Source organism: Benincasa hispida, chromosome 3, assembly GCF_027475165.1.
Source record: "Benincasa hispida cultivar pf3 chromosome 3, pf3_genome.v1.1, whole genome shotgun sequence".
Classification (NCBI taxonomy): Eukaryota; Viridiplantae; Streptophyta; class Magnoliopsida; order Cucurbitales; family Cucurbitaceae; genus Benincasa; species Benincasa hispida.
In genome coordinates, this window is record NC_143480.1 from 49,490,626 (window position 1) to 49,562,714 (window position 72,089).

Genomic DNA, 72,089 nt, shown 5'->3' on the forward strand with positions numbered 1-72,089 from the left:
CTTTCACTATGATCATACACTAAATTTTAGTGGCCCGAAATTTTATATTCAACATAGTCTAGTCACTTGGTGGGATTAAGGTCAAGAAAGAATATTGTATGTTTAAAAAGAAATCACAAATATAAGGTAGTTATTGAAAATGATTTTAATAATATTGAAAAAATAATAAATTTGTGATTTGAGATGGGATATTAAAATATTGATAAAAATAGGTAGGGAACTCGTGTGCACGAGTTCATCCTCTTCCCAACACCTCTTCAGGTTGTTGAACATGTGGAACTCATATATCTGGTACACAAGTTTTTCATTTTTTTTGAAATATTTATAAATACAAATAATAAATAATTAAATAATCATCATTAATTTTAGCTTCTAGTTAAATCAAGATACACGAGTTTTCTTTTTTTCTTTTTTTGAAATATTCATAAATACAAAAAAGATAATAAAGAATAATCGACCTTAATTTTAGTTTTCGGTTAAATCCAGATACACAAGCTTTTTTTTTTTTTTTGGAAATACTAATAAATTAAAAAAAAAAAAAAAAAAGAATAACAAACCTTAATTTCAGCTTTCTGTTAAATCTATTGCCTTTACATGTGAAACGTGTGCAGACATATACTAATGCCACATATCTCCCTTTCTTAAAAGTGTATTTTCTTTATCAAATCACTTTACCAAATTCATATCTTCATTCATGTAAATCAAGGAAGAAACTAGTTGCAATCCCCTCTCTTCTCTCTCGATTACTCAGAGACAAAAAGAAAAAAAAGAAAAAAAAGGGATTCACAAATCTTCAAGTTTTCGAAGAGAGAAATGAAGAAGAAAAAATGTACGTAGCAATTATGTTTGGTATTTCACCTACATCATCTATACAAAATCTTTAAGACTTCATTAATTTATAACTACAAGATGGAGAGAACAAAAGCTAAGTTGTCTCAACTCCTTGAAACAAAACACAAAAATGTTTTGATTGAAAAAAGTAGAAAACAACATAATTTGAAAAGAAGAAAAAGAAGAAGAAAAGAGAAATATGGAGGTATTGAAATAGGAGACATATATTACATATCATATATGACCACTAAGTCGTAGAAAAATCTCATAAAATCTCCTCAATTTCTCTACAAAATTAGGTCAAAGAGACTGAAATAAAAAAAATAAAAAAAAATCCCTATAAAAGGGGCAAACAAAAACATTTTTTTTCTTCTAACCATCAAATTCTCTCTAAAATCATGGTTGATGTCCACGATTTTGCATGATTTTGACGCAAATGACCTGCTAATTTTTTTTGGCAGATGGTGGTTTTTTGCTAGCATGTCACCTAAATCATGTACCCCATATACGATCTATTTTGAAAACGTGGATAGTTACATTAATGATAAATCGTGTACGAAATATGCTATTTAGCAACCTTAAATTTATCGATATTTTACAACCCACCTTATTTTTATAAATATTTAATTAAATTACATTATTTTTAAAAACTTTCCACTTGGTGAGACTATTCAATTTGAAAATCCTTGCTCCATAAAACAGTGTGAATCCATTCATTATTAACATGGCCCACCACCCATTCATTAATTACTTTACTCTCTTGCCCTTTATTTTTCCCAAGTGATTCACAATTTTTTTATTAGTCACTCACTTATTTTACAATTTTCCTCTCTTTCTTATTTCCAGTATCAATCATTTTTTATAATAAAAAACTTATTTATCTATTCTTTTATTGCACTTAAATCTTTTTATAAAATTAGAAATTTCTATTTGAATTGTTAGAATTTAATGATTAATTATTTTTTAAAAAATAAAGTATTTGTTTTAGATGATATATAATTAATATTTTTTTAGTTTTGTGTCATATTTATAGTTAATGTATTTGTATTTTTATCTGAGATAATTGTATGGCATATTAATTGTTGGACCAATATTGATTGATTTAATTTGACGATGTGATAGATGTTAGAAATATTTGGACAGAATAACATGACACGTTCTACATGGAATATACCATCTTGGTTAAGTAGCGTATCATATATTTTATATTGTGTCATTTTAGTTTATTGCCGTCGAACTTTCCCCTGTCATTTATGAATCATGTCATGTCAAAATTCGTTTATCATTTGTCTAATAGCCATGACATGTGTCATTATTTAGTTGATGGCAACAACAAAAATTAGAAAATACATAATGTTGTATTAATTTAAATTTTTCACTAATAATTGTATCAATCTAGACTCTAAATTTTTACAATTGTATCCGTTTACGTTTTCTATTACATTATACTTAAAAAAGTCAATTAATCCTTTCAATTTTTATAAGTGAATCAATTTTGAATCTTAATCATAATTTTCTTTGAGAATCGCTAGCATAGTTATGTGTAAAATCGACATTTGAAGAAATTTACACATGTTTGAGAAATTAGTGCATTAATGATTTTTAAAGGTAATTGTAATAAAGAGTCTAAATTGATTGGCTTATGAAAATTTAGAAGTTTAAGTTCCATTTGATTTTTTTTTTTTTTTTTGGAAAAAATTAAGCCTACAAATGTCACTTCTCTTGGACTATATGTCTTAAAACTTGCAGTTTGTAATTTTTAAACTTATTTTATTTACAATAAAGTTGTTATTGAGGTTTATTTAGTAATATTGTTATTAAACATATAAATTGCACTTGTAATAGTCTAAATCTAATAAACTAACGAACCCTTGGCTATAGCACGAATACTTGAACTTTATGTAGAGACATAAAAATAGATCAAGTATGAGTATATAGTCAAAATGGTATAAAGTATAAGGATAGGGTTCCTTATCCCTAGGGACACTATGGATGCAGCCTACTTTGTATATGATACAAACAACGTGATCCCAAAGTCGTTCATGTAGATACATGCGAGCGGGAGCATCTTATGCAAAAGATGTTTACATAAGACTGAACCACGAAATAGTCACTTCTTTATAACACCATTTACTGTTAAAACTGACTATTTCAATTCAATGATCTAAGGTAACTCGATCTTAATCCTGACTAACTATGAACTCTAGTTTATTCGGGAATATCCTTTAATCTGCATGGGTGAGAGTGGCTCAACAACGCCAACTCAATAAGCCTTCCATTTTAGGGGTAAGATCGGGTAGATAGTTGAGGACATAGTCCTACAATATGAAATTCACTCCTACTCAATGTCAGGTTAACAGATAGGTTGTTCCCTTAAGTACTGACTTCTAGTTTTGAACAAGGAGCCCCACCCTCTCTATGATCGAGATGGACTTGATTTATTGGTAGGACCATAAACCAATTGTTCATTAGTGGATCAGTGGAGACTTAAGAAGCAAGATATATTACAGGGATAAAACGATAATTTAACAATTGCGATGGAGATTTTTGTATTGGTACTAAACCTACGGGGGGTTTTTTGCAACCTAGTGATATCTTCAATATCAATACCTTTTTTGATGCAGATTGAGCGTCCAACATTGATGATCGACGGTCCGTGCTTGCTTATTGTATCTTTGTTGGAAACAACCTTATTTCATGGTCCTCCAAAAAGAAACTAATAGTCTCACGCTCGAGCATGAAGTTTGAATATAGAGCACTCTCCCATGCCGCAGTAGAGATCATTTGGTTAAAACAACTACTACGAGATATTGGTCTTCCAATTGTTGATCGTCTGATTCTTTGGTGTAATAATATAAATGCTCGGGCTCTAGTAAACAATCCAGTATTCCATGCTCGCACTAAACACATTGAGATCGATATACACTTTATTTGTGATCATGAGCTTCGTGGGGATCTTGAAATACGCTTTGTATCGTCATCTAACCAACTGGCAAGCTGTGTCACAAAGTCTTTCACACATACTCAGTTTCAAACCTTAAGATCCAGAATTTGGCTTGTGGAACTAGCCCTTCGTTTGAGGGGGATGTTAAGGAGAAGAATGAAACACAATGTATTGGTATATATGCCCGAGAGAAAAATTTTAAAAAGAGCCCAACAAAATTTCTTCAAATTCTTCTATTAACCAATTCTATTATGTACAACATGACAGACAACCCAATTAGCTCACTACATGTATAATTCCTTATTTTCTCTTTCCAGATTTTCAATTCCTTTTCTGCACTAATTTAGGAATTCATCCGCATGTATAAACTATACGATATCATTCTTTTGCATATAGAAAATATAGAGTGAAATATTATATCTCCATATGTCTAAACCTTGTTTAAACATATAAATAATATATTGTTGGGAAAATGATTTATAAGAACTGAATAACAGTAGCAAACTGATTACACCTTAACTAGATACAAACAATTGCACCACATTTTATATACAATAATAATATCCAAACTCAAAATAAGTCAGATGAAATAATAAGACTATATCTCGTGGAGATTCAATAGGTAGTTTAGGCACGTTTACAAAGTGTAGTTCTTAAGAAAATTATTCATTTTGCTCAAGCTGCAAGCAAACTATAATCTAGTCTCAGTAAGATACAACGACTAATTACGGTAGAACAACCTTGGACTATTTTTCAACATAACTTAATTATGTAGTTACTTGACAAATTCAAATGGAAGAAACTACAAATATAACATAAGAAAATTAAATGTGTAAATGAAGCATCATCTAATTTGATGATTTTAATCTAATTTGAGATTTTCAAAAATGAATTTAATTTGTACATTAAAAATCTATCCCATTTTCACTTCTGCGCATGCGTGCAATCAGCGATCATATCAACGGATATTTTTAAAAACTTTTAAAAAATTCCAAAACTACCTTCGATTTTCTACGGCGATTTTCCTTCTTCTTCTTCTTCTTCTTCTTCCAAAACAATTTTGTTCAATTCCATTTATCGTCAATTCCACTTCATTTTCTTCTCCGGTTTCACTTCAATTGATCATTTCATTGTCATCACACAACTCAATTTTCTTCTCCAATTTCAATTCAATTGATCATTTCATTGTCACCACATAACTCAGAGGTTTTATTCTTCTTTGTCGATTCGATCGATCACATAAGTTTTTCTTCTCCTTCTTTTTTTGCCTTGTAATGTCTCACATTGCGTTGTCAAGTGAAGAATAGTTCTTCTTCTTCAAATTTCACAGTATTCTCTTCACTCTAATGCTTTATTCTGCACGCACAAAAAAAAAAAAAAACATTAAAGAAACTCAAAGGACAACGACCATTCTCGAACCAATTCATAAACCAAGCTATTGAACTTTTGCTTTATAACTCCAACAAGCTGTTGCATACAACACTACAAAGCTATTTTGGAAGCTAGTTAGTCGAAAATTCCAAATTAGTATAGGATCGAATCGAAAGAAGTCAATATAGACCAACATAGAGGCATATCTTTATCTATCAGGGATAGACAAAGATAGAACTCTATCTTTGATTGATCTTCACTCCATTTATAATGCTTATATGATTGAAACATTGAGTTCTTAAAATTTTGAACATGATCAACATCTTATTACCGAAAGTGCATAAATGATTGATGATGTATTGTATTATTATTTGTCTATCTCAGATAGACAGATATAGACGTCTATCTTTGTCTATTAGGGATAGACAAAGATATAACTTTATCTTTGTCTATTACAGATAGAGATAGACGCTTATCTTTATCTATCAAGGATAGACAAAGATAGAACCTCTATCTTTGATTGATCTTCACTCTATTTATAATAGCTTATGTTGTTGGAACATCAGATTCTTGATCAGCATGTTATTCAACTACAAGTGCATAAATGATTGATAATGTATTGTATACTATTTGTCTATCTCAGATAGATAGAGATAGACGTCTATCTTTGTTTAGGGATAGACAAAGATAGAACTCTATCTTTGATTGATCTTCACTCGATTTATAATATCTTATATGGTTAGATCATCAGATTCTTAAAATTTTGAACACGATCAATATCTTATTCAACTGAAAGTGCATAAATGATTGATGATGTATTACATTATTACTTGTCTAACTCAGATAGATAGAGATAGTACTCTACCTCTATTTATCTCGGATAGACAGATATCTTTGTCTATCAGGGATAGACAAAGATAGAACTCTATCTTTGATTGATATTCACTCCATTTATAATAGATTATATGGTTGGAACATCAAATCGACAAAGATAGACATAGATAGTGTCTATCACTCTACATATCTATAGTGGTAGATAGTGATAGAACTTTATCACTATCTATCTGATAACTATTTTTGTCTATCACTTATAGACAAAGATATAACTCTATTTCTTTCTATCACTATTGGATATTTTAATTATGAGTTTCTTACAAAAACTTAGTGATAGAGTTTCATTATGAGTTTCTCATATAATCTTTTTTTCATTTTGTAGAATACCATGACTATTCCTATAGTTGTTTTTTATGGAGGAAAGTGGAATGATTATCACTGTTATGAGAATTATGAGGCTAGTAGAATTTTGGGAGATGAATGTATAGATTTGAATGGTTTAGTTGGTTTAATATATGAAGAAAATCAATTAAATGGGTCGGTAAATTTGTCAGTTTTGTTGGATTTTGGTAAAAATAGTATTCAAACTATGATTCCAATAAAAAAGGACAATGATGTTTTTTGGTATCTGACTTTGGCTAAAGATGCAATCAGTAGACTTCCATTAGTTGCTCATGTAAGTGTCTGTTCTTTGGAAGGGTCTTCTACTGTTATTAATAGTGTGGGTTCTATTAGTAGTGTAGGTGACGATGGTGATAGAATGTTATATTTAGATTCTTTTTCTTCTTCAAATGAAGTTATAAGAAATATTTTTTTTATGGTAATTTGAAGGTAAAAAATGTATTTGAAAGTAAAGAAGTACTTTTAAAGTGTTTTTACATAAATGCAGTGAAGAATAATTTCAATTTAAGACTACAAGATCAAATTCAAAGTCTATCGAGTTCAAATGTTTGTAAAAAGGCTGCAAGTGGTATGTTAAGGCATCTGGGTATAAGAACAATGCATTGTGGATGCATAGGAAGTACATTTCTGAGCATGACTGTCCATTGAACACAATTCAGAGTTGTCATAGGCAAGCTTCTTCATTAGTAATTGGCAATTGCTTGATTGATGATTTTAGGTTCATATCTACTGATCAATCTATTCCTAAAGACATTATCCATAAGGCTCGTACAAAACTTAGATTTAATATAAGTTATCAAAAAATTTAGAGGGCAAAAGAACACATAGTAAAGATGTTAAAAGGTGATGCAATTGAATCATACACCTTGATTCTAATATTTTTTGAAAAGTTAAATGAAATGAATTCAGATATGATCTATTTTGCTCACTGTCTATCTCAGATAGACAAGGATAGATGTCTATCAATGTCTATCTAGTGATCGTTGTCTATCATTGTCTATCTCAAATAGACAATGATAGATGTTTATAATTGTCTATCTAAGATAAACGGTGATAGACAACTATCTTTATCTATCTAGATATTTATCATTGTCTATCTATACATTTTTGTTACTATTTACGCTGATAGAAATGTTTTTATGTGTTTTTACAGGTACCTACACTGTTTTAGAAATGGATGATAGTGGTCATTTTAAGTTTTGTTTCATGCCTTTTGGTGCATCAATCGAGAGGTGGAAATATTGTAGATCTATCATATATGTTGACAGTGTTAGGATTGATGCCCTAAAGTCTTGTGTCCTGTAGTTTGTAAATAGTTTGTACGAACGCTTGTGTTGTATAACAAATGATATTTACTTCACATCTTAATTTTGTTCAGTTGTATGTTTTATTTGCTTTACCAGAAACCAATAAACATAAAATCTCTGGATGTGGTGACATATAAGTGGATCATGTCTTGAGTGATAACCAAAATGGTCTGTAGTATATGGATATAGGAGGGAAACCTTATCCTAGTAACGCTACGGATGCGACTCACATTGTGGAATGGTCATAAGTGTTATGACTTGTCACAGATGGTCTGGTCCTGATCATTCGTGAAGGGGACATGTGAGCAAAGGCGTTCTATACAAAGAGTTCATATAAGACCTGACCACGAAGTGTTAACGTCTCGTTATATAAAACCATTCATGACAGAGACTTCACTTCACTAGGATAACCATAGGTAACATGACCTCAATCCTAAGTGAGTTGGGAACTCCATGAAGGAAATCGGAATTACAATTTCCATGAGCAGCGGAACAAGACTATTCCAAATTACAATCATGAATCGACAAATCATTTACAGTCGACTTCAAACAAACGGTTATACAATTATACATAGAAATTACAGCATGAATAAACTCAAATGCAAAGAAAGATAAACTCTACGCACATCGGCAAAAGCGTCTCCACACTCCGTTGTGCACGAACGCTCGAACAACAGCAGCCTCGAACGCCCGATCTACACGATCGTAACACCGCACAAACACTTCTCGCTTGTCCTCAACGATTTCCTCGATCACGAACTCCTCCGCAACAGGAACAAACACCGCACTCATCCTCAGCAACATGAACGGCCTCCACAGCACCACGAACGACCTCCAGAAAAACTCGCCGGTGTCGAGTTGAGTCTGACACCACCAACAAGGCGACCTTGGTATTCTCGGTGTGAGAATCCAAAGGGTGGGCTCTGTTCGGACATGGTTTGAGGCAGAAGAAGAGAGGAAATAACGATCTCGTACATGACTGAACAAGTGGGAGATGGCAGAGACCTATCGTATAGGTCGATGCCCAATCTTTTAGATAAAGCTATACGATCGTCTAGCAAAAGCTATGTGATCGCTTAGTCTATCGTTTAGCTCGGTCTGTCACGTACAGACTCTACACGATTGTCTACCTTGGGCCAGCGATCATCTAGCAAAGCTATGCGATCATTTAGTAAACACTGCACAATCGTTTAGCTTGCACTTGCACGATCGTTTAGCCCGCCCAGCCGTTGTTTAGTAAATCTGTATTTACTTGACGACCAATGAGTTTCTTTATGTGAGAGAGAAAAACTTAAAAAAAAATTTCAATCGTTTGTAAAACTTTTTTTTCAAAATAGGAAACCACTTTTCTTTTAAACTCACTGTTACCATATTCCAATAACCACCCACTACTTTGGTTATTTAAAAGAAAAAGTATTAATTATCCAATAATTAATATTATTATAAATATAAATGATAACCAACTTATCATACCATATTTATAACCTATATTTTTAATATATCATCTCCTGAAACATATAAACCATAGTTCTTTTTCTATTCCATGGTACTTAATGTAAATCTCATTTACATCAATCCTTCACTAGATGTATCTCATACATCAAACCGATTATATCATATATAATCAAAATACCTCTTGTCAATTTGAATATTTCAAATCAACACCAAGAACTGCTCCTCAACTAAATCCATTGAGCTATCAAGGAGTCCTCATGGACCTGTAGCTCGAAACTCCAACGGTACATGAATAACTGGGCAAACTCTTTAGTCACAGGATCCACCATCCGTTAACTGTCAGGCACTCCATTAAAGACCGACAGCTACACTCTCCTTACCACAGATATATTATGTGTCCATCTTAACCAATCAGCAGTGCGGCAACCCTTCACATATCGCTCGTAAATACAGCTAGGCCAATAATCGTTATGCCCCTGTAGTTACATATGTCTCCTTAAGTACCACTGATCCCTCTAATGAACATAAGTCATAGTCCTACTATGACTGAGTCTTCTCTTCAAAAGAGAAGTTATGGCCACTATGTTCAAGCCCCGGAATCAGCCCTTAAGGGAGCAATCTCTCTACTTATCCCTGCTTCGGGAAATGAGTGAATTCCATTGTGGATGAGTTCCCAACTCCCAGATCAGACAAGTCCTAAAAAAGGTAGGCATGTTGAGTAGGCAATCTGGCCACTCTCACCTATACTAATCAAAGAACCGCCCTCAAAGGTAGGAGTTTCCAAAACACTCAGGATTGAGGTCGTGTCACCTATGGTCGTTTAGGTGAGATGCAAGTCTCTAGTATCAACGATGTTATATACATAGTCTAGTCATCTCGTGGTCTAGGTCTTATACAAACTCTTTGTATAGGACACCCCCGCTCCACATCTCCACATGAATGGTCAAGATCTACCATCTGTAGTAGTTTACAACACTTGCAAACTTCTACAAAGCAGGCCGTATCCGTAGTGTCATCGGGATCAGGTATCCCACCTTAATCCTTATACTACAGACCGATTTAGGTTATTACTTAAGGCATGATCCATTTGAATATCACATATCCATGCTTAAGTTCACATAAGATAACCGAGGAGCTTTATTTATTGAATATGAGTAAATGCCAGAATTAAATAACACTTATTTTATTCATTGAACAATATGTATTTTTACAAAACAACGAGACTCCAGGAGAATTAGGACACCAATCCCAACAATCTCCCACTTGTCCTAATGACTCAGGAGACTAATGTACAATACAATATATAATAAACTAGGGCATACCCCATATCATCTCCCACTTGCCCTAGACAAGATTCTGCACGTCCCGCAGACCCAGACTTTCCAGGTGACCCTCAAACACGTTAGCCTGAGGGCCTTTGTAAAGGGACAAGCAACGTTGTATCCCGTAAGGATCAGATCCTTAGCTCCATACACAAGCATGTAGACCCTTGTTCTCCAAAGATACTTGAGCAAAGTCTTGACCCATTCATCTTTATCAACATTCTCCATTGCTTTCTTAAAAGACAACGGATCCTTGACCACATAATTCGTAATGATGTTTTGGGCTTCAGTCAAACCCATGTAGTGATCTGGTGGGTTCATAACCCTCCCACTACGTCGAGGTAGTCTCAACTTTTGAGCTAGTTGACTAGACATCCCGACCTCAACAACTCTTGTTGATCTGTCGGTCTATCTCAACAGTCTTAGTCTCACTTGAGATTTCATGTAAAACGAGCTTACTTCGTGGCTTATGATCCCTCATGTGATCTTCTTCCAAGAAGATAGCATTAGTGGAAACAAATACTTTGTTCTCACTTGGATCATAGAAGTATCCTTCTCTCGTTTCCTTGGAGTAGCCCACAAAGAGGCAAACCTTCGAACGCAGTTCCAACTTCTTTTGGTTAGTCGCTAGCACATGTGCCGGATTGCCCCAAATCCTGAAATGACGTAAACTACCTTTACAGCCTCTCCAATAGGTGTTTCAGAAACATTTTTTGGAGAAACGTTGTTCAGGATATAACATGCAGTCTTCACTACATAACCCCAAAACGAGTCTGAAAGATGAGCATAACTCATCATAGACCGAACCATGTTAACAAGGTCCTGTTTCTCCTTTCTGATACACCATTCTGTTGAGGTGTACCTAGGGCCGAGAGTTGGGATGCAACCCCATGTTCTATCATATAGTTTTGGAATTTAAGGTCCATATACTCTCCACCATGATCAGATCGTAGTGTTTTTATCTTCTTACCTAATAAGTTTTCAACTTCAACCTTATACTCCTTGAACTTGTCAAGGGCTTCAGACTTACATTGCATTAGGAAAAGTACCCAAACCTTGAAGAATCATCTACGAAAGAGATGAAATATTCATACCCATCTTAAGCTCTAAAATTCATCGGACCACAGAGGTCTGAATGTACAAACTCCAAGGCTTCCTTGGCTCTGTAACCTTTTCCAGTAAAAGGTCGTTTGGTCATCTTGTCTTTGAGACATGATTCATATACCGACAAGGAGCTTTCTTCTAAACTCTTTAGAAGTCCACTTTTCACCAACTTCTCAATCCTATGAGGTTGATGTGACCTAACCTTAGATGCCAAAGATGGGCGTTTTCTTTTGGAGAAACCTTTGGTCTTTTAGCTGTTGTTATCGTACTGAACATTTCAATGTTAAATAAGGCTTTTATGACTAACGTCCTTAGTACATATAAGTTGTTTTCTATTGAACCATAACCAATCTCCATTCCATTCTTGAAAATAAACACTTTATTCTCAGAAAAGGAGACAATGTAGCCTTGTTCAACGAGACAAAAAACCGAGATTAAATTCCTCTTAATATGAGGAACTACAAAAATATTGTCCAATAACATATAACGTTTCTTGTCAACAAATAACTTCAGCCTACCTACAGCAACAGCTAAAACAACCTCACCAGTACCGACTCGAAGAGTCATCTCTCCCTGCGCGGCAACGTTTGCCAGGAACTAAATCCTTGATAAGAGGAACTGACATGATTGGTAGCACCTGAATCAAGGATCCAGGAAGAATCATCATTCTCTACCAAGACCAATAAATCATATTTACTGTCTTGTTTCCTCTTTTGGAGAGTAGTGGGACGGAGGTCGTTTGCCACGAAATTTGTTTCACACGATTCTTTCTACCATAATAAATCAGTCATTTTTAAAAGCTTTAAACGGAGATACGAACGAGTTGCTGAAAAGAAAAACACATTGACCTACGTTAGGTTTTAAGTAAATACCTGTTGTAAAACAAAATAACATCTAATAAGGTTTTAGCAAAACTAACATGAACCCCGTGTGACATTTAATCCGCAATGACGCTTCAAAGGTTTAGGACAAAAGCCACTGAAGGGAGGTCAATTATCCCTCCTCTGAATTGAGAAGATCTCAACCAGCCATTAATACCAGAACAATTCTTGTTCCTATAACGACTAGCCATCATTGATTTGGCCAAGAGATCATTAACTTACTTAACAATCTCTCGTAAGTGTGATCCGCCATTTTAAGCCCTAATGGTCCATCCCAAAAGGCCAATCCGAAGGGAAAAATCCGATTGAGGCAAAACCTAAAACGACCCTATCCATTTCTAAAGTTCACCTTGATATTGACCAACTGCACAAAACCCATCCGAAAGGGGTCGCTCCGAAGGTGACACAAGAGCGTACAGAATGATCTCACGGTGTGAACCAATGACAGAGACCATAGGACGTGTTGACACACACCCTTCACCCACTTACTATAAACACTCTCTCCATCCTCCTTGATATTGACTCATGCAAACACCATCCAAAGGGGGATGCATCTTGGAGCATCTCGAGACCAAGCATAAATCTCACGATGTGAACATACATGGAGAAATGTGAGTGAAATCATAGACATATCTGATATGCCTCTTCCTCCCACTGAGTATTTTATAACCTAGGGTTTAGCTTACTTAAAAAAAAAACACAGCTAAGGATTTTAATTAAGTGACTTTTAGGTTTTCCCAAGAGTAATTTTTACCTTGGATAGTTGAACAACTTTTGATCATCATCCATTAAACTCTTTAACGGAGTCTTTGACCAAAACGTCGCATGCTTATTGAAAATCTATCAAATTCACCTTTCCAGGTAGGTTCTCAGGTAGGGGTGTTACGTTTTCGCCAACTTAAGAACCCCAGCCTAGCCAGAATCTGCCTTAGACAAAAGGTCCCTTATAGATAGGTTTACAACAAATTTAATCTTTTATTCCAACCAAACTAATCCTATTAAACCAATTTTAAAATATTAATCTAGGTTGCTAAACTCTTTAGAACCACTTGAACTTAGGTCTAACTCAATGAAATTTTAAAACCCTTTTAAAAAAAACTTGAGTTCACCCTAAGTCCACATGCAACTCTGAATTATTGATTTTAAGTCTAATTTCCTTTATAACACTTATAAACGGAAACAACCACAATGCTAAGCTAAGTGTCATGCTCAATGTATTATCCATTCATTGCTACTTCTTTTATATAACACTTATATAAAAACCGCAATGAAACAAACAGGACATGCTTCCATTCACCTTTAGACTATAATAATTATAATAAAAGGATAATGCATGATAATGCTCAATGCATGCAAAATATAACTCTTATATTTCATGATGCATGCGCATGCTTTCAAGTAATTTCTTCATGCAAGATTATAACATTTATAATACATGATGCATGAATAATTGCACAACCTAAGGTGGGTTTTTAACTATATGACAAACGCTTTGGCATATAAATCTATCTCTGATACCAATTGAAGGAAATCAGAATCACAATTTCCATGAGCAGCAGAACAAGACTATTCCAAATTATAATCATGAATCAACAAATCATTTACAGTCGACTTCAAACAAACAGTTATACAATTATACAGAGAAAATACAGCATGAATAAACTCAAATGCATAGAAAGACAAACTCTACGCACATCGACAGAAACGTCTCCACACTCCGTTGCGCACGAACGCTCGAACAACAGTAGCCTCAAACGCCCGATCTACACGACCGCAACACTACACGAACACTTCGCGCTCGTCCTCAACGATCTCCTCGGTCACGAACTCCTCTGCAACACGAACGAACACCGCGCTCGGCGACACGAACGGCCTCCACAGCACCACGAACGGCCTTCAAAAAACCCCGACGGAGTCGAGTTGAGTCTGACACCACCAACAAAGCGACCTTGGTATTCTCGGTGTGAGAATCCAGAGGGTGGGCTCTGTTCGAACTTGGTTTGAGGTAGACGAAGAGAGACAACAACGATCGCGTACACGACTGGGCAAGTCGAAGATGGCTGAGAACTATCGTATAGGTCAATGCCTAATCGTTTAGATAAAGCTATACAATCATCTAGCAAAAGCTATGTGATCGTTTAGTCTATCGTTTAGCTCGGTCTTTCGCGTATAGACTCTATACGATCGTTTACCTTGGGCCAACAATCGTCTAGCAAAGTTATGTGATCGTTTAGTAAACATCGCACGATCATTTAGCTCGCACCTGCACGATCATTTAGCTTGCCCAGCAGTCGTTTAGTAAATCTGTATTTACTTGACGACCCATGAGTTTCTTTGCGCGAGAGAGAAAAACTTAAAAACTTTTTTCAATCGTTTGTAACACCTTTTTTTCAAAATAGGAAACCAATTTTCTTTTAAACTCACGGTTACCATGATCCAATAACCACCCACTACTTTGGTTATTTAAAAGAAAAATTATTAATTATCCAATAATTAATATTATTATAAATATAAATGATAACCAACTTATCATACCATATTTATAACCTATAGTTTTCATATTTCATCTCATGAAACATATAAACCAAAGTTCTTTTTCTATTCCATGGTACTTAATGTAAATCTCATTTACATCAATCTTCTACTAGATGTATCTTATACATCATACTGTTTATATCATATATAATCAAAACACCTCTTGTCAATTTGAACATTTCAAATCAACACCAAGAACTGACCCTTAATAAAATCCAAGCTACCAAAGGGACCTCATGGACCTGTAGCTCCGAAGCTCTAACGATATGTGAATAATTGACTAAACTCTTTAGTCATGGGATCCACCATCCATTAACTGTCAGGCACTCCACTAAAGACCGACAGTTGAACTTTCCTCACTATAGATATATTATGTGTCCATCTTAACCAATCAGTAGTACGACAACACTTCATAGATCGCTCGTAAGTACAGCTGGGCCAATAACTGTTATGCCCCTATAGTTATATCTGTCTCCTTAAGTACCACTGATCCTTCTAATGAATATAAGTCATAGTCCTACTATGACTAGTCTTCTCTTCCAAAGAGAAGTTGTGGCCACTATGTTCAAGCCCCGAAATCAGCTCTTAAGGGAGCAATCTCTCTACTTGTCCCTACTTGGGGAAAGGAGTGAATTCCATATTATGGATTGAGTTCCCAGCTCCCAGATCAGACAAGTCCCAAAAAGGTAGGCATGTCGAGTTGGCAATCTGGCCACTCTCACCCATACTAATCAAAGGACCGCCCTCAAAGACAGGAGTTCCCAAAACACTCAGGATTGAGGTCGTGTCACCTATGGTCATTTAGGTGAGATGCAAGTCTCTAGTATCAACGGCGTTATATACAGAGTCTAGTCATCTCATAGTTCAGGTCTTATACAAACTCTTTGTATAGGACACCCCCGCTCCACGTCTCCACATGAATGGTCAGGATCTATCATCTGTAGTAGTTTATAACACTTGCAAACGTCTACAAAGCAGACCATATCCATAGTGTCAACAAGATCAAGTATCCCACCTTAATCCTTATACTACAGACCGATTTAAGTTATCACTTAAGGCATGATCCACTTGTATATCACATATATATGCTTAAGTTCACATAAGATAACCAAGGAGTTTTGTTTATTGGATATGAGTAAATGTCAGAATTAAATAACACTTATTTTATTAATTGAACAATGTGTATCTTTACAAAACAACGAGACTCCGGGAGAATTAGGACAGCAATCCCAACACTCCTGTCATTGAGGGTGGTCCTTTGATTTGTATGGGTGCGAGTGGCCAGGTTGCCAATTCAAACCTACCATTTTGGGGATTCGTCTGATTTGGGAGTTGGGAACTCAGCTACACAAGATGGAGTTCACTCCTTCCCCGAGGTAGGGGTAAGTAAGTAGATAGCTCCCTTAGAGGCTGATTCCTAGGCTTGAACGATGTGGCACCACACAACTTCTCTTGGTCTGAGAGGTGTTCACACATAATTGGACTATGTTGTATTGTTCATTAAAGAAATCAGTGGTACTTAAGGACTGAAATGTAACTACAGGGCAAAATAGTAAATTGGCCCAGTTGTACTTACGAGCCTCTGTGAAGGGTCATCGTACTCATGATTGGTTATATCCGATGGACACATAAATATATTTGTGGTAAGAAGAGTTCAGCTATTGGTCTTTAGAGGAATGTCTGACAGTTAACGGATGGTGGATCTCGTGGCTAAAGAGTTTAGTGAACTATTCACATACCGTTGGAGCTTCGAGCCGTAGGTTCATTAGGTCCCTTGGGTAGCTTGGATAAAGTCGAGAATTAGTGTTTTGGTCAGTTTAAAATGTTCAAATTGACAAGAGGCATTTCGATTATATATGATATAATTGAACTGGTTAATTATATATGATATAATTGGCTAAATGTTTGAGATATATTGTTTTGAAGGAAATTAGATATAAATATGATTTATATCAAGTGGAGGAAAAATTGCTATAGTAGATATGTGATATCAAACTATAGGGTAAGAATATAATATGATTATATTCATTAATTATTAAATTGGTTAATTATGAGATAATTGACCATATTAAATTTATTAGTGGGAGCAGCCGCATTCGGTTATGGTAACCGATGAATAAAATAAAAATTGTTTTCATTTGAAAAAAAGTTCAAAAATTCGCAATCGGTGTGGAAACATAAACGAGCCTAGCTTGAGACCCTATATGATAGTATCTCATCGTCTAAACGATTGCATACCACCGTCTAAATGATCGCATGCCTTTTCCTAAACGATCGCTTAGCTTTCCTAATCGATCACATAGTGTGTTGTGTTTCTAAACGATCGTCTACCTTTTATTAAATGATCACTTAGTAAAACCTACATGATCGTGTGGCTTCATCTAAACGATAAGCATCCCTGCTATACGATAGCCCTTTCTCTCCCACTTGCTTATCGACTACACGATCTGTCTTTTCTCCTACCTCTACCAAATTCACCAAAGACCACACTTTGGATTCTCACTCCAAGAATACCAAGGGCTCCATCTGGTTGTGTCATCCCCGCTGACTTGTTAGTGTTTGTTCGTGTTGCTGCCATTCATGTAGATGATCATGCTGTCGCAGCCGACTGATTTGCTAGGCGATAGAGTTCGTGTAGAGGTTCTTCCACTGCTTTGAGTTCGACGTTTGAAGAGAGTCTTCAACTAGTATGAAAACTCTTTCCCTTGTGTTTTATTGTATGAAGCATGCCGTTAATTAATGTTAATTTGCATAACTATCTGTTGGAATATATTTGGTGTATATTGGTCATAATGAAATCGGAAAGATCCGAATGCACTCATGGATGCTCTTCGTTAAGAATTCCTTCAGATGGCATATTTTTTAAGTGTAAGTTTGATGGCATGCTATTAACAGCTTCATTAGTAGATGGTAACAATCAAATTTTTTTCCCTTGCATTTGGTTTCGTAGTTTCTAAAAATGACGCATCATGGACATGGTTTTTTTAAAACTTACGAAGTAGTTTTAGGGAACGAGAGAATCTAATCATTGTTTTTTATAGGCAACTTAGCATTCCTAAAGGAATTTTGAGAGTGTTTACTAATGTTGAGTATTGTGTGTGCATACAACATCTATTAAGAAACTTGAAACTTCATTTTAAGGATCCATTACTTGATAATTATTTTTTTAGTTGTGCTAATGCCTATACTACTGCTGACTTTGAGTACCACATAAGATCCATGGAGTCAATCTGTCCCAATATTAGAAGTTATCTTAGTAGTGTTGGATTTGAGAAGTTGTCTCAGGCATATTCACGAAGAAGAAGGTATGGAATGATGACATCGAATGTTGCAGAAAGTATAAACTCAGTTTTTAAAGATGCTAGAGAATTTCTCGTGACTAGCATGCTAAGTTCAATTAGAGATATATTGCAAAAGTGATTTTATGATCGAAGTAAAGTTGCTATTTCAATGAAAACTCTTTTGACTTATTGGGCTAAGAACATATTACGACGAGAACACGAAAAGTCAAGAAGTCTTTTGGTAAGAATTCTGTCTTTTTTTTTAATTGTCTATCTATCATTATCTATCTCAGATAGACACTGATAGTGATCTATCTCTGTCTATCTGAGATAGACTAAGATAGAGTACTATCTATGTCTATCTCAGATAGATGATGATAGTATTCTATTTGTTGATACTGATTACTTTCTCGTATTTATCTATTATGTTGATCTCATTAGCAACACTGGATACAAGATAATGCATGGACATAAACAGATCATTATGAAGCTAGATTTGGGATCTTGCAGTTGTCGAGCATGGAATTTTGAGGAAATTCCATGTGCACATGCACTTGCCGTTCTCCGAATGCTTAATTTATATACCTATTCTTTTGTAGCTGACTTTTATTATAGAAGAACATTATCAACAACATACAGTGGTTGTTGACTTATTGGAGTTCATTTGGATTGGAGAGCTGAAGATGATGTCATGAAAACATTACCTCCTATTATTAAACGTCAAGCTGGAAGACCTAAAAGACAAAGAATTCCATCTGTAGGTGAATTTAAAATTTCAATGTACTCGTTGTAATCGAAAAGGCCACAGTAGTAGGACTTGCAAACTTAAACCAATTACTGATAGACAATATATAAACAACCATTTTACCTTTTTCTCATTTCATAGGAAGAACACTGAATGATAGAAAATGATAGTCTACTATTATTGTCTTCATCACGTATAATAAACAACCATATTTACCTTTTTCTCATTTCTATGTTTAGATCTTCTTTCTCTTTTTTTATTTTCTTCTGGTTCAACATCTTTTACTTTAGTTTCTTGTTCTTCTTTATCTGTTTCAGCATATTCTTCAACCTCATCTTCTTCCTTCTCCGTTTCAGTTTTTGTTTCAATTATTGTCTTGTCCATCTTCATCTATCTACAAGCATATGATAGAAAGTAAGAATCAATGTGTGAAGGAAATCTTAAACGAGGATTTTCATGAGCAGCGAAAGGGATCGTTCCATATTTCATCCAGATTGAACACAAACAATTACAGTCTAAACAGAAACTAATAGGTAATGCATAAATTGAAATTACAGCATGTTATACGATGATACAAGGGATAGAGTATGCGTACCTTTGAAGAACCATTTTTCAAGAATCCCTCGATCAGTCTTCAATGCGTCCACGACAACACTCGAACGCCACGAACAGACCATCAAACAACACGAACAGTCAATAGCTCCTCGAACTTAATTGAGTCCAACTCGATTCACGAATAGGGTAAGGACACCACAACAATGGTTACCTTGGTATTCTCAGTGTGAGAATCCAGGAGTTGTGGGCTCTGTATGATCTTGGCTTAAGGAAGAGAAGAAGTCTACGATCGAGCAAGTGGGAGATATGAAGTTGTCTATCGCATAGATGATATTCGATCGTTTAGAAAACACAAGCCTATCGCATAGACTTTACTACTCGATCGTGTAGCAACGATCAGCTGAATGACTAATGTATAGTTAACTTTATACGAGTGTATAGTCAACTCTATACGATTGTTTAGTCTCTGTAAACACTATCGCTTAGTAAAACAATTTTATTTGATAGTTTTTTCCAAGAGTACTTTCTGAATGAAGCAACTTCTAATTTTAGGAAAATCATTTTCCTTTTATCTCACGGTTACCATAGAACTTCCAATAACCTCCTACCCAATTGGTTATTAGAGAAAAAGAATTAATTATCATATAATTAATATATTATAAAAAATATAACCAACCTATCATATTATATATATAACCTATAGTTTTAATATTTCATCATATGAAACATGTAAACCATAGTTCTTTTTCTATTTTATGGTACTTGATATAAATCATATTTATATCAATTTCTCCAATCAATGTATCTCATACATCATACCAATTTTGATATAAATCATATTTATATCAATTTCTCCAATCAATGTATCTCATACATCATACCAATTATATGAATTTCCTCTTGTTAATTTGAACACTTCAAACTAACCCAAAATCTGATTCTCAACTTGAACCCATTGAGATACCAAGGGGACCTTATGAACCTGTAGCTTGAAGCTCCAACGGTATGTGGATAACTGACTAAACTCTTTGATCACGAGATCCACCATCCGTTAACTATCGGACACTCCACTAAAGACCGACAACTACATTCTTCTCACTACAAATATATTTCTGTGTCCATACTAACCAATCAACAGTGTGATAACCCTTTACAAATCACTCGTAACTACAACTGGGCCAATTTACTGTTTTGCCCCTATTTACATCTAACTTCTTAAGTACCACTGATTCCTCTAATGAACAATAAATCATAGTCCTACTATGACTGGGTCCCCTCTTCCAAATAGATGGTGTGGCCACCATTTGTAGCACGTTACAACACTTGTAACTATCTACAAAGTGGGTTGTATCCGTAGTGTCACTAGAATAAGGTATCCCGCCTTTATCCTTATACTACAGACCATTTAGGTTATTACTTAAGGCATGATCCACTTGTATGTCTCACATACTTGCTTAAATTTATATAAAATAATCACAGATCTTAGTTTATTGGATATGAGTAAATGCAAATAAAATAACATTTGTTTTATTATTAACAATGTGTACAAACTGTTTACAAACTATGAGACTCCGGGAGAATCAGGACATCAATCCCAACAATCTCCCATTTGTCCTAATGCCTCGGGAGACTAATGTACAATACATGAAAAACAGTACAATATACAATAAACTAAGTCATCTCTATACCCTATTATCATCTCCCACTTGCCCTAGATAAGATGTCTCATGTCTCGTAGATCCAGACTCTCCAGATGACCCTCGAACACTTTAGCCGTGAGGGCCTTTGTAAACGGATCAACATTGTGCTCCGACGCGATCTTCCTGACTATTCCATCACTGCGATGCACAATCTCCCTGATCAAATGATATTTTCATTTGGTATGCTTGGCTCTACGATTACTTCAAGGTTCCTTTGAATTTTCCACAACCTCGCTTTTATCACAATAGAGAGTGATCGAAAAAGACATATTTGGAACAACTTCCAAATCTATAAGGAACTTCCTAAACCAAACAGTCTCTTTAGCAGCTTCACAAGCGGCTACGTATTCGGCTTCCATAGTGGAGTCCACTATGCATCCTTGCTTGATGTTTCACCAAACTATAGCCCCTCCATTCAGAGTGAACATCGACCCTGATGTCGGTTTATGAGAATCTGTATCAGTTTGAAAGTCAGAGTCTGTGTATCCTATAAGGATCAAATCCTTATCTCCATACATGAGCATATAGTCTCTCATTCTCCGAAGATACTTGAGAATCGATTTGACCATCGTTCAGTGATTTAATCCTGGATTGGACTAATAACGACTGACAATCCCTACTGCATAGCAAATGTCAGGTCTAGTACATAACATTGCATACATAAGGCTTCCAAAAACCGAAGCATAAGGAGTCCATCTCATTTCCTCAACCTCTAAAGGTGTCTTAGGACATTGCTCCTTGGACAATACAATTCCATGCCTGAAGGGTAATAAACCCCTCTTGGAATTCTGCATCTTATACCTGATCAACATTTGGTTGATGTACGATGCCTGAGACAAGCCAACCTCTTGTTCTTATGATCCCAAACGATCTGGATTCCTAGAACATACTGTACCTCTCCCAAATCTTTCATTTGGAATTGGACGGCTAGCCACGATTTAATGTTAGTAAAAAAACCTACATCATTCCCAATGAGTAGGATATAATCCACATACAATACCAGGAAAGCTACTGAGTTGTTGATGATTTTCTTGTAAACACAAGACTCATCAGTGTTTTGATCAAAGCCAAATGATTTGATCGCACTATCAAACTTAATGTTCCACGATCTAGATGTCTGTTTCAGTCATAAATGGACCTATTAAGCTTGCAAACTCTTTACTCTTGATCTGGAACAACGAACCCCTCTAGTTGAGCCATGTAAATGGTCTCCTCAAGATTACCATTCAAAAAGGCAGTCTTGACGTCCATTTGTCATATCTCATATATAAAATGTGGCTATGTATAGGAGTATCCTCATAGACTTCCACATGACAACTGGTGGAAAGTTTCCTCATAGTCCACTCCCTCAACTTGGGTATAACCCTTTGCCACGAGTCCAGCCTTAAAGGTCTACACCTCGTTTTCTCTTGTAGATCCACTTACACCCTATAGGTTTTACCCCATCAGGTAGATCCATAAGTTCCTAGACAGAATTAAAGTACATAGACTCCATTTCCTGATTCATGGCTTTAATCTACTCATCTTTATCTAACATCCTCCATTGCTTGCTTATAAGATAATGGATTCTCGACCCCATCATCAGACATGATGTTTTGGGCTTCAGTCAAACACATGTAGCATTTCGATGGGTTCGCAACCCTCTCACTACGTCGAAGCAGTCTCAACTCTTAAGATAGTTGACTAGATGAACCGATATCAACAACTCTTGTTGATTTTTAGTCCGTTCAACAACTCTTGTTGAACTCTCAGTCGTCTCACTAGAAATTAAGCTTGCTTCGTGGTTTAAGATCCCTGATGTGGTCTTCTTCCAAGAAGATAGCGTTTGTTGACGCAAACACTTTATTCTAACTTAGATCATAGAAGTATCCACCCCTTATTTCCTTAGGATAGCTTATAAAGAGGAAAACTTTCGAACATAGTTCCAACTTTTTAGGGTTAGCCACAAGCACGTGGGTCGGACATCCCCAAATCCTGAATTGGCGTAAACTACCTTTACGACCTCTTCACAGCTCAAAAGGTGTTTCAGAAACACTTTTTGAGGGAACGTTGTTCAAAATCTAACATGCAGTCTCCACTGCAAATCCCCAAAACAAGTCTGGAAGATAAGCATAACTCATCATAGACCGAATCATGTCCAATAGGGTTCTATTTCTCCTTTCTAATACACCATTATGTTAAGGTGTATCTGGGGTCGAGAGTTGGGACGTTATCCCATGTTTTATCATATAGTTCTGGAATTCGAGGTTCATATACTTTCCACCACGATCAGATCGTAGTGTTTTTATCTTCTTACCTAACAAGTTTTCAACTTCAGCCCTATACTTCTTGAACTTGTCAAGGGCTTCAGACTTACGTTGCATTAGGTATAGATACTCGTACCTTGAATGATTAGCTATGAAAGAGATGAAATATTCATACCCAACTCGAGCTCTAACACTCATCGGACCACAGAGGTTTGAATGTATAAGCTCCAAGGTTTCCTTGGCTCTATAACCTTTTCTAGTAAAAGGTCATTTGGTCATTTTGCCTTCAAGGCATGATTCACATACCGACAAGGAGTTTTCTTCTAAACTCTTTAGAAGTTCACATTTCACCAACTTCTCAATCCTATTGAGGTTGATGTGACCTAATCTTAGATGCTAAAGATGGGCGTTTTCCTTAGGAGAAACTTTTTGTCTTTTCACAGTTGTCGTTGTTCTGAACATTTCAGTATTAAGCAAGGCTTTTATGACTAACAGTCTTAGTACATATAAGTTATTTTCCATTGGACCAAAACCAATCTCCATACCATTCTTGAAAATAAACACTTTATTCTAAAAAAAATGAGACGGTATAACCTTGTTCAATCAGACAAGAAACCGAGATTAAGTTTCTCTTGATATGAGGAACTACAAAAATATTATCCAGAAACAGATAACATTTCTTGTCCAAAAATAACTTCACCCTACCTACAGCAACAACTGAAACAACCTCACCAATACCGACTCAAAGAGTCATCTCTCCATCTTCCAATGTTTTCTAGGAATTAAATCCTTGGTAGGAAGAACTAACGTGGTTAGTAGCACCTAAATCAAGTATCTAGGCAGAATCATCATTCTCTACCAAACACGTCTCCAAGACAAATAAATCACATTTACTGTCTTTAAACTTCTTCCTCTTCTGGAGAGTAGTGGGATCAATATCAAAACTTGAATAAGGTCCAAGTTTCATTTCAAAAAACACTTATTGCCGATGAACTTCACCAGAGTCAGCAACACTTGCTTTCTCTTCTAGTCCCTTGACATTCAAGAAAGACTGGAGGTTATTTTGGGAACTAACACTACTAGTTTCTTTGTCATCCATCCCTTTGTGCTCAAACAGTAAGAACTGGCATTCAAACAATGTGTGTAATGAGTCCATGATCTTACGTGCAATGACCATGTTCTCAACCCTTTTGGCTAAAACATCAAGTATGCTAGCCAAAATGTAAAGTCGGTCCAACGAGTTAGTCTTCATCCACATGGGCCAACGAGTTAGTCTTCATCCACACCTCATATGCATTACGAACACTTCGTGGTGTATCAAGGGTCGGGACTTGAGGATACTCCTCAACTATGACTAACTCAAGGTCGTTTACCACGAAATATGTTTTAAGAGACTCTTTCCAAGGTATGTAATCGGTCAAAGTAAAAGAGGAAACTAACGAAAAACCATTCATGTTGTTGAAAAACAAACACATTGATCTACATTATATTTTAGCAAATACTCATTGAAAAACAACATCCAATAAGTTTAGCAAAACGTAAATGAACCTCATGTGACATCTAGTTTCGCAATGATGCTTCAGTGGTTTAGGACAAAAGCCATGAAGGGTAGTCAATGTATCCCTCCTCTGAATTGAGATACTCTCAACCAGTTATTAATACCAGAACAACTCTTATTCCTATAACGACTAGCCATCATTGATTTGGTCAGGAAATCATTAACTTGCTTAACGATTTTCCGTAAGTGTGAGCCTTCATTTTAGATCCTAGAGTTCCGCCTCAAGCAACCAATCTGAAGGAAAAAAATCCGATTGGGGAAAAAAAAATCCGATTGGGGCAAAAACTAAAGCGACCCTATCCATTTCTGGAGTTCCCCTTGATATTGACCCACCGCACAAAACCATCCGAAGGGGGACGCTCCTAGGGCACCACGAGGTAGTGCAAGAAGATCTCACGGTACAAACCAGTGAAGGAGACCGTAGGACATGTTGACACACATTCTTCACCCACTTACTATAAACACTCTCTCCATCCACCTTGATATTGACTCATGCAAACACCATCCAAAGGGGGATACTCCCAAGGTACCACAAGGCCAAGCATGAATCTCACGGTTTGAACATTCAAGGAGAAACGTGAGTAGAATTGACATATCATATAAACTTTTCCTCCCACAAAGTATTTTATAACCTAGAGTTTAGTTTACTTAGAAAAACACGGCTAAGGATTTTAACTGACTTTTTAGGTTTGCCCAAAAGTAACGTTACTTTGGAAAGTTGAACAACTTCTGATCATCATTCATTAAACTCTTTAACAAAGTCTTTGATCAACTGTCGCATGCTTGTAACAAACTTATCTAATTCACCTTTTCAAGTATGTTCCTAGGTAGGAGTGTTTCGTTTCCGTCAGCTTAAATACCTCATCCTAGCCAGAACCCGTCTTAGACAAAAGGTCCCTTATAGATAGATTTAATAGAAATCTAATCTTTTATGGAGATCAATTTAATCCTATTAAACCGATTTAAAAGATTAAACTTAGGTATCTAATCTCATTAGAGCCATGAACTTAGGCTTATCTCAATTCAATTTTAAAACCCTTTTAAAACATGAGTTCACCTAAGTTCACATGCAACTCTTTCTTATTGATTTTAGTTCTAATTTCCATTATAACGCTTATAACCGGAAATAACCAAAACCATTCACAACGCGAAGCAACACATACAAAGCATTTGTAACTCTTATAAATAAGCCTAAGTGTCATGCTTCATGCATTATTCATTCATTACTATCGGTATATAACACTTATATAACAAAGCAATGAACCAAGCACACATGTTTCCATGCACCCTTATACTATAACTCTTATAATATAAAGATGATGCATGAATATGCTTAATACATGCATAAATATAACTTATATTTCATGATGCATGCGCATGCTTTCTTGTAATTTCATCATGCCAATAACTATATTATAACTCTTATAATATATGATGCATGAATAAAATGCATAACCTAAGGTGGGTTTTAAATCTATATATCATACACTATGACATATAAACCAAAATACATCTCATGTACATTAAATAAAAGTTGATGAATTGGGATAATTAGTCTCAAATTCACAAAAACAAAGCTAACTATTACAAATCGCAATGAGTCCACCGGTTCAAACAGGCGAACCGGGTCTTGAACCGTCCGAAAGAAGATCGCGTCTCCTTGATCGTGTACCAAATCCTTGTGATTGCCTACACGATAGAGTAAAATCTTTACTCAATCGCTTAGCTACGCTATGAGAGCAGAAACGATCGTTTAGCAACGATCGTGTACCTTTGATTATGCAATGAAGTATGAAGGCACGCAATCGTGCAGCACACATTGTGTAACGCAAGCCTTAAACGATCAAGTAAACGACAATGATGTGGTGAAGCATGATCGTCTAAATGATCGTTGAGCAAGCGTAACGTATTGTATACTGGGTGATCGTGCAATCAGTGACTATGCGATGAGGCATGTTGAACTACACGATCATTTAGTGTGCGCGCCTTTTATTAAATGATGAGCATCAAATACTCTATGTAATTGTTTACCTCCAGCGTCCATGCGATCGAGCAACCAACGCTACACGATAGAGTAAACTCTTTACCCTATCGTTTAGCATTAGCTAAACAATCGTTTAGTAAATACTACACGATCAGGCAGAACTTTTCTACACAATCGTTTAATCAAATCTCAACGATCATTTACCTTAGGCTACACGATATGACCAACCTTTGGTCTTCTTCCTCGATGAGAACTGCATCTCCATGCTTCGAAACTTCATCACAAACGACTCAAACAACTTCAAACACTTTGAATACAAACTCGATTGCTTGTTAATTATGCCAAAAAACGTTGGGCCCTTACAAATTAACACTTTGTAAACTTAAAGAAAACTTTAAACAGAAGCAACCATCCCGTAAACATTCATCAACACATCCACAAATGCATTTAACTCTTAAACGCAATGCAGAGAACTTAAAACCCACCACGACTGTAAAAGAAGTTCAATATAGAAATGGTATTTGGAATATCAGAACAACCTGGCTCTCATACCAATTGAAGAAAATCTTAAACAAGGATTTTCATGAGCAGCGGAAGGGGTCATTCCATATTCTATTCAGATTGAATACAAACAATTACAGTCTAAACGAAAACTAACAAGTCATGCATAAATTGAAATTACAGCGTCTTATACGATAATACAAGGGATGGAGTATGCGTACCTTTGAAAAACCATTCTTCAAGAATCCCTCGATCAGTCTTCAATGCGTCCACTGCAACACTCGAACGCCATGAACAACTCACCAAACAACACGAACAGTCAATATCTCCTCGAACCCAATTGAGTCCAACTCGATTCACGAAATAGAGTAAGGACACCACCACAATGGTTACCTTGGTATTCTCGGTGTGAGAATCCAAGAGTTATGGGCTCTGTATGATCTTGGCTTGAGGAAGAGAGGAGGTCTACGATCGATTAGACGATCAAACAAGTGGGAGATATGAAGCTGTCCATCACATAGACGATATACTCAATCGTTTATTCTTATACTACAGACCATTTAGGTTATTACTTAAGGCATGATTCACTTGTATGTCTCACATACATGCTTAAGTTTACATAAAATAACCACGAATCTTAGTTTATTGGATATGAGCAAAAGCAAATAAAATAACATTTATTTTAGTATTAACAATGTGTACCAACTGTTTACAAATTACGAGACTTCGGGAGAATTGGGACACCCCAACACTGTGTATATTAAATAGACAATGATAGAGAATTATCACTGTCTATCTCGGATAAATAGAGATAGTATTCTATCTCTGTCTATCCCAGATAGACACTGATACGCTCTATCTTTGTCTATCTCAGATAGACACTGATAGAAAACTATCACTTTTTATCTTAGATAGACAATGATAGACCTCTATCAGAGTCTATGTGAGATTGTCTATCTAAGACACAAAGTTATAGAGGACTATCATTGCCCTAGCTCTTTTGTTTGAACAAAAAGTAGATTAAGAAAAGAATCAAACCTCAGGCAACAGTTGTTTTTGGGTGTTTCCAAATCTGTAGTTGGAATCGGATCTAAATCATCTTCTGTTTCAAATTGTTGTGTTTGCATCTCAGTTTTCTACAACAAAACAATTTATTATTGTTTCCTATCTAAGAATCTATTTTTTTTCTATCTAAGAAATTAAGAAAATTAATATATATATATATATATATATATATATATATATATATATATATAATATTAAGATAGAGGGTGATAGAGGACGATCACTATCTATCTTACATACAAACCTCTCTTTCCCTTTCCCTTTGACTCTCATTTTCAACTTGGATCTACAAGAAAAGGCAATTTTAGTTAATAAATATGCAAAATAAAATAAAATAAAATAGTATATGACATACCAAATACTTACCCTAGATAAATATGTTGTTGCATAATCAACCATTGTATCAAGATCATGACTTTCTTCCAATATTCGAAGGCTAAGAGAAGGCGCTTTAATTTTTCGACATCTTCTTCATCCTGTTGTTGTTGTGGAAGATTTTCTAATGGAAATCTACAATTCAGGGTAATTGATCTCAACATTGTTTTGATTTCTTTTTGGCCTTGTTTCAAAAGTTTTTGTTCTTCTACTATTTTCTATTGTCATTTTCTTAATTCACTAATTTCTATCATTATTCTATTTGCTCCTTCTTCTTGAATTTGTTTGTTCTTTTCTTCGTTCGTTTGTTTCTCTTTTTCCTTCTCTTTTTCCCACTCTTTCTCCTCTTCTGCCTCAACTTTTATGAAATATTTGAAAATTGATTGACATTCTTCTTCTGTTAGATGCAGTGGTATCATGCAAAACTACAAATGAACAAAAGTTAACTTATTAGTAAAAAAACTAGCACCATCAATTATAGATAGTGATATTAGTCTATCAATTTCTATCAGTGATAGACAAAGATAAAACACTGTTACTGTCTATCTTTAAAGTGATAGACAATGAAAATGTTCTCATTTAAGAAATTACTTATATTTTCGGCTTCAAAAATATTCTCATTTAGAGTCCTCCATTGATCTGACTCCAAGCACTCCCATGTGATGATTCTTGGACCTTTGATTCCAAGTTTCCGTCCAAATTCAACATCTAAATAAGAAAGTTTTGGGATTGTCTCAAAAGCCCAATAAACTAATACTAATGGGAGTCCTTGAAGGTAGACAACATCCTTTCTTAGTATATGATGCTCTTTTAAAAAATTGATAGGTTAGGTTGTAAGACAATCTTCCCCAAGGATTTTCTATGAAAACTTGTTCATCATCCAAAATATCTAAATATTTGAAATTGACATGGTCGTGTTGTTGTTTGGGGATTAAAAGAGCTTCTAGGATGTAGAGATTGGCTAATTTAACTTTCAACGACTCTTCCTCCTCTTTGCACAATGCTTTGAAAGTTCTCTCTAGTTATATGATCATCATAAAGGGGAAAAAAAAAAGTATTCCTTAGTTTAGATACTTTTTTTGGCCTAAATCTAGTTGAGAGAATTTGTGGCCTTTCAATTCAGTTACTAAACAAAATTCCTTCAACCCAAATTCTGCTATATGGCCATTGAAGTTAAATGCAAGGACATTGGCTTCATTGTATAGCATTGTCTTCTTATTGAGTAGTTGAGGAATTGGTTGGATATTTTGGCCATTTTAATATTAAGGAAGTGTCCAAATAGGTCATTTAAAACTTTTGGAAAAAATTTTCCACCTAACTTGTTCTTATCAAATTTAAGACCTCTACACTAAAGTAGACTGTAACTCTTAAGTGTCTATTCTCATTTTCCATGATCAATTCATGTTCCACCTGTTGAAATGATATATTTAATAATATGTTAGAAAGTAAAATTTGAATAACATCGACAAATATTAAGATAACTATCAATAATATTTAATAATATATATCATTGTCTATTTGAGATAGACAGAGATGGTATTCTATCTCTGTCTATTTGACATGGACAGTCATGAAACTCTATCACTGTCTATCTCATATAGACAGAGATAGTGTTCTATCTCTATCTAACTCAATTCAAAGATGTCAATAATAACACTGCAATTAAATAAATATAGAGTGCAAACTATATAGAAACTATAGAAACAAATATTAATGTTTACCATTGTAGTCTATCACTATCTATGTCACTGTCTATTTGAGATAGACGGAGATAGTGTTCTATCTTTGAGATAGACGAAGACAGTGTACTATTACAGTCTATCTCATCTCTAAACAAATATAGAGAGTAAACCATATAGTAAACATATATTAATGTTTACCATAGAAGTCTAATTGTCTATCTGAGATAGACGGAGATAGTACTCTATCTTTGTCTATCTCATCTCTAAACAAATATAGAGGGCAAACCATATAGTAAATAGATATTAGTGTTTATCATTGAAGTGTATCACTGTCTATCTGAGGTAGACAGAAATAGTCCTCTATCACTATTTATCTCACAGAGATAGAACTCTATAACTTTCTATCTCAGACAGACAGAGATAGTGCTCTATCTCTATCTATCTCAATTCAAATGTATCCATAATAGATCCACACAACTAAACAAATATAGATTACAAATCATATAGAAACGATAGAAACAAATATTAATGTTTATCATTGATGTCTATCATTGTCTATCTGAGAAGAAATACGTTCTAATACTGTCTATCTCATCTCCGTCTATCTCAATTCAAAGTTATGAATAGATCCACTCAACTAAACTAATATAGAGTGGAAACCATATAGAAACTATAGAAACAGATATTTGTGTTCAATGTCTATCATTGTCTATTTGAGATAGACATTGTAATCTATCTTTGTCTATCTCAAATAGACAACGATAGAAGTTAGAGAGAGATAAAACTCTATCTCTATCTATCTTAATTTAAATTTATCAATAATAGATGGATTGATGTTAAAGTTTTTGCTAATGTTCTTAAGATAGATAATTGACATAATGCACAACAAGTATGTATTGATGTTAAAGTTCTATTGATAGTTTACCTTCTTCTCTTTAGCTTTGTTTGTTTTTGCTCTGATTATTGATGATTCAGCTTTCATTATTTTCTTTCTTTTGTCTTTGCTTCCATCAACTTTGACTATTTTTTACTTACCATCTAGTTAAACAAAATTAGGTTCAATAATGTTTAATAAGTATGATTAAATAGAAGACTTAATGAAATGAAAAGAAAAGAGAATGATTATTATCTTAAAGGATATGATGATAGACCGTAAACTTGAAAAATTGAAAGCACAAATGGAGAAGAAGATGAAGATGAAGCAAATTTGGTTCGAGAAATTTTGGTATCAGAGTTGAAGAAATTCGGAATTTAAAGCAACAGCGTGAGATGGACAAGAGGTAGAACCCGACGAGATAGAGGGCAATAGACAGAGATCTTTTGTTGTTTGATGAAGAAAACATAGAAGACGGACGTGGGTATCAGATGAATTTGGATGGTCTGATTTAATCATTAATGGGTCGCGAATTTTTGTATGGGCAGGGATATTTTTGGTATTTTACTCTTTGGGTTTGGTTTTATACCACCGATTTTAGGTTCTTATTAAATTTTTCTATCCACCGTAAATAGTTTGGGCCTTTTATTATATTTAAAAAGCCCCTGTATGTATATATAATGAAGATTCAATTAATCAAACTATGCTTTGATTAAAATCTATATGATGAATAAAAATTAAGGATATACGTTTTTATTCGTTGAACTTAAATCACTAATAAACTTTAAAAATAATAATTTGAAAGATTTTTTTAGTACAATAAATTTAAAACAAGAGATTGAAATTTGAACCTCGAAAAGTTATAAATGAGTGATTTTATCTATTGAAATTAAGCCGAAACTGACTTTAATGAGCGTTAAGTGGTCACCTTTGAGAAGTTTTCAATTAATTATTCGATTTGAGTACTTTGTTCCAATCCGAATCGATAGAAAAATTCATTCTTCAACCCTCCTGACATATGACTCATTTTGTTTTATTTTGTTTTTTCTCTCTTTTTCTTTTTAAAGTATAATTAGGAAATGAGGAATTCGACCTATGTTAATACACTCTTTGGCCGTATTTTTTCTTTAAACAAAATCAGCAATGAATGTTGAATTAATATTTGGGTTTTTTTCCGACATCTAAATAAGAAAATTAAGTATAAGAATAATAAAAACAAGAAAAGAGGGGAAAAAATAAAAACATAAAAGAAGAAATAAGAATGATGAAAATTACCAAACGAAGAAATAAGAATGATAAAAATTACAGACGAAACTTTAGAGAGACCAAATATATGAAAGTAGTTATTTGAAAATATTAATCAGTAATCCCTTCAAATCCAAGCTTTCATTTTATTAAATTCCTAAACTTCTAAACTTTTTAAATTTCACGGACCTACTAAAGCTAAAACTGATATTCTTTTTAATGAGCATTCAGTTGATTTGTTTTTCGACTATAATTAATTAGATATTAACTTGTCTCTCTCTAAATTCCAAAAATTTTTTTGAAAATCTTAACCAAATTTTAAAAATAAAAAACCATACTCATGTCTATTCGAGTATATTTCTCATCTATCCTATACACACGCAACCACGATAGATATCGAGATCACACGTGCACGCAGCATTCATGGATCAAAGACTGCAAAGTTTACTTACTGCCCCTAAAGCTTCTGGTTCATCCAAAGAATACAATTACATGACTTGATAAAAAGAATTGTCCTAAAATACTACATTCAAATCAGGAGCTCATTGTTATATGCCAATAACAAGGCTCCAAGTCCCAATCCAACACCTCTATTCCATGTAGAAGAAGGCATAGCCACAAAATCAAATGGACTCATAATTGCCTTCTAAACTTCACAAAACACCTCATCTAATCTTTTATATCAAAACAACTTGCATCGAGTATTTCCTATCTCCTATCTTTCTTTTTCCTTCCTGGTGATTCATATTCATATTTATATCACTACCGGTTGTGGTTACCAAACTGCAGGCGACCAATATGCGACAACCTTGATGACAGTAAAGGTGCCTCTTCGTTGAGATTCATATCAGACAGACCATTTCCACCATTGCCATCGTTGCTATTTGACGTGAATATATCTGTCGACTTCTTCTCTAACTTCCAGTCCTGTATTAGGCATCAAAGCTCCAGTTAGGAAAATATTGGAAGATTGGTCAAAACAACAACCTGCTGATTAGTCGTTACCGCAGCAAGACGAAAAAGGAAAGCAAGTAAAGTTACACTCCTCAGCATTCGTTTCAACTCTGACCCCCAAGATCATCAACCTCAACAAGGACTTCGTATTTCTGAGCCTTAAGTGAATGGAATCAAAATGACAGGTTTGCAGATTGTTCCGGGTCAAACAGTTTTAGTCTTACAGGTTGCATCCATTGAAATTATCGAGGGAAATGGAAGAGTAACCCTTTAAATACTAGCCAAGAGAAATATTCATAAATAGTAAATTATACCTATTTCCCAATCTAGTTGTTTGTTTATGTCAAAAAAGGATTGGTTTGCCCTAGGGGTTTATTTGTAATTCTCTTATGGGCCTAGGGCTTCCTATCTGTCTATTTATTTGAGGAGTCTTTCTGTATTTCAGTGTAACAAAATAATAAGATTTGATCGTGGTTTTTTCTCCCTGACCTAAGGTTTTCCACGTAAATTAGTGTGTTTTCTCCTTTATTCTTTTATTTTTATCATGGTATCAGAGCAAGGGGACGAAATCCTAAGCCACAAAACCCTAGCCACCATTGATGAGTCTCCTTTGACGACCAATTTTGAGATAGCTGACACGATTAAGGAAGCTGTCCAACAATATCTAAAGACCGCTTTACCTCGCCTTCTTCAACAAATGAGTGTCGTCGGAACAACAACCCAATCTGTCGACGGACAGATCAGATTGCCCCCAACCAAAGAGAATCGGCGTCCAGATCTGAGGGATGCCCAGCCACCCTTCAGTCGCAGACTCATCGATCTCCCAGGTGCAGATGGTGTTCAGCGGACAGATCCGGTCACAGCAACCTTCGCGCATAACCCGGTAGATCTCCCAACAGTCGATCGCACACAACCTTCCTCGAATCTAGAACAGTCGACGACGACCAGATCTGTCAATCTTCCAGCAGTTTTTGCGCACAACCCAGGCGATCTCCCAGCAGGCTTCGCGCAACCCAGCAGGCTTCGATCGACAGCCCTAGGGTTCGAAGTCACAGCGACCTTTCTGCCTCGACCAGCCGCGGCTTCGCCGGTGGGTTTTCTAACCAGTAACATCCAGTGGTGGATCGGTCGGTCCTCTCTGACTGCAGTGACGCCGGTCCGGTCGCTTTTCCGGCGAACTCACCGGCAGGTCTGACCAAGGCGTGTTCTGATGAGATTACAAGCAGATTTCTTTTCCTCCAGCAACAGCTCGCTGATTTTGGGTCGGTGCTTGGTACAAACTCAAAAATTGCTCAACCGGAATCGTCCAATTTACAGATAGGCTCCGAGAACCCGGTAAACTCTTTCCATTCTTTACCCGCTACAAATTTATTATCTGGATTAATAGGACACTCTACAAGAATTATTATTGGAGAAAAGTTGAATGGCAAAAATTATTTCTCCTGATCCCAATCCATCCGAATGGCTCTGGAAGGAAGACAGAAATTTGGCTATCTAACTGGGGAGATAGCTAAACCTGAACTCGACAGTCCCCACGAACGTATCTGGAGAGCAGAAGATTCATTGCTACGATCAGTTCTGGTGAGTAGCATGGAACCCCAAATTGGCAGACCGTTACTTTACACGGCGACTGCCAAAGATATCTGGGATGCAGTACAGTAGTTGTATTCGTAGAAGCAGAATGCATCCCGCCTTTATACCTTACGCAAACAAGTCCATGAATGCAAGCAAGGAGCTATGGACGTCACGTACTTCAACAAATTGTCCTTGTTATGGCAAGAAATGAACTTATGTCGTGAGATTGTCTGGAGATGTACACATGATGGGACGCAGTATTCCAAACTTGAGGAAGCTGATCGAGTGTATGATGTTCTGGCTGGGTTAAATCCGAAATTTGATGGTGTTCGCAACAGGATCCTGGGCCAACGTCCTACACCGTCACTGAGGGAGGTGTGCTCTTAAATACACCTCGAAGAAGACAGGTCTAGGGCCATGAATATTTCAATAATTACGTCTATTAAGGCTGTTGCTTTTGTCACCAAGTCATCTGGATCAGACAGTGACAAGAAACCTCCACCTATCTGTGAGCATTGCAAAAAACCATGGCACACGAAAGACCAGTGTTGGAAGTTTCATGGCAAACCTCCAGATTACAAACGACGTCAGTCAAAGGACAAGGCTGGTCCTGGACGGGCTCTGGTCAGCGATTTGGCTAATGACAAGACCTTGACTCCGCCTCAAGCTGACAGTCAGAGTAACTTAAGTGTTGTTGGGGTCAGTGCAATTGCACACTCAGGTACGACTCAGTCTTTTGGCTTTATTAGCATTAATGGTAAATGACCCTAGATTGTAGACTCTGGAGCAACAGATCATATGACCGGGTCTTCTAATCATTTTACATTATATCACCCGAGTGTCGGCAATGAAAAGATTAGAATCGCAGATGGGTCCTTTGCCCCTGTTGCAGGGAAAGGACATCTTTCTCCATTTGATGGTTTAATATTGCATGATGTGTTACATGTTCCTAAAATTTCGAATAATTTACTTTTTGTTAGTAAAATTACAAGGGACCTGAACTGTCAGACTGTTTTCTCACCAGATATTGTTTTGTTTCAGGATCTGAGCTCGGAGACGACGATTGGCACTGCCCGGCACGATAGGGGGCTCTATTTCCTGACTGATGAAACTTCCTTTAAGGATGGTTATAGGACTAGTTTTATCTCTTTGCATTTCTCTACTGTTGAGACTGATTTTATGTTATGGCATTACCGTCTGCGACATCCCAATTTTCAATATATGAAGTATCTTTTTCTGCATTTATTTCGTAATATTAATATATCATCCTTACAGTGCGATGTGTGTATCCGGGCTAAACAAAGTCGTGTTTCGTTTCACTCTCAACCCTACAAGCCATCCAAACCGTTCAGTCTTATCCATAGTGATGTCTGGGGTCCCTCACCAACCACTACCTTTACAGGCAAACGGTGGTTCGTCACCTTTATTGATGATCACACCAGATTGACCTGGGTCTTCCTGTTGACCGATAAGTCTGAGGTGTCCTCTGTTTTCCAACAATTTTATGCGACCATAGAAACCCAATTCAACACAAAAATTGTCATTTTACGGAGTGACAACGGGCGTGAATTCATTAATCACTCATTTCGGGACTTCTTGGTATCTAAAGGAATTATCCATCAAAGCTCGTGTGCCTATACTCCCCAGCAAAACGGAGTAGCCGAGAGGAAAAATAGGCATCTAGTTGAGGTCGCTCGTTCCCTTATGATATCTACCTCTCTTCCTTCCTATCTGTGGGGCGATGCTATCCTCGCTGCAGCCCACCTTATTAACCGCATGCCTTCCCATGTCTTATCCTTCCATACTCCTCTTGACTGTTTCAAAGAATTGTATCCCAACACCCGGTTAATTCCTGACGTACCTCTGCGGGTGTTTGGATATGTTGTCTTCGTCCATACCCACAGTCCCAATCGTATAAAATTCACTCCTCGTGCTCAGAAATGTGTCTTTGTTGGGTATCCTCTCTATCAAAGTGGGTACAAGTGTTATCATCCCTCGTCTCGGAAGTGCTTTGTGTCTATGGATGTCACCTTTCTCGAGGATCAACCGTTTTTCCCCATTAGTCCTTTTCAGGGGGAGCGTCCTAGTGAAGAGGCTAACTGGTCCACGTACTCCATTCCCCAAGAGGTGTCGGCTGAACCTAAACATCCTAGCCCTATTCTTCCTAATCCTGTTCTTCTCACTAATCAAGCCCCTTGGATAACATACTACAGGAAGAATCTCAGGAAGGAAACAGTGCCACTTGTCACTTCTCCGGCTCCAGTTCATGAGTCTGACTCGGTCTCAGTTCCAGGTATGAATATTCCTGTTTGTGATACTAATGATTGTGTTGAGACTAATAATTGTAGAGTGGACAGAAATATAGAGATTGATGTAAATGATGAGAAAATAGAGGAAATTGATGCAAATGATGAGAAAATAGAGGGAATTGAGGAGGATGGAGAAACTGATGGAGAAGATAACACTGAAGAAATAACTCTAGCAAACGAGAATAATGGAAGGGAAGATGATTGTGTGGGAAGTCCTAACGAAAGATCCATAGATCAGATGGCTAGCTGCAGTCAGAAACGTGAAGAAGAGGAAAACCGTGATGCGTCTCTTGATCTTCCAATTGCCTTGAGAAAAGGGATTAGGTCATGTACAAAGTTCCCTATGCATAGTTACATGACAGACATATAGTAACCTATCTTCTGAGTTCAAGGCTCTTACTCCAGTCTAGATATGATAATGGTTCCAAGTAATATACGAGTTGCAATGGAAACTCCTGAGTGGAAGGCTGCGGTTATGGAAGAAATGAGAGCTCTAGAGAAAAATGGAACATGGGAACAGGTTGCTCTTCTTGAGGGGCACAAAACGATTGGATGTAAATGGGTGTTTACTGTCAAGTATAAATTTAATGGCTCAATTGACAGATACAAGGCGAGACTAGTAGCTAAAGGCTTTAACCAGACCTTTGGTATTGATTAATCTGAGACATTCTCTCATGTGGCCAAGCTCAATACGATCCGTGTACTGTTATCTGTTGCTGTTAATAAAGATTGGCCTTTGCACCAATTGGATGTGAAGAATGCGTTTCTTAATGGAGAACTCGAAGAAGAAGTCTATATGAGCCCTCCACCTGCTTCGAACACCAGTTTAACCATCGGGTTTGTAGATTGAAGAAGTCACTGTATGGGTTGAAACAGTTGCCAAGAGCCTGGTTTGACAGATTCACCACGTTTGTTAAAGCTCAGGGGTATGAACAGGGGCACTCAGACCACACGTTGTTTACAAAAAGGTCGAGTTCAGGAAAGACCTCAGTACTTATTGTGTATGTAGATGACATTGTTCTGACTGGTGATGATACTGATGAAATTATGAGACTTAAAACAAAGATGGCTGAAGAATGTGAAAATAAAAATCTAGGAAAATTGCGATACTTCCTTGGGATGGAGGTGGCTCGATCGAAAGAGGGTATCTCTGTCTCACAACGAAAGTATACTCTAGATCTCCTCAAAGAAACAGGAATGATTAGGTATAAACCTGTAGACACCCTTGCAGAGTATAATGCCAAACTGAGTAATATTAGTAATGGAGCTCTCGTTAGCAAAGAGAGATATCAGCGAGTAGTCAAGAAGTTGATATATTTATCTCACACAAGACCTGATATATCATATGCTGTGAGTGTTGTTAGTCAATTCATGCAAGCTCCCTATGAGGAACATATGACAGCCGTTGAACGCATCCTACGGTATTTAAAGAGCACTCCTGGTAAAGGTTTTCTATTCAAGAAGTCTAGTAAACGTGGTATAGAAGCATATACAGATTCGGACTGGGCTAGATCTGTTGTTGATAGAAAGTCTGTGTCTAAATATTGCACATTTGTCTGGGGCAATCTGGTTACTTGGAGAAGTAAGAAATAGGGAGTGGTCGCCAGGAGTAGTGCAGAAGCCGAGTACAGGGCCATGAGTTTAGGGATATGTGAAGAGATCTGGTTGAAGAAAGTATTAACAGATCTTCAACAAGACAGTGAGCTTCCAATGAAATTGTCCTGTGACAATAAAGCAACAATAAGTATTGCCAACAATTCGGTCCAGCACGATAGAACCAAACACGTCGAGATTGACAGATATTTCGTTAAAAAAAGACTGGACAATGGAAGCATATGTATTCCCTACATCCCTTCAAATCAGCAGATTGCAGATGTCCTTACAAAGGGATTGTTAAGACGAAGTTTTGATTACTGTGTCAGCAAGTTGGATCTGATCGACATTTACACCCCAACTTCAGGGGGAGTGTCGAAAAATGGTTGGTTTGCCCTAGGGGTTTATTTGTAATTCTCTTATGGGCCTAGGACTTCCTGTCTGTCTATTTATTTGAGGAGTCTTTCTGTATTTCAATGTAACAAAATAATAAGATTTGATCGTGGTTTTTTTCTCCCTGACCTAGGGTTTTCTACGTAAATTAGTGTGTTTTCTCCTTTCTTCTTCTTTTATTTTTATCAGTTTAAAAATATAGAAGTATCTCATTCAATATATATATATATATAAAGGTGGAAAAACAAGTCACAACTTTGTTGTATATAGGAAACAGAATATTATACCACCAGGTTCTTCTCCATCGGAATGGTACAAAAGGAAACGTAAAAGGGCAAAAAGCATTTAATTAATGGTCTTGACAAATCTACAAAGCTTTATTAGCATCTTTCAATGAAATTTCAAGAACGATAGATCTTTTTCAGGGCTACTGCTGTAAGTTATCACTTATCACTACAAGTATCACCAGGTTAACTCAATACCAATTTAAACTGCAGGACAAAACAGATGGCTTTGATTACCCCAGTTTGCATTACTTGGCCACATAACAAAGGAAATACTCGACTGTATAAGGTTTAAACTACCATGTCGCTGGCATAAGGTTTAAACGACTTTCCTTGAGCTCAGTACGGAAAGGGGAATGGCACATTACTTGAATAAGATATATTCTATAGGTTGTACCTCTGAGCCCTCGAGTTCTAAAGGTAGAAATATACTTGACTGTATAGGGAGGATACCCCTTCAAATGAAAAGCCAGAATCTAGTGGGAGCCAGCTGTTGTGGTTATAATTTGGGAATTTTGAATGGAAAGAAATCATAGGATTTTTGCTGTACTTAGAGTTGGGGAAGATGCGAGGGGCATTATCAAATTTCTTCGATGGTTGATCTTACCTCCCCATTTCTCCCAAGTTATTTTCTAACTAATTGTTTCCCACCTAAAAAGACTGTCACTTTTACTACCACATAAAACCTATGAGACATCGCATCAAGTGGAGACGAACTACTTCAAATTATTAAAACTGCCTTGAGATAAATTATTAAAACTGTCATGAGATATGAGTAACTGAGGCCCCAACCTTTACAATTCTGTCTGGAATGCTTTCAGAAGACACTTGAGATGCACGAACATCCTTGACCTTTATGTAATTATACATGAGGACGCCACATAATGCTGCATCGAGAGAAGGATTGGTAAATTGAAGATCGCATTAAGTTAGGAGGTCATAATAGGAAAGTTCCTCCCCTAGAAAGTATTACCAATTGCATAGCCAATGATATTCAACCCTGTTATCGTAGATTCAGGAAATATAACAGTTGAGAGAGCTATTAGTATCCAGTCCTTGAGAACACCAGCAACTCGAATAGTAACAGCTCCGGTTCTTCCAATTACTAAGAAAATAGAGAAGTTTAACGCCAAGGCACACAGCGCATTTGAAAAAAAGATCCAGAAGTTGAACTGAATTTGAGTAACTTGCATTTGTGGCTTCTCCAACAAGTACCAAGGAACAAATAGGAAAACAAAACTGCATGTATCAAACACAAAAGGTGAGCAGCTAACTCAATTGACCACCATTAAACTATAATCTAGCTTTTGTCACCTTTACGTTGTTTTCCAATGAAATATTATTACTACTTCATCAAAACAAAATCTTAAGAATCTATTGACAATGACATGACTACTTCCTGTCAAGAAGCATAAAACTACACTATACCTGCATGGAGCAATGTAATATAAGCTGGTGATAGGATTTAGAGTTAAGCCCTTCTTCTGTAGAAGGACCTGCGTCAAGACCAGCCTGAGAGCTTCTGCAAAGATACCCGTGACCTGGTAAACTGTGCCTACTACATTAAAATGGATCTCGCCATATGAGGAAATGACAACCCCAACACTGACCAGCAACATGTTGAAGAAAACGTCACACCTTAACTTGTCGGTACCACACACAACAGCCATTAAAAATGTGGCTACTGGCACTGAAAAATCAAACTTAAATCTGATTAATTTGCATTTCTAAGGAGATTCATTCTGGAAGTAAGAAAAGGATGAAGTTAAGCCTCCATACTTAAAGCCTTAAGCATCTGAATGAAGGCCACAGATATGTGTAAGTAGGCAGTGTTACCAAACCTGAAATATCAATAGTTAGTAATACTGAAACCATTGTGAACATGACGCACAGTGCACTCACCCTCAGACAATCGTACAAATAGCATGAAAGCCATTACATTTTTTTAACACCTTTATCTATTAAAGCCAGTTAGAACATTATAATTCATGAAACCAAAGTATTAGATAAACGTCCATCCCTCCTAAATGAGAACTCTTTCGAGTACTATTACAAGAGGACTAATTTTACAACCTTACTTACCAAAGACTTGATGCAAAAAATGCACTGATTGGGATGACACAAGTTGCATATCTGTCCAAAGAAAGACATTACACATTAAAAACAGATAAATATTGCACATAAAAAAGTCTGCAAAAACCAATTATACCTCAGCTTTTCATTTCTCAGAGCACTTACATTTCAAAAGTCATTTTGACTGGAGATACAACCTGCAGATTTGGAATCAACATTAATTACTCTAGCTACCCAAATTTGGAAAAGTAGATTAACTGAGCGAGAGAAAATGAATGAAGAGAGGTATCCACAACACACAAGATCTTTAGATTGAATCATTTTTGCCTGCTGGTAACGATTACTTCGTCGCAGACTGTGAAAATTGTAGAACTTTCTAATCCTTTTTTTCTGCATGTATGCTAAAAAAGAGGATACCTCAAAGGAGGACAACAATCACAGTTACTAACACCAACTTAACAGCCATCTCTTTACCAAGTGAATCAAATTTGACAAAGAACAAGAAGTAAATTGACGTCCCAAAAACTCATATCGAGTTCAGGTCAAATCATACCTTGAACACACGAACAAGAAAGAATGCAACAGCACCAGAAAACCCCATATGAATCATTGTAAGTGTAATAGGCAAAGGAAAATTGAAGTATTTTGGGGAGAGCACCCACTGCAATATTAGAAGAGCAAATAGACATAAGCATCACATGAGAATTAACTAATATAGTAGCAGAAAGCCAAAAATTAAGCAGTGAGCATGGTCACACCTTAGATTCAGATTGTGAAATAGTTAAATTAATGATTACTACTCGTACCACTAACAGAAACGAGATAATGAAAACAGGAATAAAATTCAAATCTGATCAATAAAATTAAAAAGGATGTCAAAATACCTTGTTGTACAAAATAACTCCAGATGATAGCAAAATGTAGATGAAAAGATACAGGTAAGTCAGAACAAGCGGTCTGTTGATCATTTTGAGCAATAAAAACTTTCGCTGGCTACTCTAACAGGTGAGTTCCGGCTTCAAAACTAACTTTTTCACCACCCCTGTCTATGATCTGAAGATAGAGGCATCTTCTAATCTAAACCCTGCAGTCGAATGTCATCTTCTAGGCCATACGATAGCGTTTATTGGTTAAACCGACAAGTACATTGCATACTGTACTGTATACGTACATCCATGCAGGACAGCACCAGAAAACAAAGCCTGGAGTCAAAGAAAAGAATAACTAATTTATCTCTCCCAACAAGCAAACCCCAGATACGTTACAAATGTAACCATCGAAAAGGCACTTAAGAACGAATCGTGTACAAGAACCAGAGTCGGGTCATAACTCATATGTGATGCAAAAGTGATTCAATTGGGAAACAAAAACAAAACCCAAATTCGAATAGATCTGAAAGAATGCCGCAAAAATAAGTGACAGAAATTCAATTACAGCACGCAGGACGCCAAGAAAATGCTCCACACAGCAGAATGCGATGAAAAACGAAAGGCGGAAGAAAAGGGACTTACCAAAACCGAAGGATCGAGGCGTAGGCGGGAATCTGAAGGAAGAAATAGACCCAACTTGGCGGTGAGAAAGAAGACGACGCAGATGGGAAAATGGAGGGTTGAAGAGAAATGGGTTTAGTGTAGAGATGGAAGAACAGAAATGAGAGAAGTGACAAAGAGTTAATGGCGTCTGGTGTGAAGAACTGGTGGATCCGTACGGTGTGAAGAGTGCATTAATGGCTTCTAGATTTCGAAGATACAGAACAGAACAGAACAGAATACAGTCGCTGTTACGCTTCCAACTCCCTTTCACGGGAGGTGACGCTTCTTTAAGGGGTTTCTTTTTCATCTTTTCTTCTTCCTTTTTTGCCAAAATGGACCTTTCAAATATTATCCACATGTGATTCTGACTTTCAACAAATTAGTATTTGGAATAAAGACAGACCTCAAGTCAATGAATGAAATTAAAATTTTGAAAGAATTTCACCGCTGATCTCTTTTAAAGGTCAAAATGCCTCACTTCTTTTAAAATAATAATATTAATGGACATTCTACTAATGTTACGCAGGAATGAAGTTACAAGATTTGCCTTTCATTCGGACTTCTTTCTCTCTCTTTTACTCTTTTCTTCTTCTTTTTTCATGCGACCACAACTTCTCCTGCATACCCATTTCAATGAAACTCCTTTTTCTTCTTCTTTTTTTTCCCTCTTTTCTTCTTCTTCTCCTCCTCTAACGAGTAAAAATCTTTTTTTCTCTCTTCTTCTTCTTCTCTCGTGCGACCAACTTTGATGAAACTACGCATCAATTCCCGTTGTGAGAGAGGAGAGTGATCTGTGAGTGAGAAAAGGAAGAGACCAAGAATGAGAGAGAGGTAGAGAGGAAAGTGATTTGTGAGTAAGAAAAAGAAGAGAGAGCGAGAGTGAGATAAGTTTTTCCACATGTGCAAGTTCATTTTGGTAATTTCACTCACATTTGAAATCAACAAATGGTAAAAACGGGAGAAAAAAACATCATTTTCAAAAACTAGGACAAATATCATTCTTCATCCAAAATTTGCGACATCCATACAAAAACCCCAACAATTTTTATTCAAGATATGTTTATAGGTTAAATTATACATTTAGACTCCATTTGTTTATTAAGAATCATATAGAATTGAAAATGAAATAAAAATCAATCCAAATGAAATTGTTAATACTTCAATCTTGTTTACAACGAGTAATCTATAACTGAAATCTAAAACTTTTGGACATGTACAATGAGACGCTAAGAAACCTTTCATTATTTATCATTGGGTAGTCATGTAGAGGATGATTGTTATAATCGTTCATGGTGATTGATTCTTTGCACAATATAATCGTGTCTTTTGATCGTTACGTACATGATAGACAATCTTTAAATGCTCGTCATGAGAGCGAAGTAAACAATGCAACAATGCTCGATGGTGATCAGTGTGAGGATGTTCCCATGGTGTTGTCCAATTCCTATATCCGTGATACAACTGAAAGGGTATCGTTTAGCGAGTTTGTTAGTGGCCATAATGTGATGTCGTGGTCATCTATGCTCGTTTAATGGATGGAAATGAACATTTTGTTGAATCTACATGAATGTGACCTCTTTTAAAAAAATAATAAAAAGAAAAAATTTTAAAAAATGTTATTTTACCTTTTTGAGATGTGAAATATTCAACTTACCCTCAATTTTAAATTAATTAGTCCTCCATTTTTCCACTTTGTATTTCTTCTTAGATTAACAAAACATCAAATAGCAAAAATGACCTAAGTTTAAACTTTAAATACGAGGGGCGATTTTTTCCATTAATTTTAACCCAAAAAAAAAGTGTGAAAATCCTCATCAACATTTACTTATTTCTCAAAGCTCGATCTCTCTCCATCTCTCCAAAGAACTTGCTCTCGCTCAAGTAAATATTTTGTAGTAGTACCACTAGATAAATCCAAGTACTAAATCAATAGTGTCTTTCTATGACAAAAATGTTATATAAATTAGACAAAATATCATAATTATTCAATTTTCATTCCAAAATCCGAATTCAACTCAAGAACAATAAAGTAAAGTTATGATCAATATATAGTTTACAAAATCTGAGGGAAGGCCAATAAAAATGAGTCAAATAATATTAATTTCATTCCTGCAAACAAAGAAAACTAATGAAAATGGACGACCAAACAAAAAAAATAATAGAGAAGCAATAAACAATATGCATCCATATGCATTCTCCTAGTAATCACATTTTTTATTAAGAAACGAAACAATCCAAAGGCATAAAAAAAAATTAACGAAGAATATAACATACATCCATATGCAAAGAGATCAACTTACGAGTCAAATATCTTTTTTTTTTTTGCGCCTTAATGTAGCTCATTCTAGAAATACTTCTTCCAATGGAAAATTAAACAAATTACAACATATTTATACACCTTCATATTGTATTTGGCAATCAATTTATCCAATATTATAACGAAAAATGAGTAATGTCCTTAAAAAATATCCAAGCCAGATAAAGTAAAATAGAACCCCATCGAGTACCTTGATTCGGATATCCTCCTCCAAAGTCCTAGCCTAGATTCAAGCCTGAAGTTTCAGTCACAAGGTTGCAAATAAGAAAGCAGCTACCACCATAACCAGAGTAACAAATGACTCATTGGCTCTTGCAAAGAAGACTAATCATGAGCATCAATTATCTAGATGGCCCTTCTGATTTAGGCCTAATGTACCCTAGAGTGACCAGCTTTTGAACTAATATCTTCTCAGCAGCTACCTAAAATGATCAACAAAAACAAAAGCTAAGTAGGAATCTAAAACTTGAAAGTGTGATATAATGATTTAGACCCTATTTGATAACTATTTAGTTTATGATTTCTTGTTTGTTTAGCATTTAAGCCATTAAACATTTTGGTCACCTATAATTTTTTTGTTTTGTTATCTATCTTAAAACCAATATAAGTTTTTTTTAAAAGCTTGTTTTTTGTTTTTGGAGTTTAACTAAGAAATAATTCAAATGTTTTTTAAGGAAAGGTGAAATCGATAGTAAGAAAATTGGAAGAAAACTAGTAAAATTTCAAAATATAAAACAAAAAACGAAATTATTATCGATAGGACCTTAATTTTCTCGTTTATAAAAACTATACTAATTTCCTCAAACCATTCCTTTGTTTTATGTTTCACCTTTACTTCTTGAAAACTTTAACCAAAAAACAAAGCTCAAGTTTTAGGAAACTATTTTTTTCAGTCGGTCAAAATTGACTTGCATTTTTAAAGCATTTTTATAAAGTAGTTAACAAAGCCAACATTCTATATGTTTTTATAAAGTAGTTAACAAAGACAACATTCTGTTAAAAAAAAGTTAGAATGGTTATCAAATGCACACAAAATATTCCTGGCATGGTTCTTTCATAGATCAATCATCTCACGCATAATTTGTCTGTTAGGAAAAAAAAAACAGGGAAAAAAAGGAGGGCCCATTGAACCTCGATCATGGGGCTGTTTTTCGGAATATTGCTAGCCAAGATGATATTTAGACCGGATTTTAACACTGGGGAAACAGGCAACAAGCGTATCAGTAGGGTTAAAATAGGACATGACATCTTAAGTATTCAGAGGTCAAAACTAGATTCACATATTACCTAATCGACGAGCCATGCTAGATCCTGTATTATCAGATGAACCTCCAAGGATGGAAGTAACACTCACCGTATTGTTCTGCAGAAATTCAGTTGCAAAATATTAATGACCATGTGGCCAGGATTATGCACAGATAATATTGAAGAATTGGCAGAGGAAAAGATGAGGAAGGTACAGTGTTTTTTAAAGTTCAAGGCACGATAAAGTGCAACATTCTTTTGGAGCTTAAGCACAGAGCACAAAAAAATTCGTGCACTATATATAAAAATACTACATAAAGAAGAGAAAACATAGTTGAAGTGGAAATATGAAGGAAAAAACCCTAAACACAAGGAATTTTGCATTTAGAAGTAAATTTGATTTTTTTTAGTTAATAAAGAAGGAAAAACCATAATTCTTACTATTTTTTAAAGAAAATGAGAAGGCCCCAAAGGCCCAAGGCTTGGAGCTTTGGGGCTTCACAACCACACACCTTATTTTGTGAGCCTCACCTTTTCAAAGTGGGCACAAGACCTGCGCCTAGCACCTAGGTGCACCCCCGAGAGGGCTTTTTTTTAAAACACCGAAGGTGGAACAAAAAATACATAAAAGTAACAAAACGAGGTTTTTGGAATGATAGAAAGCATGTTTAGCCAATTAGATTCACTAGATAAACTTTACAGTGCTTCCAGGAGAAACAGTCAATCAATGTTTCTTTCTTCCGAAAAAGGAGTGAAGAAGAGCTTAACTTACAGGCCGTGTGGGGGCAGCTGCATACAGATTTCCAATTTTTGCAGAATTGCAACCAATCCATACATATATCTACACATTAAAAGTAAAAACAAACAAACAAATCAGACAGAAAAGAACATCAAGAAACTAAGAGTTGAAATATTTAACACACTGATTCTAACAAAGGAAGGTTTAGGAAAGCCATGGAAAGACCTGTTTGGATAGACATATTATCTGAAAATGGATGGGGACATCATTTATGGCTTCACTAAAGCAAGTAACCTGAACACCACCACCATCAAGGTTGTCATCGTTATTGCTAATTGATGGACTAGAAACTGGCTGTTCTTCTTTTGAGATTTGACCTTGATATAACATTTTAACAACCTAAACAAAGAAACAGATAAACTAACTTAAATACTACAATATTAATCGTATATCACTTTTTGAAGAAAAATTGCCCACAAAAGTTATCACCTAGTCTTATAAAAACAACAGATAAACTAATATTAGCAGCAAAAAAAACTAATTAATCATCATCTGAAACATGCACTTCGTTATGAGCATCAGACGCAAACATACAAGTTCAAGTGGATTTTTCAAAGTTTCTAATCCAGATTCAAGGATAGGAAAATTCCAGCACATTGCAATGTTATAAATGCAAATCCAACCCCAGACTCAAACAATTTTTATTGGGTGAGATTGTGTGGAAACCCGACCCGAATCGCAACTCTCCCTTTCTCGCTCTCTAGAACCTCGTAGGTCATTTTCTATTTCTATTTTTCAATTTTTCCTGCAAATCAACAGTCGTTCTTCTCTTTCTTCATTCTTTTGCTTCGATTTTCTCCACAAACATGAAGTCCCAAAATCACAAAAACCCACAAACAAAAAGAAGAAGACTTACCTTATTCTTCTCCAAACCCCAACACCAACTCCAACCGAACGCCGAACGATTGGCGTCGTTGCCAGGAAAGGAGCGACGGTGAGGCTGTGTGATGAGAATCCGGAGCAGTTGGCTTGTTAGTGAATATTAAGATCGATAGTTCATCATACTTTTTTTTTTTTTTTTTTTAAGTTATTGTAATGAAAGTGTGAGCGGGGAATCGAACCCAAAATCTCGGAGTCGTTCATCATACTTCCGTGTCAATTTATATTAGCATATTAGTAAATAAGTTAAAATTCTATTTTGTGGTTTTAGTTTGGTCATTGAACTTTCAAAAATATCTATTTTATTATAAATATTATATAATAATAATAGATGTTCGTTAGTGTCCAATGTCAAGTATCATTTTATCACATGTATTAGCTACGTGTCATTCAACCATCTATGCATAATGTTCTAATGTGTCACTTACTATTTGCCAAAATTTCCTATAAATAAGTGGTAATTCATGGATTTTTGTAAAGATATATGCATTGGTTGAAACTTCAATTTGGGAGAAAGTGAAGATTTTTTAAGAAATTTCCTATTTTTTATTATTTTATTTATTTAACATTATTTTATTTTATTTGTTTATATATTTATTAATATTTGTGTTCTCGTTGTACCTCGTTTTTTCTCGCAAATTCACACCAAGTTATTAGCACGAGCTTTTGTTGTTTCCCCGCTAAAAGGTAGGTTTTAAAGGTATGTCGGTTTTCTCTCTTTGTTATAATTAATAAATTAAATGTTGTTTTGACATATTTGATATATATTAAATTTATAATATTTTATTAATTCAAAGAAGACAATTGCCGAAGGAAGACGTATAGGTGTCAGCAAAGCATGTGAGAATCCTACGTGTGTTGAGATTGGGGATTGCTGCAGTCATCTCGAACTGCCTTTTGCTATTGAGGTTGTCGAGCAATGATCTGTCACTGTCATTGATAAAGATCTTTCCTTTCATATTAATTTTTGTTCTCCCCGCTGCCTGTTTGCATTGAAGTTATCTGCACTACATTGAGTTTATATGAACCTATGATAATTGATAGAATGTGTTAATATTAATAGCATTCCCGCAGATTTATAAAGCTTATCCTCGTGATTTCATTCAAAGAGGGAGGGTGCGGATTCTGCTGAAGAAGGAGGATGGAACTCTGTCTAATCCAGCTATTACTTCCAGTAAGGCTTCTGCTTGTCTCTTTGGACCCTTTTCATTCCTTGGAAGAAGACTTCTATTTATAACTGAAGTTCAGGATAATAGTGTACTATCCCATAGTGTAATGGTCAAAGCATAAAGGTTATTGAGTTTTTGATGCATGAAATAAATTTAACTGTATTATTCTTACATCAAATAGATTTATTAGACTAGCCAAAAAGGAGAGAAGCTCTCTGAATCCTTCTACCCATTAATGTTGAAGTAGTTGTCTATTTTTCATTAGCAGAGTTAGTTATAATAAACTCTTAATCAAATATATGCTTACTTATTAAGTAAAGATAAATATTGCTTCTAGATAGTCTCTCTCAAGATTCATCCCATTTATGAAAAAGAGAACGTGACGTCCAGTTGGAATGGAACACCCTTGCGTCTTGTAGGAGCATACAATCAAATTGAGAATTCTGTTTGAAGCTCATTTCAGATCCAAATTGGTAATAAAAGCAGCTCTCTTCAGGAATGAAATAAATTCCCACTTTTTTTTTTTTTACTACATTGCTCCCTTTATTTTGAGCCTTTCCATACTACCTTTCAGCAGATCAAATCATCTGGCTTTATAGTGATGCTTTGTGGATGTGGGATTCTCTAAAACTATATCTTAAACTATTCTGCTTGATTAACCAAACAACTAATCCATGCTATTGCACCCGTTCAAGTAGTTAGGATGATTGTATCTTTCTGACAGATGCAACAGTTTGTCCAACCTTCTAAAAAAATATCTGTTTTTGTAAAAGTTTTGTTAATTTACGAGTTTGATCAATAAACTTTTAAACTCGTGTCTATCCGTTCCTTTAACTCTAAAGAATGTTTAATAGGTTCTTAAACTTTCAATTTTGTATCTAGTAGTCTTTTAATTCATGTATAATAGGACTTTGAATTTTTAATCTTGGGTCTAAATAGTCCCTAAATTTTCAATCTTATGTCTACTAGATCATTTACCTATTACACATTTTCAAAATTATAAAACCTATTAGATGCATAATTAAAATTTTTGAGTCACATTAGAAATAAAATTCAATTTCTAATATTGGGTTCTTATTAGGTTTCATGCTCTATTGTTCCTCTTCTCCCAAATATCCCACAACATAGCATACATCCCAACAAACCACAAAAAACGATGCTCTCTCTGAAAGGCGGATAGAGGAGGAATTCCTCGATTATTGCATGAATATCCCTTTGGCCAAAGGACATGGACTAAAACAGTATCTTAACCTAACTCCTATTTGATTTTGAAGTCCTCCTTATTAAAGTATAGTGTTTTGAAGCATTTTTTAAAACAGTGGACCATGGAGTTTTACTGAGATAAAGTTGCTGATAGGATGAAAGGATGGTGGATGAGAATTAAGTTGAATGATCCACCCTCTTGCTTAAACCTTTTAAAATTGGAAGTGAAATAACCTATCGAACATCATTAACAGGTCTGGGGATTGAAAAATGTGGAAAATTCTGACTAATTTGTTGCCAGGGTCAGAATCTGAAAGTATGAAAATTTTGAGACTTTTTCTTATAATCTTATTAACAGACTTGAAACTCGTTACAGGTTATTTGCTTCAGAACTTTGTAAATCATAGGTTTTAAAAAGGCGAAGCTTTTCATCATCGAATTGTTCAACACTAGGTGGTGCTGTTCCTGGTGCATAGATGCATTCTTTTCTCAATTTGAATTTCTCATGGGTGTTTTGAGGTTACATGTTTATGACTACAGTTGAGAGTTAGGGCCTGACAATCTAACTTTATACCAAGTTCATGGATATCTTTTTAGCCCTCGTACCTTGTATTTTTAAATGTCCAACTATCGTCTTTATACTTTCAATGAATCTTAAAAATGGTCAATTTAAAGCATATAGATTTGATGGCCATAGTTGTTATTTACCTTTATTTTGTCTACTTGAAAATTGTTTAATCAAAATGGAAAGAATAGCGAGTGTTAGTAACCATGAGATGATGATTTAAATCTCCTTTATCTGTAATTGTACTAAAAAGTTAAAAGTGAACAAATAATCTAATAATTTATTCATCCGAGTTCAAAGGTTTTTGTCTATTTAAATTAAATAAGTTTTAAATAACTATCATCTTTACGATGACAAAGCAGCATGAGTCTGCATCATCATCAACTTATTCTTCACCTCGATGTGTATTGTCTTCAAAATGTTGTTTTTATTATGATTTTAGAAATATATTGTTTTAATTGAACAATTTGTTGGGATATACAAAAGTTGGTACTCTTGATTATTTTTCTTTTAATAATAGCTAAAGTGTTTATAATAATTTTGTCCACCCAATGTTCTTATGACGATCATTTTATTGAATAAATATTTGATTGTTCATGAAATAATTTGAGCGTGGAGCTAGGTGGATGTTGTAGTCACAGAAGTTGAATCGACACATTAGTCGTGAAACTACGTGGATGTTATAGTTACATAAGTTGAATCAACATATTAGGATTTTTTATATTTTACATACAAATTGAAATAAAATTCAAATTTTAAAGATAAAAATGGTAATATTTTAAAATTTAAAAATTAAATTGAGATCAAATTCAAATTTTAAGAACTAAAAGTATGATATTTTAAATTAAATAAAAACTGGATTAAAAGATGTAGGACCAAAAATGTATTTTCTAAAAAAATTATTGAAAGGGAAGTTAAAAGAGCTTGCATGATTGGTACAAGCTACCTAAGTATTTTTCTTTTTAAATTAATGGTAGATTTTGAATCAACAGGATATTTGTGTAATTTACTTGTAAATTGGATTTTGGTTTTATTTATTTAATTTTATATAGGATAGAAGAATCGAGCTTGTGTCGCATCTATCAAACTGTAATGAAAATTAGTATAATTGTAATGGAATTTTATTGATGGATCAATTGTAATGAGCATAAATTAAAATTCATAATTTTTCCTTTGGAACAATAATAATAACGATACGACGTAATTTTCAGACATAATTTGATTGAGTATGCTTCGTTTGTCAATCAATTTACATTTTTTTTTATTAAGATTTGAAAGTGGGCCACATATGTCAATGCAGAACACAAATAAACAAAATTAAAAATGATCAAATAGATCACTTTACACATTATTACAACATTATTCAACCCGCTATCTTTACTATTCCTAATTTCTTTGCAAGTACACCCCTTTTAATTACGGTTCGGTCAACGTTTATGTCCCAAAAACATTTTAACTTGTATTTCTTATGTAGAAAGTCTAAATAAATAAATAAATAAATATTTGCCAAAGAAACCTCGCAAATCATTATGAAGAAGGGGAACGAGTGTTCGTCAGCATTGTTTGCAGGGAGAAGCGAGCGATGCGATGTCGATCATTTGCAATTCCACCTGAATCCCACAATTGTAATAGAATCGATAACCCAAACCCTGTTCGTGTGAATGCAAATCACATACTCGTTGACTGTAATTCATCGTCTCTTTCACACAAATCCCTTCTATCTCCTCCTCCTCCTCCTCCTTCTTTTTCTTCTTCATTTTCGTTTTTCTCCCATTACGCCTCGTCCCGTTGCCTTCCAACTCAACCCCATCTCAGAATCATTGCGCTTCTTGGGGTTAATCTTTTTCCCTTCTTCTTTTCCCACCCTTTTTTCATGCATTCTATTAATTTCTGTCTTTCTTGTTGTGCCGCTTCCTTTTTTTTTTTTTTTCTGTGCAGGGTCGTTTTCGGAGATTTGATTCCAACTGTTGGTTTATGGTGATGAGAAATTGTGTGTTAGATGGCCGACTCCAGGAAATATGTTCCCTTTCAGCATTTAGGTTAGCTTTTGGCTTCATTCTTGTTGTTCGTTATATGGGTGATGTGATGCATGCCAACTTCTTGATGATCTATAACTGTTCCTCCATTTGTTTGACATCTCAATTTTCCGTGTTGTGTTGGTGTACTGCGTTTTGTTTTGATTATATGTGCTGCATGCATCTCTTTCTCAGTCTTCTTACTTTTAACCAAAATGTGAAGGATTTGGGCACTTCACTTGAAGTTTCTTAACCGAATGAGTGTGTGTCTGTGTGTGTGTTTATTTTATTTTATTTGTATTGGAGTTGTTGCCATTTCGATCTTTTGGTAGACGAGTGTTCATCATTCCGTATATATTTTCTAATTTATTTCTTTATTTTAGTTAGCAAAGAGTTATATTCAAAATGGTACTCTTTGTTTCAGTTTATAGAAAAGAAACCTCTCGAATTATTGTTTATTTTAAAGAAAAGTATGAATACAAAAGGATTCATCAATAGAAACCCAAACGAAACAATTAAACTTGGATGAGTCAATAACCTCCTCCGATGCTTGGAATTTTTGTAATTCTTATTTTAAAAATATAGTAGTTTTATCATCTTTTTACCGTTCCTGGGCCATTTTAGTTCTTCAATTTTGAACATCTGTCCCTATTTTAAAATTCTGACAGATTTACTACAAATACTACAAGAAGCACAGAATCGGTGGCTTCGGCCAGCTGAAATATGTGAAATTCTTCGAAACTACAGAAAGTTTCAATTAGCACCAGATCCTCCAGTTCGGCCTCCAGGTTACTACTTTGATGTTTCTCAGTATTTTATTCTGTATAGCTGCTCTATTTTGATATAGAAAGACTATTTTGTATGGATATGCTAGTAATTGAATTGAATTAATACTGATGCACTCTTGGTGTGCTTCAAGTTCTTTTAGTTTTTTCTTTTTCAAGTTGTTGCAATCTGATTATATCTTGCTATGCTGGCTCTGGAATTCTTTTAAGTAATATAGAGTTTTAACACCATTGACCATTCAATGAAATACACGTTTCTTCAAGAAAAATGAGTTTAAACACGATTACCATAATCTATTTGTCCAAAAAGAAGAAGGGGAAAAAATAACTAAGATTTTGAATGTTTACATAGGGAATAAAATACGTTTCCTACCTTTTGGTGGGGAATAAATTTTTATGGTGAAGGAGTTAGGGATCCTAAAAGCCTCCCGCCTCCTGGTCTGAATAGTTTTTTTTGCTGAACTTTCGAATCAGTAGGAACACTGTTGGAAGTTGAAACCATGTGGAAGTGAAATGCTATGTGCAATGTTAGTCAATGCTGCTTGCTCAATCAGTATCATTTTGTCAATCTTCTTGCCTTTTGATTAATTTTTGGAACCTTTCTCATAAGTATTGTGTTTACTTCACTGCTGCTTGCTCAAATGTTGCTTAGATGAGAGGTTGCTTAAGCATTTTCTATTTAAGTATTATTCCTCCAGTTGTTTCTCGAGATTTTCTGCCCCTGCAGAAAGTAACTTAATACTCTTCACTTACAGCTGGATCCTTGTTCCTTTTTGATCGCAAAGCACTTAGATATTTTCGTAAAGATGGTCATAGATGGAGGAAGAAGAAAGATGGAAAAACTGTCAAAGAAGCACATGAAAAGCTGAAGGTGTGCTGTTCAATCTGTTTGTAGTAAGTTAACCTTTTCCCCTTTGGTCATGAGTGATGGGGGGCACTTCAACATGTAGACTTTTAAGGTCATGATCATTGTTAGATTGATTTCCATTCACCCAGGTCAATACTCCTGTATTCAGTTGTAAGTATCCCCAAAATATATAAGAAGGTGAACATGTGTACACAAATTTGTTTTCTTCATATGTAGAAGCCGGAGTATTTGATTTGTGCTTTAACAATTAAGTATTATTATTGTTGTTGTTGTTATTTTTATAGGGACGAGAACTTCTCATTGATGGAAAGATGAGTTCTAAGCACTCGAAAACGAAAATTATTAAGTGCTTCTAAACCCCAAATCTGAAACTAAAAATTACATACAAATGGAACAAATTACAAGAGGTTTCCCAACAAGAAGGAATCCAATTGCGAAATGCTTTATGATAGCACTCCAAGAAGCTGCATAAGTTTTTATCAAAACCAAGGAAGACTTTTATTTTTGAAAAGCCTCTTATTCCTTTCCAACCAAATACCCAAAACCATTGATACACAACAAATATAAACCTTATAAAGGAACAAGTACCAGCATCAGAATGTGTAGATATGGCTTCAATCATGATATTTTATTTTGGTTAGGTGTTGAGTTTTTTATTTTTATTTATTTTTTTAAATTTTTATTTATTATTATTATTATTTTTTAAATCATAAAGAAGAGTTGAGGTCATCTGATAGTCATCTTTCCTCTTTGTTTTACAATTTTTTTTGTGCTAGTTGCTGCAGTCGTTTTGCAGTTTACACAAGTGTTTTGTGGCTAAGTCATGCCAATTCATCTATATGGTGTATAATAGTCTTTTAGTGCACACTTTCCACCCCTCTTTCCTCCTTTTGGACCGAAGTTGCTTATAATGTTTCATTTTTGAATTAATTGTTTCCTTGTTTTTGTAGGCTGGAAGCGTGGATGTTCTACATTGTTACTATGCACATGGTGAGGACAATGAGAACTTCCAGCGAAGAAGTTATTGGATGCTTGATGGGTGAGTTTTTCTGTCTCCTCATCACCCTTTCCTGGTTATATATAGTTTTAGGTTTTGGAACTATTTCATTTGGTCAGGAGGACTTGTTCATATGTAAAGATTTTCTTGTGCATGTTATTAGGTCCGACTTCTGAACATGTTAGATCCCATTGAAATTCCGATTTTTAATTAATCAAAAGTTTCAGTCACAACTTTTTGTCTTCTTTATCATTCACCTTTTCCTGTTTTCAGGCAATTGGAGCATATTGTCCTCGTGCATTACAGAGAAGTAAAGGAGGTATTATGTTAGTCTAATTTTTCCCTCCCCTTTGTACTTCTCCGCATCTTGGGATGGTTTTCAAAAAGTTGTGTTTCATGAGCCTTTTTGATGGTGCTCATAACTCATGGAAAGCACATTTTGTGACCAGCACCATTTTCCTATTCTTTCTTCTGCTTATTTTGAAATGCTATCGAGCTGGGTATTTCTAGGTCGAAACCTATTGTGTCCTAAAATTTATATAGCAGTAAGTCTGATTGAGTTATCAACCACACGAACGTATTAAATTCTAGAGTTATAATTTTTACTCTTGTTGACAGTGCATTGGCCTTTTAATTTCCTTGCTCCTTTTCTTTCTTTCTTTTTCTTTTTTCTGTTTTCCGGGGTGTTGTAATTGAACTCTTGGTGGGATGTAGGGATGCAAATCTGGCATCTCTCGTGTGTCAGTTGGTCCAGGGTTGCAGGCTGAAGGTTGTCTAGGTGGTTCAACACCCGTCTTTTTGCAGGAAACATCACTTGTTGGCTCAGCTCAGACTTCACGTCCTTTAAATCTTAGTCAAACAGTGCACTCAGGAAATGGGATTGCGGATTCCAGTGCTAGGAATGACTTTGGAGTCTCTTCTCATGTTCATCAAGTTTTTAAATCCAGCATTCCTCCTGCATCTTTCCCTGCAGGTGATGTTTCAGGTAACACTAAAATGCTGCATTTTCGTTCTTCAACTCAGATTATCAAAAAGAAAATTATCTGCCTATGGCCATTTATTACCTTGAATATTGGAGCCAGAGGACTCCGGAGGAAGGTTTGGGAGGAGTTTTAAAAGGGTTGAAATCATTTTTATTATAATGTTCAAAATCACTCCGAAACATGATTTTGATAATTCAAAATCAATTTATTTTCTTATCATTAGAATTGCTTTTTAATCGTTAAAAGTATGTTTCAAAGTGATATTGAACATTACAAAAGTGATTTTTATTGTAATGTTTTAACCATTTTAAATCACACCCAAATATGCCCTAAGCTTAATAAAATTCTGGCCTACATAATTTAAAATTTCCTGCATTTCATCTTTACAGTTAAGAGCTTTCCAAGAACCATTCTCTGTTATTGCAGTGTTTAATGACATTTTCCTTCTTCAATTGGTGGCACTGGTGTAAGAAAGGGAAGAAACTTGACCATTTGTTTCTTTGTTGTCCTTTCTTTTGTTATCTTTGGGTTATTCTGCTGAAAACCTTTGATCAAGCTAGGCTTTTCCTTAGAAATCGAAGGATCATTTTCTTAATGTTCTGCCACGAGCATCTTGAGAAGAAAGCTAAGGTCCTTCGGTCATATCTTTGAAATTATGCGAGGAGAAGTTTGTGTGGAGAGATGTGATAAGATCTTCTAAGGGTTGTTTAGGTATTGTGTTGGTGTGAGGGAGACCATTATTTTGTACCCTCCAGTTGGTATTCCCTTGATAGGCTTTTCATAATCAGCTATGATTTGTTTCAATTTTGTTGGAAATAAGGGGTTTTGTTGATAGTTTATAGCCCCAAGGGTATTTTAGTATTTTACTTTACCCTAGGTTTATTTCCTTTTCTATTTTAGGGCTTGCTAGAGCCTATGGGCGTTCATGGGTTGGGTTGAAAGACTTTTTAGACCCAACCCAATTGTTCAGGTTGTAAATTTCTTCAACCCAAATAACCCTTATTAAAAAATGAACCCAACCCAACCTAACCATGAAAATATTTGGGTTGGTTTGGTTTAGGTTAATCGGGTCATTTATATAAAATTTTGTTCTAAAAAGATGCAAAACGTAAATATGTAAAAATCTAATTTAATTATTTTCATATATTGAATTAAGATTAACAACTCAATTTCAATTTATATAGTGAAAATTTTCTTTCTAAAGTACAAAGAAACTATTTTTAAGAGTTGTTGAAGAATAAATTATTAAAAAAATATTGGAATTAAATAAAATTGAAATCAATATATGTATAAATAATTGTGTTATAAGTAATAAAAAAATATATTTTAAAGTTAATAATAAATTCGGGTTGGTTCGGGTTGGTTTGGATTATATTAGATGAACCCATGAACCAACCCAACTCATAAAATTTTCATTTATTTGAACCCAACCCAACCCAAACGGCACGGATTGGGTTGGGTTGATTGGTTTTTTCGGGTCATCGGGTTTTTTGAACACCCCTACTAGAGCCTATAAATATGACTTCTATTGTAACTTTCATTGTGTTAAAAATAATAAAAGTGACTCTCTATCGTGGTTTTTTATCCCTGTTCTAGGGTTTTCCACGTAAACTTTGTGTTCTCTATTTTCTATCTTTTAACATGGTATCAGAGAGTTGTGACGTAACCCTAGCTGCCATCGGCGAAAAGCAACCGGTGCAAGATAATCTTAGTTCTGCACCAGCCCCGCTACTGCCGATCCTGACCATTAACGCTACTGCCGCCGCCGTCGCCGATACCGTTTTGTGCTGTCCTAGCCGCTGTTAATCGGTACCTTCAGTCCTTGCATATCCATCCAACTTTAGTGTCGCTGCAACCCTTTGATGGAATTCCTAGCGCCACCGCCTTTTTTCATAATGTCGCCGGCGTTCCTCCCTTGTTACTGAGAGTTGTCGTTGCCTATCCCTCCAACCCCACTGCCAGTAGCCGAAACCTACACCTTGAAGTCGAGATTGGTGAGTCGTTCGCCTACCACAGAGGTAAATCCCCTACCGCGGCAATGTCGAGAATCCCCGACTCCTTTCCCTTTCAGCCGCAAGCAACCTATCTGCTGCTATTGGGCCTTCCTCCTCATGAGCCACCGAGTTATGAACATCAAGGTTTGATTGGTTAATTTTCGATAATGGTTCAACAACAATTGACTAATCTTCAGGCAAGTTTTCAACAACAAATTGCTACTCTTGTGGCAGCCTTAGGTGCTTCCAGAAACTTAAATTCTAGTACAGTGAATTTTGATATTCCTTTCGGTCTACCGATGTATCCAGAGAGTCCAATAACCTCTTTCCCTACTTTAACTATTGCAAACTATTTGTCTGGATCTATGGGAAATTCCATAGGGTTAATTACAAGAGAAAAGTTGAATGGTCAGAATTATTTCTCTTGGTCTCAGTTCATTAAAATGATTCTAGAGGGGCGTCACAAGTTTAGATATCTAACTTGTGAGATACGAAGTCCTAGGCCAGGGGATCCTCAGGAGCGCATTTGGAAAGGAGAAGACTCCCTGCTTCGATCATTGCTGATTAATAATATGGAACCTCAGATAGGGAAACTGTTGTTGTATGCTGCGACTGCTCGAGATATCTAGGATGCAGTTCAGAATTATATTCTAAGAGGTAGAATGAGTCTCGTCTTTACACTTTGCATAAACAGGTTCACGAGTACAAACAGGGGACGATGGATGTCACTTCATACTTTAACAAATTGTCCTTAATCTGGCAGGAGACGGGCCTGTGTAAATTATCTGGGATTGCCCTTGTGGAGGTGATTTCCTAGCTGGTTTGAACTCCAAGTTCGATGCAGAGTGAGGTTGTATACTGGGACAAAGGCCTATACCTTCTCTTATGGAAGTGTGTTTTGAGGTTCGTCTAGAGGAAGACAGAGGTAGTGCTATGAACATCACGCTGTATCTGCTACTGATTATGCTGCTTTTAGTACGAAATTATCTGGTTTGATAGTGACCAGTAAAATGGGAAATAGACCCCGGTGTGTGAACATTGCAAGGAACCTTGGCATACGAAAGATTAGTGTTGGAAGTTACATGGTAAATGGCAGAAGACGTCCTTCAAATTGGGTCCAATCTTGGTCGGGCTCTTATGAGTGAATCTGCGAGTGCCCCCAGTCACAACCTTAGGTGAATTGCCAAAGTGACCCTGGTGTCTCTTCCCTTCGGGCTGTTGCTCAATCAGGTACTTCTCAATCTTTAAGTTTTTTTAGCATAAATGGTAAGAAACCATGGATACTTGATTCAGGGGCTACAAATCATTTGACTGGATCTTCTGATAATTTTCTATCATATCTTCCGAGTGTTGGTAATGAAAAGATTCGGATTGCAGAGGGTCCTTTGCTCCTATTGCGGGCAAGGGTCATATTTCTCCTTTTGATGGTTTAACTTTACAGAATGTGTTGCATGTACTCAGAATATCTTACAATTTACTATCTATTAGTAAGATAACTAGAGATCTGAATTGTCAAGTTGCTTTCTCACTAGATAATGTTTTCTTTTAGGACTTGAGGTCGGGGAAGACGATTGGCACTGCTCGACACAATAGGGGACTCTGTGTCCTTGATGATGATGCTTTCTCTAGGAACTGTTATAGGACTAATTTGTTGTTTTCTTATGTTTCAACTTCAGAAAAAGATTGTATGTTGTGGCATTTTCGCCTTGGTCATCCAAATTTCAAATATATGAAATATTTATTTTCTCATTTATTCATTAAAGTTGATGTCTCTTCTCTATCTTGTGATGTGTGCATTTGTGCAAAACAGCATAGGGTCACCTTTCCGTCTCAACCTTACAAACCTTCTCAGTCATTCACCCTTATTCACAGTGATATTTCGGGTCCCTCGAGTATTACCACCTCTTCGGGGAAATGGTGGTTTGTGACCTTTATTGATGATCATACCTGTCTTACATGGATTTTTCTCCTCACTGATAAATCTAAGGTTTCATCGGTATTTCAACAATTTTACACTATTGTTGAGACTCAGTTCAATACCAAAATTGCTATTCTTTGTAGTGATAATGGTCGTGAGTTCCTTAATAATACTCTTTTCGATTTTATGTCTTCTGAAGGCATTGTCTACCAAAGCTTGTGTGCCCATTCACCTCAACAGAATTGGGTGGCTGAAAGGAAAAATCGTCACGTTCTTGAGGTTGTACGGTCTCTCATGTTGTCTACCTCACTTGCATCTTACTTATTGGGAGATGTAGTTCTAACTGCAGCTCATCTTATTAATCGAATGCCTTCCCGTGTCCTCCAACTCCAAACCCCTCTTGAATGTCTCAAGGAGTCATACCCTACTATGCGACTTATTCCTGATGTTCCTCTTCAAGTTTTTGGGTGCACTACCTTTGTCCATAGTCATGGCCTAACCAAACTAAGTTTACCCCTCGTGCTAAAAAATGTGTCTTCGTTGGGTATCCTCTTCACCAACGAGGTCATAGATGCTTCCACCTTTCTTCTCGGAAATACTTCATCTCCCTTGAGGATAAACCTTTTTTTCCTATTAGTCATCTTCAGGGGGAGAGTACTATTGAAGAGACTAATTGGTCCACATCTTCAGTCCCTATTGACCTTCCTGAATCCATCCGGAGTGCCAAGACACCGTTCTACCCACTAAACAAGTCCTTTGGATAACCTACTACAAAAAGAATCTCAGAAAGGAAGTGGTGTCACCTACTGCTCCGCCGGCTCTGGTCCATGACTCTGAACCAAAGCAAACTCAAGGTACTACAGTTCCTGATAATGCTAAGTTGTGTGTTTTGTTGATTTCAATGCGAAACTGCTGACACTCCTATTGAATTCAATGTGAAACTGGGAGATTATGTTGACAAAGTTTCGGTTGATAAAGAAAGGTATCAACGTCTAGTGGGAAAACTGATTTACTTATCTCACATTAGACCATATATTTCCTATGCTGTCAGTATTATTAGTTTATGCAGCATCCTACGAAGAACATATGGAAGCTGTGAATCGGATTCTGAGATATTTGAAACGCTCACCAGGTAAATGTCTGATGTTCAGGAAAATTGATAGGAAATGCATTGAGGCTTATATCGACTCTAATTGGGCAGGATCAGTTATTGACAGAAAGTCTACCTTTGGATATTGTACTTTTGTGTGGGGTAACTTAGTTACTTGGAGAAGTAAGAAGCAAAGTGTTGTTGCTAGAAACAGTGTTGAAGCTGAATACAGAGCTATGAGTTTGGGTATCTGTGAAGAAATCTGGTTGAAGAAAGTTCTGCCTGATCTACACCAAGACAATGTTTTACCTATGAAGCTCTATTGTGATAAAAAAGCGGCTATAAGCATAGCCAATAATTCTGTACGACATGATAGTACGAAACATGTGGAGATTGACAGACACTTTATAAAAGAGAAACTGGACAATGACAATATCTGTATTCCGTATATTCCATCTAGTCAATAAGTTGTTGATGTTCTCATCAAAGGGTTACTCAGGCAAAGTTTTGATTCATGTGTTAGCAAGTTGGGTTTGATTGACATCTACGCCCCAACTTGAGGGGGAGTCTTGGAAATAAGAGGCTTTGTTGATAGTTTATAGCCCAAGGGTATTTTAGTATTTTACTTTACCCTAGGTATATTTTCTTTTTTATTTTAAGACTTGCTAGAGCATATAAATATGATTTCTATTGTAACTTTCATTGTGTGTTAAAAATAATAAAAGACTCTCTATCGTTGTTTTTTCTCCATGGTCTAGAGTTTTCCATGTAATCCTAGTGTTCTCTATTTTCTATCTTTTAACAAATTTGAAGGAATTTCGTAATTTCGTTGGCTTTTGTATGGTTCTAGCTATGTTAAATGAAGTCATCTTCCATGTTGAGAAGTTATGCATCCCTGTTCCTTATTAAAAGAAAAGTTCTTTAGTTAATTTGTATTATTAAAATTTCTGGCTCAAACTTCTTCCTTTGTATACCTTTATTGCAATCTCTATTCCCTCCAAAGGGCTGCCCTTTGGCACAAAGGGGATGGGAGATGAGAATGGGTAAGGGTATATGATATTGATCGAAAACTCGATCTTGGAATAATCTTGGAGAAAGAGAGATCTTATTAATGTTTGAGAAACGATAACAAGTTTCCCCTTAAATAGACCCAAGGGGAAAGGGTTTGGTCACCCTAAACCAATTAACTAGCTAACTAATCTTAAACCTCCTTCAAATAGACCAAAAGGGGAAGGGTGAGTTCACTCCTGAACTAAAATAAAAATGAAAGTAAAAATGTTAATAAAAATACATTTGGCTAATACATGTCAGAATTTACCAAAATACCCTACATCAATTTTATGCAGTAAGTCGTGAATTATCTAATGAAGAATTTGATATTCGGATGGGCTCATAGCGAGGAAGGTGAGGTAATGTGGAACTGGGTATGAAATCTATATTGTGTTGAATGTCCCAAAGTGGTGGTAGGTCATTTGGTTGGGCCGTGAGGGTAGGAAAGTTGTCTAGAAGCATGGGCGGATCTATGAAGGGCCGGGGGAACACGTGCCCTTCCTCGCATCATATCGTTTTACATATAAATATATATATATTTTTTTGTTAAATATAAAAAATATTATTTACATTGAGAATATATATTAACGTGTGCCCTCCAATATTTAAGAAAAGAGTGTGCTTCAGTGGTCAAGGGGTGGAACTCTTCTTATTGGCGACCAGGGTTCGTATCTTCCGAGAGGTAGGTTTTTTTCCCTGTTTTATTTTAACCAGTTTTTGTTCTTTGTTCATGTTTATATACAAATATTTTTAAAATTTCAAGCTCTTTGATAACTATTTGAATATTAAAACATATAAACACCATTTTCACATATAAATTTTTGTTGTTATTTACTTTACCATTATTTTAAAATTACAGTCAAGTTAGTACAAGTTTAATAGTTTGTTTTTAAAATTGCGACTAATAAATTTTCAATTAACCCTATTAAGTCTCTTAAAAATGTCTAATAGGTATGTGAAGTTTCAATTTAGTATCTAAAATTCTCATAAAATATACAAATGCTTAAAAATTAATTGTTGTATTAAACAAAAAAATATTTTTGTTTCTAATTGAATCTCAAAATTTCAATTTTGTAGTCCATTGTTACATTACTTTTTATAAAGTCCGGTACTACAAATTAGATACACAATCGAGATGTTAGTGATCTAGTTATATATTTAAAGTTTAAAAACTATATACGACACAAATTGAGATGTTAATAAGCTAAAATTTTAACCTTATATAAAGTTGTGCCCCTAACATGAAATCTTGGATCTGCTTGTATGTAAGTTAGCTATGCTCGTTTTAGCGATATTATATCGATGCATCTAAAATTATATTTATATGAAATTGTGCCTGCCTTACAAAAAAATCCTAAATCCGCCTCTGCCTAGAAGCCTGCTGCACCCTGCTGTCTACAGGGATGGGCAGAATAGGTGAATTGATAAGAAGAGCCATAGAAAATGCGGAGGCATGTGTACTAGCCTGTTATTAGAAAGAAAAGTAAATAAGTGTCCCTTTTTCTTAGTTTGAGGCGAACTTGAAGGGGTTGAGATATTATTATTGAGTGGTAGAAGGAGAATTTGCTTTCCAATCAAATTCAAATGTATCATCACGATTGTCATATTGCCATGGTCTATCAAAGAGAACATGGCAAGCGTCCATATCTAGGACGTCACAAATTATTTGATCCTTGTAATAGCTCCCAATGGATAAAGGGACCATGCAAATTTGATTCACTAGAACTTCTCTACCCTTTTTGATCCAACTCACTTCATATGGGCTAGGATGATTATCAACTTTAAGTTTTAGTGCCTGAACCAGCTTTTTAGACACTAGATTTTTACTACTGCCTCCATCTTTGATGACGGTGCATACTTTACCATTAATAGTTCACTTTGTTTGGAAAAGTGCATGTCTCTAAGCATGAGAATCTGAAGTAGGGGTAAGTAAAGTATGTCCACACAGGAAAGTTCATCCCCTACACTGATTGAGTTACTTGGAGATCATCCTCCCGTTCTTCATCCTCTTGGCCAGATTTGGTCTTCTTGAATTGTTAATTCCTACATTGAGGGCAATTGTTGGAAAGATGACCTTGTTGACCACACCTAAAACATTTGCCAAGGTTAGGTCTATTATAAGAATTCAAATTTTTCGAAGTATTAGAATTGGTACTCCCGTTATTGTCTTGCTTGGATTTTGCTGCACCAAGATCCCTTGGTTTGTGGAGGTAGAAAGATTGGCAACAATGGAGATCTGATGGTGTCTTCTGGTTGCCTTTTACTTTGAGTTGGAGCCTTGTCTCGAGTATTTCTTCTTGAGGACCACCGTTTTTGCTTCTAAATTTCATCTTCCTCAATGGTTGATGCAATGGGCACAACCTTAGATAAATAAGAGATGGGATGTAAATGGAGTTTCTCCTTGATTTCAGTTTGAAGACCATCAATGTATCGAGTAATTTGTTGATTCCCGTTCTCCGCCAAATTGTTTCTTGCACTAAGTCGTTGAAACTCCTCCATAGTCTTCCATATTGTGAATGCCTTGCTCATAATGTTGAAACTGATTGTAAAGCAATCGTTCACTCAATCTTTCATGGTGAACGATGGAGATTTGAGGGTGTCTTGTGGTTGCCTTTTACCTTGAGTTGGAGCCTTGTCCCAAGTATTTCTGCTAGAGGACCATTGTTTTTACTTCTGAATTTCATCTTCCTCAATGGTTGATGTAATGGACACAGCCTCAGATAAATAAGAGATGGGATGTAAATGGAGTTTCTCCTTGATTTCAGTTCGAAGGCCATCAATGTATCGAGTAATTTGTTGATTTTCATTCTCCACCAAATTGTTTCTTGCACTAAGTCGTTGAAACTCCTCCATGTAGTCCTCCATATTGCGAATGCCTTTCTTACAATGTTGAAACTGAGTGTAAAGCAATCTTTCATGGTGAACGGGCAAGAATCTTTTCTTCATTAATCAAATCATTCTGGGCCAGCTTCGAATTGGGCCTTGCCGTATAACCTTCTATTAGATTGGATTTGATCCCACCAAGCAGATGCCCCACTCTTCAATTTAAGGCCTACCAGTTTCATCTTTTTGTCTTTGAAGTTCCCATATAACCAAAGAAATTCTCGACGCTCTTCACCCAATCAAGGAGGAGCTCTATATTCATTCTACCATTGTAAGTGGGTAGATCGATCTTCATCTTGTAGTCAGCTTCATGTCTCCAATATTGATTTCCACGAACTTGTGGGTAGTTGTGAGGATCTTTGATATAGCCTAAAGGAGATAATAGGAGAATTTTCTCAATGAATCAAGATTGTTGATATTTTATTAGAATGAATAATGTATTTCATACAAGAGGGGAAAGTTCCTATTTATAGAGTTTTACTACAAGTGGGGTAAAAAGGGAATTAACCTAGAATATTACCTAATTACCCAATTAACCCATATTCTTCTTACATCATTCTATCCCTCCAAAAAGAAAACTCGCCTTCGAGTTTTAAAAAGAAAAAAATTATGAAGCAAACAAGGGATGAAATAAAATTGCTCAACGGAGTATGACCAAACCAACAACCTACATTTTGAACAAAAATATTATGATCAAGGGTATAAATTCGAGACAAAAAATCTAATATTGCCACTAAAAGATGAACTTCTCCATCGGGCATAAACCCAAAAAAGATGTTTCCTTCAAGCTCATTCAAAACCATATTCAAAGGACCGATCACTAAAAAATCACCTTCCAAAGAGAATTGTTCAAGAATCACGTCTTCTTTATCATTCGCTTCAAATTCTTAGTTTGGTGATCCATTTCCAATGCAATCAGTGTGTCGTTGTTTTTGCTCGATTCTTGCTCGATGTTTGATACTTCTTTTCCATAGTCTTTGTTGGATTTTTCTTCTTCACTTGAAACTATTTCCAAAGCAACACCTTCAAATTCTCGTTCTTCAATTTTATTTTCAAGATTTTCTATTTGGAAATTTTCCAACCATGATTCCTTTGTTTTTTCTTTGGTATATGAAATTAATCCGTTAAATGAATTGATAGTTGATCAATATGTTGAGTCATTTTCCCCAATAAACGTTGGATTTCTTTTGTTGTTTTCTTTATTTCATTCAATGCTACAGGATCTAAGTAGTCATTTTGTTGGATTCTTGAATATGTTTTAATCTCATGATGGGTATATGACTCATCCATTGATTCTCTTGAATCAACCTTTCTTGATTGTGTTTCATAACCAAAAGAGTAATTTTGAGTCTTGAATGTTTTTCTTCGGCTGTAAAAATCCATTCTTAATGATTCTTTAATTCATCTAACTCCCAATCTTTACGTTGATATCTTGAAAAATGGGTTTGATTGGATCTTTGGGCCCTTTTCCAATATTGTCGCCTTCTTATTCCGTCTCAAACTGCCCTTGATACATCATCGGAATCACTAGAATCACTAGAATCAAATTTCCAATGTGGATAATGATAGTTTCTCTGAGAAAATTGAGCATGGACAAAATTAGTAAGTTGAAATTCTTCTTCGGAATCACTCGAGTCAGAATTCCAGCATTCTTTTTTTAAGTAAATTTGATTTTCTTGCCCATACCAATTGTTGTATTTTTTCTTGGATGCCTTCTTTGGTCGGTAATAGTCCATTCTTGCAAAATGTTGAAAAATCTTTGGTTTCTTCTTTCTTTCTTGAAATTTCAAGGATTCCCTCTAATTAGATGTGTGTTGTTTGGCAACGAGCACAACTCACGAAGCTCCCTCTTGTGATCAACGACGCCAAGGGTTTCCCTGTCTTCTACCGGTGGTAGTCAATCTTGGCTCAGGCGGTCGCTTTGATACCAATTGATGTAGCCTAAAGGAGATAAAAGGAGAATTCTCTCCAAGAATCAATATTGTTGATTATTAGAATGAATAATGTATTTCATACGAGAGGAGAAAGTTCCTATTTATAGAGTTTTACTACAAGTGGGGGTAAAAAGGGAATTAACCTAGAATATTACCTAATTACCCAATTAACCCATATTCTTTTTACATCAGATATTGTTCTCGGTAGAAATTCCTGTTGTAATAGCCTTCTTGAGGCGGCTCTTGATGTTCTTGGTAGTATTCTTGATAAGGAGGTCGAGGGAGTAGGTGTCTATGTTGTTGAGTGGCTAACAGAGGGAGGGTTTCCTCATCCTCGGATGAATCAGTTTTGGAACCCATAACAGGGTCCTTGATGTATCAGCTGGTGGTTAGGAAAAAATTGATTTAAATCTGGGATTTGAGCCGAATAACCTTGCGGTGTCCCTAGTGGAGTCTTTCTTGGTTGAATTCTTGTTGAATCTTGATCTTTACGGAAGCCAAGTTGTAGTCCTTGCTGTTTCCTTGGTTGTTGGTCTCGAATTCCCCTGTTTTCTTGAATTTCTCGAGTGCTGTGATCAACTTCTTTTCCTTTGCCTTTGTTTTGATTACTCAAACCTTTACCAATTTCAACCGTGAGGAGTTCAATAGCCTGCTGCATACCCAAGATGATGGTGGTGTTGATGTTGCCGATGGAATCTTCAAGAGCTGCGAACCGATGATCAGTTGCTTTGAGGGAAGAAGATGCTTCCGCATCAGAGGGGTTTGGGTCATTATATTTGGGGTTTCGGCACCCATCAAATCCCTTTCACGAGGTGCTCTGATACGAGTTGATAGAAAACTCGATTCTTGGAGTAATCTTGGAGAAAGAGAGATTTTATTGATGTGTGAGAAATGATAACAAGTTTTCCCTTAAATAAGTTTTATTACTCGATTCTTGGAGTAATCTTGGGAAAGGGTTTGGTCACCCCTAAACTAACTAACTAATCTTAAACCCCCCAAGGGGAAGGGTGGGTTCACACCTAAACTAAAATAAAAATGGAAGTAAATGTTAATGAAAATACATTTGGCTAATACATGTAAGAATTTACCAAAATACCCTACATCAGATATCCTTGGTTGGTATAAGGTTTATGGGAATGTGCATGAGACTAACGTTTTTTCCATACAATACCCTTACAGAAGTATAAGTTTGCTCTTTACCCCTTTTTCTTTGGTTTTTATTATAATATAGCTAATTAATTAATTGATTGATATTGATTTACCAAAATCAATAATTAAATTAAGCTAGTATAAAAATTTAATTTTCGATGATGATTGTAAGGAGAGAGAATTATCTTGATGTAATTGAAGAGTTCCTTCTCAATCCCCCTTGTGGGGAGAAGGGTCATTTTTATGGCTTTCCAGGGTGTGTGTGTGTGTTTTTTTTTGTTAGGTGTTATTTTCCTAGTTTGAGTCTTTTTTTTTAGTTTTATTTTTTTAGAGGGAGATTTCTTCTTTTGTGGGTTCTTTATTTTATTTTATTATTTTTGTAATGTCCTTGTATTCTTCATTTTTCTCTGCGAAAGTAGTTTTCATAAGGGGAAAAAAAACCATTGTGGGCCCACCACCCATGCTATTTAGGCCTTAAGCTCTGTTTTGCTCTGTTTTAGCCTTTGCTGCTGTTTAGTTTTTTTATGTTTAAGTTTTTACTTTTTACTTTAGTTAATTACTTAAATTGTTTACTGTTTTAAGTTTAGTTGGTTAAAATCTTTTCAAGGCTGGTTTGTTGCCTTTAAATAGGGGTCCCTAGGTTGTAATGAGGATAGTTCAGAAAATAAGATGAGAATTCTTCAAGAATTGAGTTTAAAATCTTGGTTCACACTGGTTTCCATGCACAATCATAGTAATCTTTGATTTCCAACCATTTTATTCTCAAACATCTCTTTATCTTTGGTATCTATAAAATCTTAAACCAAATGGCCTCTAAGTGGTCCTAGATCCCCATCTCGTAATTGTGATGAGATCCTAAAAAAAGAGGGAAAAAAAAAACGAAGAAAATCATTTATTGCTGAATACCTATGAAACTGCATCAATTCCTTTTGGGACTTTGTATTTATAATTGTTTGTTACTTAACGGCTTATTTTATGCTAGGGAGTTCAAAAGGCCATCTTTTTTATTTATATCAAGTTGGCTTATTGGTTTATTTTCTGTTTTTGGGTTGAGGTGCAGGATCATCTGATTTATATGGACAAGAAATCGCGATTATTCAATCTGCCACAACTGATTCCATTACGCATAAGTTAACAGATACTAGATTGGCTTCTAGGGGCTTAGTAAAAAATATGGTGAATAGTGAAAGTGGCTTGATTACTGATGCAAAAGTACCTGCCGTAAAAGCAGTCTATCAGAGAATTGTTCAGGTATGTTGATTGCAGTTTTTGGTCGACATATTTTTTTGTGATTTGGATTTGTGAAATTACTTATATAATATCATTAAATTTTTTTAACAGAACACGCTTTCCTGAATTGATGTGGTTTGCCTACTACACGTGCACGCACACACTTTCTTTTTTTTTAATTAAGTTCTTTTAAGACAAGGTTATGTTATGATTTCATGATATCCAGATGCTGTCAGTGTCAATCAACTGTATGTTGTCTAATAGGCATTTACCGTGGAGAAACCTTGGTGTACTCTTCTTGCAGTTGCTTACTGTTTTTCAAAAATTCCAAATGTAACACTGAAAGTAGAATTAAGGAGAAATAAATGCAACCCAATTCAAATTAATATCTTGAAGAGAAAACCCCTTGAAGGCTTCGAATGGGAACCCCAGACTGAGGCCTTCAAGTGAGCTATTTCGAAACAATCAATCCATTGAAAATGCTTGCTTTAAAAAGCTCTATTGATTTTTTTTTTTTTTTTTTTTTTTTTTTATATTGGTGAAGCGCCCAACGGTATATTTTCTTGTGTCAGAAAAAGAAGCATGGTTGATTACAACTCTATTTGGTATGTGTACTCATTTTCATGTGGTAGATAATTCTTGTGTTCAGGTAGAAAAGACGTCCAATGATAATTTGGACCTTGAAGGTTTTGGAGAACTCAGAAAACTTGACAGTTTTGGCAGATGGATGGATAAGGAAATTGGAAGACATTGTGATGATACTTTGATGACTTTGGACTCTGGTAACTATTGGTGTGGACTGAATGCTGGAAATGATGAGAAGGATGTATCCAGTTTATCACATCACATGCAGCTGGATGTTGATTCACTTGGGCCTTCTCTTTCCCAAGAACAGTTATTCAGTATTTCCGATTTTTCCCCAGATTGGACATATTCTGGTAATGTAACAAAGGTATTGACTATTGTATGACATGTATTTTCCCCATAGGTTCTTTAAGGCTGGATGTTTGATGTTTGATCTTTTTTTCTTTCTTTTTCTTTTTCTTTTTCTTTTTTTAATTCATGAAGGTCCTAATAGTTGGCTCGTTTTTGGGAAGCAAAAAACCTTCTGTAGAAACTCAGTGGGGATGCATGTTTGGTGAAGTTGAGGTTTCTGCAGAAGTTCTGACGAACAATGTGCTTCGATGCCAAACTCCTCCTTTGCATGCTCTTGGGCGTATCCCCTTCTACGTGACGTGCTGTAATAGGCTAGCCTGCAGTGAGGTGAGAGAGTTTGAATATCGTGAGAAGCCACCAACCCTTTCAGTACCTAATGCTACCAAGTGTGCACCAGAGGACGAAGTATGGTTTCAAATGCGTCTGATAAGGTTATTGAATTTAGGTTTAGAGGCAAAGTGGTCGAATTGCTCTATTAAAAAATGTGAGAAATGCCAAATCATAGATTTGATAAATTCATCCAGAAGTGATATTGCAAAATGGAGAATGACAGAAGGGATTCCTAATCCA

The 72,089-nt window shown here is 35.6% G+C and overlaps 3 protein-coding genes, 1 long non-coding RNA gene and 1 pseudogene across 11 annotated transcripts in view; 2 read left to right on the forward strand and 3 right to left on the reverse strand.

Annotated features, from left to right (window-relative positions):
- Positions 1-4,728: 4,728 nt before the first annotated feature.
- On the reverse strand, positions 4,729-30,672 carry LOC150037348 (uncharacterized). Its single transcript, XR_016528098.1, has 5 exons — positions 28,988-30,672; positions 28,866-28,907; positions 28,595-28,692; positions 27,778-28,062; positions 4,729-5,131 (listed from the first exon to the last, which is right to left on the reverse strand). It is a non-coding gene; the product is annotated as an uncharacterized LOC150037348 (long non-coding RNA).
- LOC150037349 (uncharacterized) lies at positions 18,203-19,169 on the forward strand (annotated as a pseudogene).
- A 2,549-nt stretch (positions 30,673-33,221) lies between the features above and the next one.
- Positions 33,222-43,791, reverse strand: LOC120073774 (putative sugar phosphate/phosphate translocator At3g17430). 3 transcript variants are annotated; one of them, XM_090311446.1, is made up of 11 exons: positions 43,490-43,768; positions 42,863-43,180; positions 42,532-42,639; positions 42,144-42,175; positions 41,988-42,038; positions 41,685-41,746; positions 41,334-41,595; positions 40,879-41,144; positions 40,698-40,792; positions 33,512-33,724; positions 33,222-33,439 (listed from the first exon to the last, which is right to left on the reverse strand). In XM_090311446.1, the coding sequence occupies exons 2-10, from the start codon at positions 42,944-42,946 to the stop codon at positions 33,560-33,562; spliced, it is 1,125 nt and encodes a 374-aa protein (XP_090167572.1). In that variant the 5' UTR covers positions 42,947-43,180; positions 43,490-43,768; the 3' UTR covers positions 33,222-33,439; positions 33,512-33,559. The 3 variants fall into 3 exon arrangements, with proteins under 3 accessions (XP_090167572.1, XP_038882537.2, XP_038882538.1); XM_039026609.2 differs by having other exon boundaries at positions 33,222-33,724; positions 43,490-43,791; XM_039026610.2 differs by lacking the exons at positions 33,222-33,439; positions 33,512-33,724 and adding an exon at positions 39,188-39,356.
- Positions 43,792-45,806: 2,015 nt separating this feature from the next.
- Positions 45,807-48,943, reverse strand: LOC150037350 (uncharacterized). Its single transcript, XM_090312189.1, has 6 exons — positions 48,728-48,943; positions 48,037-48,210; positions 47,845-47,913; positions 47,115-47,190; positions 46,959-47,023; positions 45,807-46,249 (listed from the first exon to the last, which is right to left on the reverse strand). The coding sequence occupies exons 2-6, from the start codon at positions 48,199-48,201 to the stop codon at positions 46,169-46,171; spliced, it is 456 nt and encodes a 151-aa protein (XP_090168315.1). The 5' UTR covers positions 48,202-48,210; positions 48,728-48,943; the 3' UTR covers positions 45,807-46,168.
- Positions 48,944-53,199: 4,256 nt separating this feature from the next.
- Positions 53,200-72,089, forward strand: part of LOC120073772 (calmodulin-binding transcription activator 2-like) — a 21,415-nt gene continuing 2,525 nt past the window's right edge. Inside the window, exons 1-11 of one of the 6 annotated variants that reach the window (XM_039026601.2) lie at positions 53,200-53,521; positions 53,626-53,726; positions 54,371-54,490; positions 55,243-55,358; positions 56,306-56,394; positions 56,626-56,671; positions 57,067-57,337; positions 63,998-64,069; positions 70,414-70,604; positions 71,233-71,535; positions 71,652-72,089. The exon at positions 71,652-72,089 is cut by the window's right edge and continues 263 nt beyond it. In XM_039026601.2, coding sequence (XP_038882529.1) covers positions 53,687-53,726; positions 54,371-54,490; positions 55,243-55,358; positions 56,306-56,394; positions 56,626-56,671; positions 57,067-57,337; positions 63,998-64,069; positions 70,414-70,604; positions 71,233-71,535; positions 71,652-72,089 — 1,686 coding nt within the window. In that variant the 5' untranslated portion in view covers positions 53,200-53,521; positions 53,626-53,686. Of the gene's footprint in view, positions 53,522-53,625; positions 53,727-54,370; positions 54,491-55,242; positions 55,382-56,305; positions 56,395-56,625; positions 56,672-57,066; positions 57,338-63,997; positions 64,070-70,407; positions 70,605-71,232; positions 71,536-71,651 lie in introns of those variants that run through there. The other 5 variants (XM_039026602.2, XM_090312493.1, XM_039026603.2 and 2 more) reach the window with 5 other exon arrangements.

Excerpts from the sequence above, each read along its gene's own strand:
- LOC120073774 (XM_039026609.2), bottom strand. The coding sequence starts at position 42,946 with ATGATCAACAGACCGCTTGTTCTGACTTACCTGTATCTTTTCATCTAC. Across the intron at positions 42,039-42,143 it reads GTCAAAATGACTTTTGAAAT|ATATGCAACTTGTGTCATCC; the intron begins GTAAGTGCTCTG and ends TTCTTTGGACAG. Across the intron at positions 41,747-41,987 it reads TTTTTTGCATCAAGTCTTTG|GTTTGGTAACACTGCCTACT; the intron begins GTAAGTAAGGTT and ends TTGATATTTCAG.
- LOC150037350 (XM_090312189.1), bottom strand. The coding sequence starts at position 48,201 with ATGTTATATCAAGGTCAAATCTCAAAAGAAGAACAGCCAGTTTCTAGT. Across the intron at positions 47,024-47,114 it reads TAGCATGGCTCGTCGATTAG|TGTTAAAATCCGGTCTAAAT; the intron begins GTAATATGTGAA and ends CTGTTTCCCCAG. Across the intron at positions 46,250-46,958 it reads AAAACAGCCCCATGATCGAG|GTAGCTGCTGAGAAGATATT; the intron begins GTTCAATGGGCC and ends TGATCATTTTAG.